At 47.4% G+C, this 71,383-nt stretch overlaps 2 protein-coding genes across 7 annotated transcripts in view; one reads left to right on the top strand and one right to left on the bottom strand.

Annotated features, from left to right (window-relative positions):
- Window positions 1-4,144, top strand: part of SPC25 (SPC25 component of NDC80 kinetochore complex) — a 21,888-nt gene extending 17,744 nt beyond the window's left edge. For all 5 annotated transcript variants that reach the window (XM_029597845.1, XM_029597846.1, XM_029597842.1 and 2 more), the window contains exon 7: window positions 3,790-4,144. In XM_029597845.1, coding sequence (XP_029453705.1) covers window positions 3,790-3,926 — 137 coding nt within the window. In that variant the 3' untranslated portion in view covers window positions 3,927-4,144. The remainder of the gene's footprint in view (window positions 1-3,789) is intronic.
- Window positions 4,145-20,715: 16,571 nt separating this feature from the next.
- On the bottom strand, window positions 20,716-65,781 carry UBR7 (ubiquitin protein ligase E3 component n-recognin 7 (putative)). Of its 2 annotated transcripts, XR_003856195.1 has the most exons (12): window positions 65,161-65,781; window positions 62,545-62,678; window positions 62,387-62,447; window positions 61,006-61,101; window positions 60,183-60,236; window positions 48,209-48,314; window positions 46,365-46,567; window positions 45,666-45,824; window positions 45,351-45,513; window positions 33,964-34,025; window positions 28,757-28,916; window positions 20,716-28,347 (listed from the first exon to the last, which is right to left on the bottom strand). XR_003856195.1 is itself a non-coding variant. In XM_029597840.1 (11 exons), the coding sequence occupies exons 1-11, from the start codon at window positions 65,290-65,292 to the stop codon at window positions 28,824-28,826; spliced, it is 1,263 nt and encodes a 420-aa protein (XP_029453700.1). In that variant the 5' UTR covers window positions 65,293-65,781; the 3' UTR covers window positions 28,748-28,823. The 2 variants fall into 2 exon arrangements, 1 of the variants encoding a protein (XP_029453700.1); XM_029597840.1 differs by lacking the exon at window positions 20,716-28,347 and having other exon boundaries at window positions 28,748-28,916.
- Between the last annotated feature and the right edge of the window lie 5,602 nt (window positions 65,782-71,383).

The raw sequence follows: 71,383 nt of genomic DNA, 5'->3' as shown, positions 1-71,383 counted from the left end.
GCTGCCACCTCCAGGCACTTTGTGAACACTTGAGGCGCTGAGGCAAGCCCGAATGGTAGAACTCTGTACTGCAAATGCTGATGCCCCACCACAAAGCATAGATACTTGCGATGAGGAGGGAATATTGGAATGTGAGCATAAGCCATTCCCCCTGATCTCAGACAGGAACCATGCTTACCAACATTTAGAAAAAGGCTTAAGACTTGGTTGTTTAAACAAGCCTTTCCCGAACCTAACTGAAGCACCACAACAACTATTGAGAGACCCTCAGCACTATGTAAATAATTGCTCATCCTACTGTTAAGCTACCCTAGCTTTGTTGTCTTCTTCCCCCAGTTCTAGCACCCTTGTTTTATTGTAACTTTTTTGCTCTTCTTCACTTGTTAAATGTTCAAGCCATTTACACCCCTTGTTAATTGTAAACCAGCATGATGTGATTGTATAATGAATGCCGGTATAGAAAAGCTCTAAATAAAAAGCATCTTGAAGATCCAGAGAACAGAGCCAATCTCCCATTTGAAGTAGAGGTAGCATGGTTCCTAAGGATACCATTCTGAATTTTTCTTTCCGCAGGAATTAGTTGAGTTTCCAGAGGTCTAATATGGGCCGTAGACCTCCTGTTTTCTTTGGAATGAGGAAATATATCGGGAGTAGAATCCCTTGCCCTGCTGAGGTCGGGGAACTGGTTCCACGGCCCTGGCTCTCAGAAGGGTGGACGATTCTTTTTGTAGAAGCGTGGAATGATTTTGAGTTGTCCAAAACGATCTGGGTGGAGCATCGTTTGGTACAGTTAGAAAGTCCAGATGGTAACCGTGAGATATGATTGAGAGTACCCATTGGTTGGTGGTGATGTGCAACCAATTTTGATGAAAAAAGGCTATTCGACCAGAAAGGCTTCTGTTCTCTGGGGAGATTTCAAAACCCCAAGGCCGGGCCTGTCTTGGGTGGAGGCTGGGCCATAGGAGCTCTTGGTTGTCTGACTTGGGCTCTTTGCACAAGCCTTGATGACCTACCGTGGGGTGCTGGAGGATAGTATCTCTGTGGTCTGTAATACGGCTTTTTCAGTTCTTTCCTGGGAGGTCTGTGTGCAGAGGACTGTGATTCTGCTGGAAAAGAGGAAAGCTGACGTAGAGTTTCCGAGTGCTCCTTGAGCTGTGATACAGCTTCACGTACCTTGTCTCCAAAGAGATTATCTCCAGTACAAGGGAGGTCTGTGAGCTTTTCTTGTATCTCTGATCTAAGGTCTGAGGCCTTCAACCAGGCCCATCTGCGAGCACTAATACCCGTTGCAGCCTTCCTGGATGATGTTTCAAAACTGTCATAGGCTGCACGGACCTCATGCTTTCCAGCTTCCAGGCCTTTGAAAATGATATTAAAAGAATCCTGGAACTGTTGTGGGAGTGAGTCAGATAGCTCTTGCAGCTGTTTCCATAGATTACGCTGGTATTGTCATTATAAAGCTGGTATGACGCAATTTTGGAAACCAGCATTGAGCCTTGGAACATCTTTCATCCAATGGTGTCTAAAAATCTGTGCTCCTTCCCAGGAGGAGTAGATGAATGTGGCTTGATTCTTTTAGATTTCGTTTGGGCCGATTCCATCACCACAGATTGGTGGGGAAGCTGAGGCTTCTGAAACCCTGGAATGTGCTGTACCAAATAGGTGGCATCAGTCCATTTATTGACAGGTGGTATGGTACAAGGGTGTTCCTATAACCTGTGTTGGAGGTCCACGAGCACCTCATGCACCCGGTATTGCAAGAACTTCTTTTGGTGGATCCACAAATTGTAAAACTTCTAGAGTTTTTTTTTTTGTCTGGTATCTTCCTCAGTCACTAACTGGAAAGGTATGGTATCAGCCATCTCTTTAACAAAAGTAGAAAAAGAGAGGTCCTCTGGAGGGGACCTTCTCCTTTCCTCCGGAAGCGAGGGATCTGATAGGACGTCATCCGATGAAGTATTGGTGCCTGCATTATCCCAGGTGTCTGAGGAGGGTCGAAGCGGAGGAGTTGAAGGAAGATGGAAAGATGGCATTGACTGTTTCATCGGTGGCCTCGATGGGATTAATGGAGAGAGAGAAGGTTTGGGATGAGAAACTCCCGATGGACCTGGTGTTGGTTCAGGCATCGGCAAAGTCTTCGATATATCTTCATCTGTGGGCCGTGGCATCAGAGTGTCTAATGGCTGCACCGGTATGGCACCGATAAGAGTATCCAACTTGGCAAGTATTGGCACCAACAGCGACAGATCCAGCATCGGTGATGGTCTCAGAGCCAGTGATGTAATTGGTGTCGGCAATGGAATCTGCGCCGGTGAAGGAATCTGCATTGAAGGTGGAATCGGCGCCGGTGCTGGCATCGAAGGTAGCTCTCGGATAGCATCTCGAACCACCTGGCGTATATATACATCCAGTTCCGCCCTTATAACTGGTGAATTCAGAGCAGCTATAGGGGGTGGCAGTGAGGGCGAAACCGGCCGTTCCACAGGTCCCTGTGGTGGCACGATACCCGGCACCGATGTCGGTGGGGATTGCCTGGGAGTCATAGGCCTCGAGGGCATCGATGACTCATCCATCCGAGGTTTCTTAGGAGTTGGTTCGATAGGCATCGAAGGAACTCTGGGCATCGTGTCAGAATCTGGATCCAGAGGTCTTTGCTGATGTTTCATTTGATGCTTGGCGCTCTTTTTCTCGATTTATCAAGGTTGACTTTATAGACAACCGAGAAGGAGTCGGTGATGGTCGGTCACTGGCTTCGTCCGGACGACGTTGTTTTCAATACCAATTTTTTTACCGCTCTAGCTGGAGACTATTGCTTTGAAGTCTACAGCAGCAATTGAAGATGGAAAAGATGCTCCATCTTCTCCATACGAGCTCGTCTGTCCTTCAGTGTCGTTTCGAGCATGTTGATATGTCGTGTTTCTTGCCTAGACATAGCACACATTCAGTGTGCGGGTCCGTTATGGACATAGTGCGAGTACAATTCGGGCATTTTTTAAATCCGGTAGCCATGTTGAAGGCCGGACAGCCGTCATCTACCTTCTGACTGGAAATTTTAGTGAACGGTATCGACCGGAAAAATTTTTACTCACCGGTGGTGGAAAAAAGGGAGACCCCCCCCTACGGTGGGATAACTTTTTCCAAGTGTGAATTTACCACACAGGGCTCCTTATCCGTGAAGCTAATAGCAGCGAGGAAAAAAGAAGACTGAAGGGAGACCCCTGTGGATCAGGGAATTATGGCATGCTCGGTGCACCAGTCAAAAGTTTCTAGAAACACTGACCAAAGTTTTCCGTGATAGGGCTCCGTCCAGTGACGTCACCCCTATATGCGGGGACTAGCATCCTGCTTGTCCCGGGATAAAGGAAATGATCAGGTAAGTAGTAATTTCACCTTCAGTTTCCACTGGTGGGATTAACTCTGGAACCAGTTCTGCACATTAACTATGTGTCCTGTGGAACTTGATTCCTAAATCACATGTGCAGAGTAGGACTCCGGTTTCTCAAGAGCCCTTAAAGCTAACCTACAGTATTTCATCTATGACAAATGTAAAACTATGTGTCCCCAGTGGTTAGGGGAAGAGCTGACATATAAACAAACCCACAATGTGTGTCCCTCATTCCAAAGCAGGGAAATAGAGGTTTCAGCCTCCTTGGAGATTTTCCTTACAGGCCATTTTTAGGTAGGTAGATATGAAAGGCAGAGACCCCAGCAGTGGGAGGAGGGGAAGCTGGTATGGGGATAGGCTCCTCTCTACCTATTGCACTAACCGTTTTCTTCCTTGCCTTGTAGTGCTGTCATGTGATCCTCCCTTGGAATGTACTTCTGAACTGCAGCAGAAAGTGCAGGAAACCAACAACTTTTCAGCATTTCTTGCTAACTTCAGAAAAGCTTTCACCGTGTTAGCTTCCAACGCAAAAGAGATGTGAAATGCTGAGACAACTTTTGTCTGTCTTTATATCTGTCTGGTCTTCATTTGTATATTTTAATATTGTACACATTTACTTCTTTTATATTTTTATATGCATCATTTCAGTGCTTAGAATAAAATGAGATGTTGATGTGATTAGTGTGAATGCAGTTTTTGGTAATGAATTGTGGAATACAAGTACTTGTAAGTAAATTAAAAAAAAAAATGTTAAACAGATGTGGGTTTTCTGGAAAGCATTCCTCTATAATTGTTTTTCTCATTTGTGTAAATGTTTTTTTCAGAAAACAGGCAGATTTTCATTCTTCCCTAAATGCGGTTGTGATTGGTGTTGGCATCTTGTTTGATCTACATCTCTAAAACTAACTCTGGCTACAGTGCTCTCTGGGGTCAATGTTGATGTGGCTGTTGCTATGCACTGCTGAATGGCAGTTGCAGGGTCTGGGCTGGCTGTGCTGCTGCTGCTAGAGGCAGACTTTGACCTGCTCTTTTAAACCTCTTTAGCTTTCCTGCAGTTTCCACTTCACCCTCCCTTACATTTATATGATTCACTGCTCCCTGTCACACAATGGGCTTTCTACTCATTCAGTTTAAATACTCAGACTGCCCTTTGGAATTTTACAATCCCTCCCAAGAGATGTTAAAAGTATTACAAACTTGCAGATGTCATTGTTGAATGCTCTCCAGTCTGTACAAGTTCACAAACCCCCCCACCTCAACATCATCGTTCCCTCTAATCTACTCTTAACTTCTAGCTATTCTGTTACTGCCCACCATATTAATTTCCCATGCTGAAGCTCAGTTTTTCAGGTGGTCAAGTAATTGAACTGAAATACATGTTCCTGTTCATACCCCAGATCAGTCCAGACAAGTGGGTTTTACATCTCTACCAGCAGATGGAGGCAGAGGACAAAAACTTTGAGGCAGTGCTTCCTATACGAGCGGCCACCTGCAGTCCCTCAGTAATTCTGGCTTTAGCAGATGCTAGAGGTGCAAACCTGCAGTCTGACTTAGGAAAATAAAGTTTTAGGTTAGATTTAGAGAGGAGAAAAGGTTTGAGGAGATGCTCCCTGAGGCATTTGGACCATCCCTCAGGTTGAGCCAGGCAAGCGGGGGGGGGGGGGGGGGGAGAGCAGCTTTGACCCGCAGCATCCAGGGGTACTGGTTCCCTCTTTCCTCCTGAGGTTTTCTCCAGCAACAGGGAAGTATTTATTCTGGCTAGGTTTTATACTTTGGTGGCTGCTGTGTCTTTAAAAAGAAAAAAAAAAGAGAGGGGAGATAGCGGCTGGCCATTGGACTGTGTGGGCACATAGCTGGCCTTCGGGGGGGAGAGGCTGAGTGCTTGCGACTGCCAGAGTGTCAGGGCAGTGTTTTCAGTGCTGGTGGAGCAGTGGGCTTGGCTGCTAATTTTCGTCATTTGCATTTGGCTTAATTCAGTTGCACATGCTGGGAATGTTCTATTGGAGGGGAAGGACCTTCTGAGGGAGCTTCAGGTGTAAGAAGGGCTACTCACTCCCTAGGTCCTGTTGGGGAAACCCCAGGTGGGTTTTGTAGCCTGGCAGGCAGGATAAAGGCACACAGCAAAATACAAGCAGTCTCTCGGGAGCCATGGGATTCCTCTCCCCAGCTTTCACCTGGGTTGGAGGATCAGCAGGAGGAGGTTCAGGCTGAGGGACTTGTACCAGATAAGGGAGATGTGGAGGATTTTTCCACCAATTTTGTCTTGCTTCTGCACAAGACCAATCTGGCCAGGAGAAATACAGGAGGTAAACAGTCTCTGAATCATCAGCCACAGTGCCCATTTTAGGGGTCCTCAATCAGGGGATCGTGGGACCTGCTTCACTGTTTGGGCCTTGCCCATCCTGCTCAAGAGGGTGAATCTAAGGAATCAGATGCTTTGCAGGATAGGCTAAGAGATGATATGGAAGATGATACTGGAGATGACCCAGAAGGTAGGAACTGCAACAGGGACAAGGATCTTGTAGATTCGGACAAGGTTCTGATTGTGGAGGGCGATGACCCACGTGTGGTTCATCTGTTCCACAAATAGGAGTTGAAGCCTCATTCCCCAGGTGCTAAAGGAACTGGGTATTGAGGAGATTCAGGAGGAGTTGGATAATAAAGGGCTGGACCCCATGTTGGATGTGCTGCGAGGTCTGCCAAAAGCTTTTCCACTACCTAAGAAGGTTAAGAAACTGGTGAACCGGGAATGGGATTTTCTGGAAATGGTGCCCAAGGTGGCCAGGGCAATAGTGAAGTCTTACCCTTTAATGAAGGATGCTTTGCAACTGCTAGTCTTGCCTAAGGTGGATGTTGTGGTGTCACTGGTCACCAAGAAGATGACCATTCTGGTGATGGGGTCGGCTGCATTAAAGGATGCACAGTCCTCAAGCTGGAAATACAGCTGAAAAGGATGTTTGAGGTCTTGGCTTTGAGCCTATGAGCTGGTAGTAATTTTAATTGTAATATGCTCTTATTACAAATAACATGTGTACTTGTATTTTAAAATTATAGTGTATTTTTCATTCTAAAGTGCAATTTTAATATTTTGTTTTACCTCTTTATTAATTACTTAATTTAATGAATGTATTCTGATTGATGCTCTGCTTTGTCAACCGTTGTGATGGCTATGCCAAACGACGGTATATAAAAACCAATAAATAATAAATAATGCAAAGAGCCTGTTTGTGCTGGGTGCAAAAGTCTCAGGAGAAGACCTTAACAGATTCCAGCAACACTAGGCAGGCGGTCCAGGTAGAGGCCAGGATCGTATATATGGCTGATGCTTTGTATGATTTGATCAGGACTTCGGCCAGGAGTATGGTTGCAGCGGCCTCAGTACACTGCTGTGGTTATGGACTTTGGTCAGTGGATATGTAGTCCAAGTCTCAGTACTGTAATCTTCCTTTAAAAGGAAAGGTTTTATTTGGAGAGGATCTGGAGCAGTTGATGAATCATTTGGTGGAGTTGAAGGGTAACAAACTTCCAGAAGATAAGACCAAAAGGAAGACTTTCCTGGCTTACAACTGTTTTCGGGATACGAGACAGTTATGTCCCAACAAGAGCTCTTCAGCATCCTTGCAGAAGCAGGGATCAAGAAGGCAGCAGTCCTTTCGGGGTTACTGAAGTCCCCCCAGACATAGTTCTGATCTGGAAGTGGTAAGTCATCGCAATGAAGTCAAGTTGGTCCACTCTCTCGGAGAGTCTGTCGGGGGACACCTATCATGTTTTTACGAGGAATGGACCAAGATCACTTTGGACCAATAGGTGTTAGAGGTGATAGATGGCTATGCCTTAAAATTTTCTCGCCCCATCAGGGAAGCCATCATGGTGTGTCATTTCATGTCCCATGGCAATGCCATTCGGGATACATTGCATCGCCTTCAGCAGTTAGGTGCGATCGTTCCTGTGCCATCAACGGAGCAGGGTCAAGGGAGGTACTCAATTTAGTTTGTGGTTCCCAAAAAGGAGGGGACTTTTTGACCCATCCTCGACCTGCAGAAGGTGAATGCAGCGCTGCAAGTGCCCCAATTTAATATGGAGATGTTACGGACAGTAATAGTGGCAGTCCATTGATTGGAGTTTTTGACTTCACTGGGCTTGACGGAGGCTTATTTGCACGTACCCGTATGCGTGGATCATCAGAAATTTTTGTTTCATGATGTTGGGTCAACATTTCCAGTTTCTGGCCTTTCCATTTGGTCTAGTGACAGCACCACGCGCTTTCACGAAGGTGATGGTTGTGGTGGCGGCGATGCTTAGAAGGGAAAGGGTCCTAGTTCATCCTTATCTGGACCATTGGCTTAACCAAGCAACGTCCGAGGAAGAATGTCTGTTCGGAGGGTGCTGGAGATGATGTGATCTCTGGGCTGGGTGGCAAACTTAGGAAGTGTCATCTGGTTCCAACCTAGACATTGGAATACTTGAGCGAGGTTCAACACCCAACTGGGGAAAGCATTTCTGATCTCAGAGAGGATTCTGAAATTACAGTCTTAGATGGTCCGGCCTTTGCGAATGCTGATGCCTAGGGCTTGGGACTGTGCCTTTTCTGTGGCAGCTCAGATTTTGTGGAATGCACTGCCTGAAGCCCTATGTTTAGTTGACAATCTAAAATCTTTCAAATCCTTGCTGAAAACATGGCTATTTAAGCAAGTGTACGACTTAATCTGAGAATTGTCTAATTGAACTATTGGTTTACATTAGCTGTAATTGAACTGGTCTCATGTATGTGTTTTTATGTGATTATGTTTGTGCATATTATTTTATGATTGTATTAATTGTATATCACCTGGTTTTCTTGCTTTAGGTGAGTTATAAATACAGATAAAGATAAAGGTGCTGGGTTCTATAGCTTCTATGCTAGATTTGGAGCCATGGGCCTTTGCCCATATGCATCTGCTCCAGAGGGTGTTTCTGTTTCATTGGAATATGTTGTTGGAGGAGTTTCATCAGCCCTTACCACTGCAGGGGTGTCTCCAGTCTCTTGTGGTGGCTGTCTCAGCCCAATTTGGAGAAGAGAATGGATCTGGAGATTCCAGAGTGAGTCGTGGGGACCATGGATGCCAGCCTCAGAGGTCTGGGGGCAGTCTGCTAAGGTGGATGGCACAAGGACTGTGGTTGCCAGTAGAAGCATCCTGGTCTATCAATTGGTTAGAAAAAGGGCAGTGCACAGGGTGTTTGGAGTTCCTCCCGCAGGTTTGGAGTTGAATGGTCAGGGTGTTCTCGGACAGTACAACAACAATGGCATGGTCAGGGTGTTCTCGGACAGTACAACAACAATGGCATGTATCAATCGACAGGGCGGGACGAAGAGTTGAGGTGTGGCTCTGGAGGCTCAGGAATTGTCTGGGCAGAACAATATCTGTAGGGAATCGTGGCATCTCATGTGCCTGGAGAGGACAATGTACAGGTGGATTTTCTCAGCAGTTATCAATTGGATCTGGAGCAATGGGAGATGTCGGCAAAGGCTTGGGATCACATTTAAGCCAGGTGGAGTACCCTCCACCCAGTTGGATCTAATAGTGATGCAAAGCAATGCCAAAGCAGCACCATTCTTCAGTTGCAGAAGAGAAGTTGGAGCCGAAGGGACTGATGCTGTGATTCTTCAGTGGCTAACAGGAATTCTGCTGTATGTGTTTCCTCCATGGTCTCTCGTAGGTTGAGTGTTGTGGTGCTTAGAGCGACATGCAGGCAGGATGGTTCTGGTAGCATCAGAGTGGCCATGGCATCCATGTTTTGCAGATCTGATTTAGCTCGCTGTTTCGGGCCTATCAGGTTGGCTCAGCTGCAAGGCCTGCTCAGGCAAGGGCCTATCTTTTCCAATTGGGTGGATCATTTTTGTCTTGTGGCTTGGCTTTTGAGAAGAAACAGTCAGTTGTGGCTACATTGCTACAGGCAAGGAGGCTAGCCACCTCGCTGGCTTATGTCAGAGTATGGCGAGTGTTTGAATCCTGGTGTATAGAGGAGGGCTGGATCCATTGTGGGTGGATATTCTGCACATCTTGGTCTTTTTGCAGCAGGGCTTGTCGAAGGGTTCGGCCTACAATTCACTTTGGGGTAGATTTTCAGACGAGCGCGAACAGCCTACTTTTGTTTGCGCTCCAGGCGCAAACAAAAGTACGCTGGATTTTAGTAGATACGCGTGTAGTCGCTCGTATCGGCTAAAATCCTGGATCGGCGCGCGCAAGGCTATCGATTTCGTATAGCCTGCGCGCGCCGAGCCGCGCTGCCTACCCCCGTTCCCTCCTAGGCCGCTCCGAAATCGGAGCGGCCTAGAAGGGAACTTTCCTTTGCCCTCCCCTCACCTTCCCCTCCCTTCCCCTACCTAACCCACCCGCCCGGCCCTGTCTAAACCCCCATCCTACCTTTGTCGGGGGATTTACGCCTCCCAGAGGGAGGCGTAAATCCCCGCGCGCCAGCGGGCCTCCTGCGCGCCGGGCCGTGACCTGGGGGCGGGTACGGAGGGCGCGGCCACGCCCCCGGGCTGTATCCACGCCCCCGTACCCGCCCCCAAAACGCTGCCGACACGCCCCCGCAACGCCGCGCGCTCCGGCCCCGCCCCCGACACGCCTCCCGACACGCCCACTCCGAAAACCCCGGGACTTACGCGAGTCCCGGGGTTCTGTGCGCGCCGGTGAGCCTATGTAAAATAGGCTCACCGGCGCACAGGGCCCTGCTCGCGTAAATCCGCCCGGTTTTGGGCGGATTTACGCGAGCAGGGCTCTGAAAATCCGCCCCTTTGGGTGCAGGTGTCAGCTTTGTGTTGTCTTCAGTGAAGTTGCAGGGAAGGCCTTTGGCGTCCCATTTATTTGTTTTATTTATTTTATTTGAGTTTATATACTGCTTTTACAACAAATGTCGGTCAAAACAGGTTACAACAGTTAATACACATAATAAAATAATGTGAAAGACATACCATAAAACATTAAATATAAAAATTGTAGGGGATAAAAGAAACGTAATTATAGTCTAGAGCCTTATGGAGCCGTAAGGATGTAATTAAAAAGTGAACAATGGAGAGTGATATCATACATTTTCTCAAGGGGACCAAGCATTTGCAACCACCAGTGAGAAGAATGTGTCCGTCTTAGAATCGTAACTTGGTCTTGTGATGTCTTTGTGGTCCTCCATTTGAACCTTTACGGAGGGCATCGATGAAGGATCTCACCTTGAAAACGGTTTTGTGGTGGTGATTTGTTTGGCAGAACCAGGGAGCTGTTTGTATGGATTTTGGAGGATGGAATGACTTTGCATACCATACCCACTTTTTTGCCAAAGGTAGTGTCTCCTTTTCATCTCAACCAGATGGTGGAATTATTGTAATTTCTGAATTTGGCTGGAGAGTTAGCATATGTGAGAGAGCTTCATTTATTATGGGCAGTAGACCTTGATGGGTTATCTTAAGGCCACTAACAGATTTTGACAATCAGATCTGTTTGTTTTGTTCAAGGACACAAACAAAGGAGCCAAAGCATCTAAAGCCACTTTTGCTCAGTGGTTAAAGAAGACTATTTTTTCGACCTATCTCTGTAAAGGCTGGAAGGTTCCGGACAGTTTGTGAGCACCTTCTATTAGAGCGTGGGCAGAGTATTAGTTGGTGTCGCCTCAAGAGATCTGTAGAGCAGTGACATGGTCTTCCCTTCACACTTTCACCAGGCATTACTGCTTAGCTGTGCGGGCGCTAGAAGGGGCAAGCTTTGGTGTGGGTGTTCTGAGAGCAAGTTGTGCGTGGTTTCAATCTGGAGTATGAACAGGAAAGGAAAACTGGTTATTACCTGCTAATTTTTGTTCCTGAAATACCCCAGATCAGTCCAGAGACCTATCCCTTGGTTCCTAAATTCTGCCGTGAGTGTGGTAAGTGTTTCTACAAAGCTTATTATTACTATATGTATATAGTTGGAGATTTTAAGACTGTTAAGTTTTCAGTTCCTTGTTGGATGTGAAGGCTCTATGTTAGGAGGCCCCAACTATGACTACCCGGGTTGGAGACATTGTTCATTGAATTTGAGTTTGGGGCTCTATTTGGATTGGGTACATGTCAGTAATGAAGGACTGCAGGTGGCACTCGGGGTTATGTAGCAATGCCTGAAAAACGTTTATTCTCTGCCTCTATCTGCTGGTAGGGATGCAAAACCCACTTGTCTGGAATGATCTGTGGTATTTCGGGAATGAAAATTAGCAGGTAAGAACCAATATTCCTAGTACAAGAACAAAAACCCTCATTAGCTACCTTTGATGTGGATTAAATGTTATACTCAAATCAAATTCAAAACTTTTAAGAGGAACACAGGGAAGAATATCTGGTGAAACTGAGGAAGATGAAGAAAGAAATCAGGAAAGCAAAAGAAAGGATTGCCAAAGCGCTAAAAGGAGGTGTGAAGCAAGCCAAAGAAATGGCAGAAATATTTAAAAAAATACTTCGGTGTGATGTTCACTATTGTATTGTAAGGGATAAACCCTGGAAAAGGATGGTTGCTAGTACACAAATGTAGATGGAGGAGACATAATTAGTTTATGGAACAGATTGGATGGGAAGAGCTAGGCAAACTAAGAGTGGACAAAGCCATGGTGCCAGATGAGGTACATCCTAGGATAGTGAGGGCATTCAGAGATGTGCTGGTGGGTCTGCTGAAGGTCCTTTTCAATAGATCCCTGGCAACTGAGATGGTGCCATGGGATTGGAGAAGAGCAGTGGTGGTCCTACTTCACAAGAGTGGTAGCAGAGAAGAGGCTGGAAACTTCAAGCTGGTTAGCCTCACACTAGTGGTGGGAAAATTAATGGAGACTCTGCTGGAGGACAGGATAGTGAACTGTCTACAATCTGGAGGGGTGTTGGACCCCGAGGCAGCATGGATTCACCAGGGGAAGGGCCTGTCAGACAAATTTAATTTATTTTTTTCATTGGGTGACGAGAATTGTATCAAGGAAGAGTGCTCAATATGATGTACTTAGATTTCAGAAAAACTTTTGATATGGTCCTGTGTAGGAGGCTTGTGAATAAAATGAGAAACTTGGGAGTGAGCACCAAGGTGTTAGCATGGATTATAAACTGGTTAACCAATAGGAGATAGCATGTAATGGTAGATGGACCCTACTCTGAAGAGAGAGCTAAGCGGAGTGCCACATGGATCGGTGTTGGGACCAGTTCTGTTCAATATGTTTGTGAGCACATTGTGGAAGAAATAGAAAGTAAAGTATGACTATTTGTGGATGATACTAAGATCTGCAAGATAGTGGACATGCTTGAAGAAGTAGAGAAAATGAAAAGTGATTTAAAAGTGGTCAAAGATTTGGCAGCTGGGATTCAATGCCAAGAAGTGCAGAGTCATGCATTTGGGTTGTGCTAATCCAAGAGCTGTATGCGATGGGGGTGAAAGACCGATGTGTATGAACCAAGAGAGGAATCTTGGAGTGATAATGTCTGGGGAAGCAACTTGATAAGGCAATAGCCAAAGCCAGAAGAATGTGGGGCTGGATAGAGCAGAATAACCAGTAAGCAAAAGGTGATAGTGCCCTTGGACAGATCCTTTGTGAGGCCTCACCTGGAGTAGTTTGTTCAGTTGTGGATCCTGTATCTCAAAAAGGATAGAGACAGGATGGAGGTGGTTCAAAGAAAGGTGACGAAAATGATGGGGTCTGTATCAAGACCTACAAGGAGAGGCTGAAGGATTTGAATATGTATCCCTGGAAGATAGGAGATGCAGGGGAGATATGATATAGACTTTCAGATACCTAAAAAGGTTTCAATGAATCTCTTCCATTGGAAAGAAAACAATACAACTAGAAGTCATGAAATGAAACTCCAGGGGGACGACCAGAATCAATGTCGGGAAATATTTCTTCACAGAGAGGGTTGTGGAGACCTGGAATGCCCTTCTGGAGGAGGTGGTGAAGAAGAAAACAGTCAAAGGGAATTCAAAGGGACATGCGATAAACACTGTGTATCTCTAAAAGAGAGAAGGACAGAAATGAGATAAACTTGCAGAGGGGTAACTTGCTGGTACGGTGGTTACTCCCCTTAGTAGAAGGCATGGCGATTACTAGCCTTACCCAATATGCTTTGATACTTTTAATGCAACTGCAACATTGCTAAAGCAAATGAAGTATGGGGCTAACTTGCTGGTGCAGTGGTTACTATCCTTAACCAATAAGCCTTGATACAACTCCAACATTGCTTTCTTCTTCAACAGCAGGGAAAAGGGGAACTGGATTTAGAGAGCATTGAACGAGGGCCCTGACTTTTACGGTCTGGGGACCTGATAAGCATGGGGGCGTACCCTGCACCGAGCAGCAGTTACTACCCTTAACCAATAAGTCTTGATGCTTTTGATTCAACTGCAACATCACTGTCTTTGGAGGGGGGAGGGGGTTAGGGGTAGAGGGAAAAAGGAATTTGGATTCAGAAACAAACACAAGCTATGACTTTTTTTTACAGTCTGGAGTACTCATGCCCAGACATTAAGGAAAAAACACAGGATTGCTTCTATAATCAAGTCCATAAGCAAAGCCCATCAAGCAGCACTGACTGATACATGGGGGTTACCTGCACGGCAGATAATACCATGGGAAGCTTGTTGGGTAGACTGGATGGACCACTGGCCGTTTTCTGCTGTCATTCCTAAGTAGAAATTATTAAAGTATTCCAATAAATGTAAAGTCTTAGCAGTATGTATATTGCCAGAGAGGTTGGTGTGGCTGCATATGGTATCTAAGGCCCATCTTGGCAAGCTTCCAAGATGACCGATCTCACAGAGTTCTATGTTCAGTTCTGGAGATTGTATCTCAAAAAGAAGAGAAGCAGTCCAGCGAAATGCAATAAAAATGGTGTGGAGTCTGCACCAAAAGACTTGAGACTGCAGGATCTAAATATGTATATCTTGGAGGAGAGGAGAGGCAGGGGGGATATGATACACTTTGGGAATTTAAAACTCTGTATTAATATGCAAGAATCAAACTTTTTCTGATGGAAAGGAAGCTATAGAAGTAAGGGTCATAATACAAAACTCGGAGTGGGTAGACTCAGGAGCAAAATCTGGAAGTATTTCTTCACAGAAAGGGTGGTGGATGCATGGACTACCCTCCTGGAAGAAGTGGTGAAGGCAAGAACGGAAATGGAATTCAAAAGGGCGTAAGATAGAAAACAGGATTCCTAGTAACTACTAGAGGATGGAAATGGGGTAACGTTTGATGAAGATACAAATTATACTGTCTGACACACTAGTGAACACACCACAAGAGAAAAAGTAAATGTGTGCCTTCATTGTAACTTTTGATGTAACATTTCTGCATGCGGAGAACCTGCACAAGGCAGCAGTTACTTCCCTAAACATTATTCTGGGCAGACTGGATGGACCACATGGGTCTTTATCTGCCGTCATTCACTGTCTATTGCTGCATCTGAGAGGCCTCTTCTGAAGCTGCCCAAAGTTTAAAGGTGAGCTTGAAAGCAGGTCCCTCTGCCCAGACACTCAACAAGGCTCCGCTCTCCAGGCCCCAGAAAATCTTCACCAGGAGGGAAGGCCAACACCTGCCTCCTCCATTTAGCAATGCTTCCCTGTGCTGAGTAGATACGGTGAAGCGCTGGGAGGCAGTAGGTGGTGTCACCTCTTCCTTTCTGGAACTGTTCCTGGGCTTCAGACATGGGGAGTGCAGGGCTAGTGGAAGCACCTAGAGCACCACTGGTCTGGGGGTGGCAACAGTGTGTGGCTTCTCTTTCTCCCTGCCCGGAAGCAGGGTCTATGCAGGTAGGAAGGGGGAGAGGTCGTGCAGTCATAACCATAACAGGAAGAACAGCATCAGCCTTGGACCCATGCAGCTTTCAAGCACAGAAAAAGCAACACCCCCTCCCCCTCCATACACAGGTTAGAGAGCAACAGCAGCCCCCATGGCCACAAGAAAGATGAAGCGTCCCATCTGCTGCTGGACAGGAAACGAGCGAGAGAGTGTGTGTCTGTGTGTGCGCACACTTATCTGTCTCAATGTCTGTATAGATAGGAGACAGAGGAGAAAGGTTCTGAGCAATGCGCCCTCTCCTTTTCCCTGTTAATCCTCAACAATCTCATGGCATCTGGAAATCAACAGATCCCAGCTATGGACAGTGGGGAACTTTGTTGTCCCTTTTTATTTTATTTAGATTTTTATATTCCACTTTCCGGCACTTCAAAGTGGATTACATTCAGGTATTGTAGGTATTTCCCTGTCCTGTGCGGACTTTGCGGCTTGCAAATCTAGTTTTGTACCTGAGGCAATGGAGGGTAAAGTGATTTGCCCAAGGAACAACAGCAGGATTTGATCTCTGGTTTCCCTGGGGTGGAGCCTGCTGCTCTAACAACTCCTTTTTAAGTATGGGGTAGTGTTTGTGTCTGTTTTGAAATAGTTTATTGGTCTTTGTAAAATGTATACAAGTTTCAAATTAACGGAAGTTATTTTGTCAGCTGTTTTGAAATATATATATATATTTTTTTATGAGTATGGTTTTACTTCTATTGATGATTTATATAGTTCCTGATTTTGTTTGATGTTTTGAAGAATTGTAGTGTTTCTACTGCATACATAGTCTGGCTAGTGTTGCAGTTTACAGTTTTTAACTGCATGTTTGTATTACTACTTCATGGTTACTTTATTCTGAATTTTGCACGTGTGTCTGAGTTGACGTATTCTTTCGTTAGTGTGTTTGGTGCTGGATAAGATCTGTGGCAGCTTGGCGTATTCTGTTTCCTAGCAGCAGGTGTATTGGTGTTTTAGAGCCTGGTGTAATAATTGCAGTGTTGCCTTTTCGTAAGCAGGGTTGTTAGTGGTTGAGTACAGGCAGTTATTGGTATGGGAGACTTACTATACTGAAATTGGAATTGTTTACTTATGCCTTGCTGAGAACCAAGCCCATACCCAACATACATTACAATAGATCAAATACCAATCCCAAGGGGCTTTTTTTTACAGGGTTTCACAGTATTGCATATATATAGAGAGAGAGAGAGAGAGAGTAGACCTGTGATTTTACCTAAGACTGTACGTAATTTCTTGTTCATGTAAAATCTGATTATAAATGCATAATGTTTTGTGGGAATGGGAAGGGGCAACATCTGGCTGCCTAATACCACTGGAGCAAGCCTCACGCAGGGGAAGGGAGACAAATGAACTAAGGTCTAGAGCCTGTGTTTCTTTGGGTGTTGAGGGTGTGAGAGCCGGAGCACCTTCTTTAGCTGTAAGGTGGGTAGGTGGGGTGAGTAGGGGACTAAGGCCAGGACCTTCCCTTAGCCCCTGTCCCCCTCTTAAATGTTGGCATTGTGGCTCCTTAGTATACAAACCTTTACCACCACCTTGAAGCAAATGCTACCTTTATCAGCTGCTGAGAGCCTGCCTATAATTAATGCATCTCATTAATTGGAACATTTTGCATGCAGATGAAATGATGCGGGTGCTCACTCCTCGGCAGCCGTTGCCATGACTTTAGTAGCCACAGCAGCAGGGGATTTTGCACTCACGGCTGTTAGACTGGCTTGACTTGTGTGTTCTCCCCGGCTAAAGAATTTGTACTTGACAGAAGATCAAGAATCAGTCCATTTGACTGAACTTCTCCCCATGTAAGGATCACCAAACACGATTAAAGGACCGAGTACATGGTGCAGATGCTGGGGAAATGTTTTAAACAAACAAAGAAAGAAAACCCCACACAGTAGCTGTCTGAAACAGTTTATTTAAACTGTGGCAAATCCTTCCTGATACAAGCTTTGTAACTACATTTCCAGTAACAAAGCCAATTTCTACAAAACTTCATGTACAATACCCAGAAATGTAGCTTTAAAAGCAACTTGAGTCCTGCCCTACATTCAAATGTTAGCATAAAAACTAAACACTAGTCTGCAAGGGGCAAAGCCCTTAAACATAAAACGCAGGCAAAGCAAGAGAGAAAACCAAGGTTAAGGTTAATGTTGGGGCAGGAATGCTAGATGTATTTGTTTCAAATCATTTATTGACTGCACTGTATGAAAAGCATAGTGGTTTACAAAATAACACACTGGGTCAAGCCTTCCACTGCTGAAGGGGAGATGACAAACCTGCTTTCAAGCTCACCCTCCCAAGGATTTGTCAATGATTGATTTTTAGCAAATCTTATTAGAATCTCAAGAGCAGCTAAGGTCTCTACCATGATAAAATATAAAATAAAAACAGCATGTTTTCCAGATGCTTATTTGCCTAAATAAACGTATGAGAATAAGATACTGAAGAGCAGATCACCACTTTTGTACTTCAGCAAGGAGCTGTTTAAGATTACAAACCAATATAAAAACAAATGATTTTAACATCTGCAAACTGCTTGTATTTTAGTATTAATGCAACCATCACCCTAAGCGCATCCTGCATTACCACAGCCACTAGAAGGATTTTCAAGCGTTCTGCAAGCCCTACCTGTGGTCACTGTGGGCTGATGCAGAACTTTTCCTTTCTGCACAGATTGTCCTCATAGTGGGGCATTAGGGGGTCAGAGAAAAAAAGCATGAGCTGGCCCTCGTTTCAAAACACATACTGCCACAGGAAGAGAACGGGAGGAGGTCTTTTGAAAAGCAGGTCGAGTAGCCATATTGGTGCGGGAGAAAAGCAGAGTTGCTTACCTGTAGCAGGTGGTCCCCGAGTTCAGCAGGAACTCAGGGAACACATGGGTGACATCATCAGATGGAGCCCTGACACAGAAAGCTTAGGTCAAAGTTTCTAGAACTTTGACTTGCCACACTGGGCATGCCCTATACCATGCAGGGTCCATCTTCGGTCTTATAACATAGAATTATATAAAAACAAAAAGAGGAGAAACCTAACTCCATGGACTGGCAAGCGGGTTTCATGAGGACTAACATCCTGCTGTCCTCAGACAACACCTGTTACAGGTAAGCAACTCTCTGAGGACAAGCAGGATTGTAGTCCTCACACATGGGTGAATTCCTAGCTACAGTCTGCTCCCCAACACAAAAAGGGGACCAAAAGACACCCAAACCAGGTGCCAACAGGCACAACGGTGCTGTTGGTAACAGAAGGGGAGATAGCCTGTACCCAAACAACAGGCCCTAGGCAGGGAGAGTTGGGTTCTACACCTCAAACAGATTCCAAAGGACAGCCTGACAGAACTACTGCCGCGTCGGCCATCCCTATCCCTACAGGGAGCTCTCACAAGTGGGCCATAGACGCTGCCATAGCTTGGACAGAATGAGCCTTGACATGGCCCCCAAGATACAGTCCTGCCTGGACATAACAGAAGAGATGCAATCTGCTAGTCAATTTGATAGTGTCTGTTTGGCAACAGCAATGCCCATCCTATTCCTATCAAAAGAAATAAAAAGTTGGGTGGACTGGCTATGGGCTCCAGATAGATGGCTAAGGCTTGCTTGCAGTCCAAACTGTGCAGGGCTTGTTTGCCTTGGTGCGAATGGGGCCTGAGAAAGAATGTTGGCAGGACAATGGACTGGTTAAGATGGAAGTCCATCACCACCTTAGGCAGGCACTTAGGGTGCGTATGCAAGACCACCTTGTCATGATAAAACTTAGTATAAGATGGGTGAGTCACTAAGGCCTGGAGCTTTCTGACCCTTGCACTGCAGTTACCAACACCAAAACTATGACCTTCCAGCTACTTTAGGTCACAGGTGCGTAGCAGTTCAAAAGGAGCTTTCATCAGCTGAGCTAAAACCACATTGAGGTCCCCAGACACAGCGGCCGGCATCAATTGAAGCAGGCCCTGCATAAAACGTACAAATATAGGCTATACAAAGATTGGCGTACATCTATATCATGGTGGTATGTGCCACCTGCACTCAGATGAACTCTAATGGAGTTGGTTTTCAAGCCTCTGATAGGTGTAGAAGGTAATCAAGCAGTTTTTGTGTGGGGCAGGAGAACAGATCTAGGGCCTTCTGCTCATACTTCACTGAAAACCTCCTCTACTTCAATCCATAGGACTTTCTAGTAGCCACCAGGACCCAAGATGCATCCTCTGAGAGATCAAGTGGTTGCAGCATTAACCTCTCACCATGCAGGTTGCAAGTGACAGGGCCTGGAGATTGGGATACCACAACCTGTTTCACTCCTGCATGATGAGATCTGGGATGGCCCCAGATTTATCAGTCTCCGGATGGGCAACTCCCACAGGAGTGGAAACCAGACTTCTTGGCCAATAAGGAACTAGGAGGATGAGTCCCCCTGTCCCCATGAAACTTCAAGAGAGAGTGTTTGCCACTACGGGAAGTGGAGGATACGTGTACATGAAAACCCTGGCCCAAATGACAAGGGCATCAGAGGTGGGTTTGCCATCTGTCCTGTACAGGGAGAAACAAGGGATCTTTCTATTGCAAGGGGACACAAAAAGGTCCACGTCTGGGCTTCCCCCAAGGCAGAATATACGATTCGCAACCCACTGGTTCAGGGACCACTTGTGGGGTTGATAGGCATGACTCACTCTGTCCACTACCGTGTTCTCCGTCCCAGCCAGGTGCATGGCCCCGAGCACCATCCTGTGGGACAGGGCCTATGAGCAGATCTGGACTGCTTCCTGACAGAAGGTACGATCCCGTACCTCCCTGCTTGTTGAAATACATTGCCACCTGGTTGTTGGTTTGGATCAGGAGAGCTTTGTTGGACAGTCGATCGCTGAAAGCCTATAACATGTACCTGATCGCTCCAGGAATTTGATTTGACGACAGTTTTTCTGAGCCAACCAGAGACGCTAGGTGCTGAGCCCATCTACATGAGCCCTCCAGCCCAGGGTGGATGCATCCAAGTTAAGATAATTTGGGTAGGAGGACTTTAAAGAGAGATCCTCCCCCTTCCAGATTTGAAAGTACTTACCACCAGGATAGAGAGAGTCCTACAGGGGCGAGGTGACTTGGAGGCAATCCTGAAGGTTCTGAGTGACCTGGCGCCAGTGCAATCTCAGGTTCCCTGTACGTACCCGGATCAGTCCAGACCATAGGTTATGCCCCCCTTCCAGCAGATGGAGTCAGAGCAAAAGCTGAACGGGCACCCTCTCATAAGGTGATACGCCCTCTGTGTCCCTTCCGTATTTCCTCTGACTCCAGCAGATAGGGTCGCTCCTTTGGCCCTCCCTTCTAGTTGAGAGAATAGGTTAACTTTTTGACTATTTTCATTTCTCGCTTTTGGATGGATCAGTTTAAAAAAAAAAAATAGAAAGTTTCTTCAGGAAATATTGTTTGGTTCTCTTTATGTCCCTCCTCAGGGCTTGCTAAGAAAGCAGCTTGCAGACTGATCTGTCAGTGCTGTTTAGCCTCCTAGTTCTATCTTCTTGATTTTTTCTTTCTGGGGTAAGTTTTTTTTTGTGACTTTCTTTCAGGTTTTACTTCATACAGGGGTGCACACTGGTGATCCAGCCCCTCCCCCTCTCGCACAACCCGCTGTTCCGAGAAGCCGAGTTCCTCGGGGCAGCACAGACTGAGAAGCGACATTCCTCTTTTTAAAAAAAAAAATCAGGGTCAGTGCCTTCTGCTGAGAGAAAGAGCCTTCCATTCGCTGGGCTCAGTGACGGTTACGATTCGGGGGTGTAGTCAAATTTCTGAGAGTCTTACCTAACTTCCCCCATGCCGCGGCCGACGCAATATGGAGCTTGTGGAGAGCTTGGATCGCGGCTCTCCCGCTCAGGGCTCTGTACGAGGTGCCTCCCTCGCAGGGAAGGGCCCTTGAGTTCGGAGGCATGCTCATCGGTGCGCGGCCATGCACATCTGCCTGCCTGCAGGCCGGCCCCGTTCCCGGGCAACGTCGGCCATTTTGTCTTCGGGGATGCTTGCTCCACAGCCAGATGCTGCGGCTGACCTTGGGCTTGCGCCATCACTGCCGATTCTTACCCCGGTCCACCTCCCTGATGCAGAGCCACCCACGGGGGACCTTCCTTCTGTGCCTCCCCCTCCTCTCCCACCCGGGCCTCTGCTTGAGCCGTTTTCGGCTGAGTTTATTATTCTGATGCATAACGCTTATCTGGCTAGACATAGCCAGCAACAAGATTCAGCACTCCCCCCCCCCCCCCACCCAAAGCTCCCCACCTGGGAGATTATCTGCCTGTCCCAGCCCTAGGTGTCCCTCTGGGTACTACAGGACCACTGCTGCCCCAGGGGCCAGGCGGCTTGTTTCCCCAAGGGCCAGGAGGCTCTCAGTGGCCCTCACGTATTAGGGTGGTATCTGCTCCTGTTGGTCCGGACCTGACCCTTCAAGACCCTGACCCAGATCTAGAAGACTCTACGCCCTATGCGCAACTGGAGAGAGATGATCCGTGCGTCCTGCGACTGTTTCAGAGGGACGAATTGGACCCCATTATCCCGCAAGTCTTGGCTGAATTGGATATTGACCCCTCTTCAGAAACCTCCAGGCCTCAGAAGACCTTCGCCCTCCAGCCAGAACTTTTCCAACTCATCCTACGATCCTGGAATTACTCTCCCGTGAGTGGGAGACTCCGGAGGCATCTCTTCGGGTGGGCAGAGCAATGAACAAGCTTTACCCGCTCCTGGAGGACTTTCTAGAGCTTCTCAAGATCCCGAAGGTAGATGCGTCTGTGTCTGCGGTCACAAAAAGGATAACTATCCTAGTTACTGGGGGCACCGCCTTGCGGGATGTACAGGATAGGAAGCTGGAAGTCTACTTGTAGAGAGTCTTTGAGGTCTCTGTCTTGGGCGTCAGGGCAGCGGTTTGTGGCTCTTTGGGTCCTGGATATTCTAAGGGACAGCTACGCCTTAGAATTTGCTCGACCCTTAAGAGACAGGGTAGTCTTCTCTCCCTGCGGTCCTCTGAAGAAGCAAGGAATAGTTCGCTGGACGCTAGACTGGCTTCTCACCTTGGGGGCTATTCTCCCAGTGCCGGTGGCGGATCAAGGGTCCAGCCATTATTCCGTTTATTTTGTAGTACGCAAGAAAGAGGGTTCCTTCCATCCAATACTGGATCTCAAGATGGTCAACAGAGCTCTCCGGATACCACGTTTCAGAATGGAAACCTTGAGCTCAGTGATGGCGGCCGTGCACCGCGGGAAATTTCTAGCCTCCTTGGACCTGATGGAGGCCTATCTTCATATCCCGATTCTCAAGGATCATCAACATTTTCTCCGCTTCAAGGTCCTCAGTCAACATTTTCAGTTTCAAGCTCTGCCCTTTGGACTGGTGAATGCCCCCCCCCCCCCCACGCACCTTTACCAAGGTCATGGTAGTGGTGGCGGCGGCCTTCCGGAGAGAGAGGATTCTGGTTCACCCATACCTGGACGATTGGCTCATCCGAGCGAAGTCCAAAGCCCAATGCCAATAGTCTGTCGGCAGGGTCCTGGATCTCCTGCACTCTCTAGGATGAGTAGTCAATTTTGCCAAGAGCAATCTGACCCCTTCACAGACACTAGACTTTCTAGGGGCCAGATTCGACATCAAAGTGGGCAAGGTCTTTCTCCGCCAGGAACAAGCGCGATCCCTTCTACTTCAGGTGCAGCGTTTTCGGGGTCTCTTATCCCAGACAGCTTGGGACTACCTCCAAGTTCTCGGTTCTATGGCTTCAACTATCGATGTAGTGCCTTGGGCTTTTGCGCATATGCGTCCTTTGCAGAAGGTGTTACTTTCCTGCTGGAAGCCGGTGTCCCAGGATTTTCAGGCACTCCTGCTGATGCCGGAGATCGCTCGACAGACTCTCCTGGTGGTTCGACCTGGATCACCTGTTGCAAGGGGTGGAATTGGAGATTCCCCACTGGATCATCGTGCCAGTCTTTCCGGTTGGGGAGCAGTTTGTGGAAGGCAGTCGACACAGGGACAATGGACAACATTGCAAGCTGAGTGGCCAATCAATCGCCTGGAGACCAGGGAGGTTCGTCTGGCACTGAAGCGCTTTCTACCCCTGATCCAGGGCAGAGCAGTTCGGGTTCTTTCCGACAACGCAACCGCAGTGGCGTACATAAATCATCAGGAAGGAACAAGGAGCAGACAAGTCTCTCTAGAGGCAGACAAGCTCATGGAGTGGGCAGAGCCCCACTTCTCCCACCTGGCGGCCTCACACATAGCTGGGGTGGACAATGTCCAAGCGGATTTTCTAAGCCGCCAACGCATAGATCCAGGGGAGTGGGAACTCTCCGTGGAAGCAGTGGCTCTCGTCTTCGGCAGGTGGGGAGTCTCCCATCTGGACCTAATGGCCACTCACAAGAATGCAAAAGCCCCGCACTTCTACAGTCGCAGAAGGGAGCACGGAGCGGAAGGCGTGGATGCTCTGGTTCTACCGTAGCCACGAGGGCTCCTTCTCTACGGGTTCCCTCCATGGCCTCTTGTCAGGAAGTTGCTTCGGAGGATCGAGAGTCATCAAGGGTTGGTAAATTTTGATAGCCCGGAATGGCCTCGACGGCTATGGTTTGCGAACTTGGTCAATCTAGCGGTGGATGGCCCTCTTCGTCTCGGGCATCTGCCAAACCTACTGCACCACATGGCAGACAATCTCTGCCACGATGGTTTTCAAAATGATGGCCCTTTGATAAGGTAGGAAGGCCTTAGCCTCTGCCATGTCTAGCAAGGCTCCTATGAAGTTCAATTCAGGTGACGGACTGAGATGGGACTTCGAGTAGTTGATGACAAAACCTAGCAAGCGCATGGACCTGACAGGCCCTGCCTGAGATGAGCTCTTAACCAGTCAATTGTCCAGATAAGGGAAAACATGCACCCCCAGCCTGCGGAGGTGTGCCGCCACCACCATAGCCAGGAATTTTGTGTAGACTCATGGGGCAGACACTAGCCCAAACAGCAACACCCAATACTGGAAGTGTTGTTTTCCACCCATGAACTAGAGATACTTCCAGTGACTGGGGGAAGATCTTGATGTGAGTGTACATGTCCTTGAGATCAAGGGAGCATAGCCAGTCCCATTTTTGCAAAAGGGGGATCAAGGTGTTCAGGGAAACCATCTTGAACTTTTATTTTTTTGACAAATTTGTTCAAGACACTTAAGGTCAAAGATGGGATTGAGTCTTCCTGTTTTCTATGGAATCAGGAAATACCTGGAGTAAAATCCCTACCCTCTTTGCCTTGGTGGAACAGGCTCAACTGCTCTGGCCGTTAAGAGGGAGGAGAGCTCCATTAGAAGTACCTCCTAATGTGCTACCCTCCTCCAAAACTTGCTCGGAAGGCAATTTGGCAGGACACCCTATAGGCTCAATTGGTAACCTTGGTGGACGATGGAAAGAAACCACTGGTCTGAGGTTATACTGGGCCACTGGTTCACAAAGAACCGCAGCCTGCCCCCCAACTGGTGGATCCATCATCCCGGGTATGGGCAACAGACTAGGCTCCCTATGACCCAGTCAAAACCCTGTCCCTGGAGTTGAGGCGCTGTCTGGGACAGCTACGGGAGCCCTGATGCTGTTGTCAGGAATGAGGGGGCAGAGGACAGCACTTCCTCTCACGAAAGACTTCCTCTGCCCCTGATCTTGCTGACCTCCTACATGAGGAGGACAGGTCCAGCGTGCTGGTGAAGGTTTTGTTGGAGGATTTCATGGTGGTCCTAGAGCTGGGCCACCGTGTCCCTCACCCTATTTCTAAAGAGATTCTCCCCAGTACGTGGCACATCAGCAAGTCGTTCCTGTACCTCCAGTTGGACATCTGAGGCCCGTAGCCATGCCATTCTGCAGGCACTGATTCTTGCTGCAGAGACTCTTGATGCTGTCTCAAAAACAATCGCAAATCGGTCAGGTCTCGTGTTTCCTGCACTCCAGGCCCTTATGCACCAGCAACATGAGGGTGTCCTGCTGCTGCTTGGCCACCTCCTGCACCTGCTGCAGATGTCCTGCAAGTACTGGCTCATGTAAAGCTGAAAGAAGTGATGCTGGCAATGAGCATGGCTCCCTGAAACACCTTCCCCCCCCCCCCCCCCCCCCCCCCCCCCCAAGAGCTTCCATTGCTCTGTGATCCTTCCGCCAAGGAATGGGTCCAAGAACGCTCAACGCTCAAGAGCAGATATGACCACCATTGACTGGTGGGGCAGTGTCACTTATCATACCCCATCAGCCTTCTTGTTCATGGAAAGCACTGTGAAGTGTCATCCCATAGCCTAAGCAGCAATTCTTTAAGGGTATCGTGTACCGGACTGCCATGATCTCCTAAGGAGATCGAACTGGAGGATCTCAAACATTTTGTGCCTGGCATCTTCCACTGTCAGTAACAAATCCGATGGCCTCAGCCATCACTCTCACAAAACTTGTGAAGGTTAAGTCCTCAGGTGGAAACTTCCTTCATTCTTCTGGAGACCATCAGAGGATTCCATGGTGTCACCCCTCCCCAGGCGTGATAGGGACCTCTTCCTCACTGAAAGCCACAGGGGATGGAGCCCTAGGCGGTCAGCCTTTGTCCAGAGGTGCAGGGACCAGCAGAGCTGGACGAAAGAGTTGCTTCAGCCAGCCGGGCGGAGCTTCCCCCTCAGAGGAATCAGCAACTACCACCATATCGATAGAGGGAGGCTGCAGTGCCCCTATGGGCACCAATGGCAGCTGGGTCAGTAACACATCAATAAGCACACTGAACTTCTCCAATAGTGGTTCTAGGCCATACTATACAGGCGGTACTATAGGACTGATGCCCTGCATTGCCCGTTTGACTGCCAACTGGCCTCACAGCTCAAGCTCCTCCTCGAACAGTACTGATGCCAACACCAACTGGGGGAAGAAGGGATGACCAGATCCTCTTCGACCCGAGAGGGGGATCAGTGACTGGCATTAGGACCGGTGCAAACCTTTGCAGACCCCCAGTACCAATGGAGGACTGACACTCCTCACCGCAAGGTCACTTCAGGGGAATCACAGCATGAGCTGGTGCATCCCCGTGCCTGGCACCATGCATCAAGAGTGACTGATGCCGATGCTTCTTCAGCTTCCCTTGATGCTCAGCCCAGTCCTTCCCCAGTGCCGAGGCCAATGCAAGGAACCAGACATCCTCGGCCTGGAGGAGCTCAACTGTGGTCAGTCTCTGATGCCCCTATCTGCCGACGGCACTAATGGTCCCACTGATGTCAATAGCTCGGTGTCCATCAGTGCAGCTCAGAGATCCTTCAAACACAATGCCTCAATCTTCTCTGACCCGAAGAGTTTTTCCACCTTGGCAAGCCGAAAACAACATCCCTTCGGGGGTCATCTGTGCGCATTTGCAGCAACCCCGGATGTCATGCAATGCATCCAGGCAGAGAACGCATATCTCATAGAGGTCCATGATGGACATGGTCCTTGGACACTGAGGACATCATCAGAAACCAGATGCAGTCATGACGGGGCAAAATAAATGGGAAGTAATATCAAAATCATTGGTAGAGGACATGGATGGCCAGCAGGCAGTGAAGCACTACCACCGCAGGGGAATTAACCACGAAAGGAAACTTACCGATAAATGACGAAAACCCCAACTAGGAGCACTATGGAAATGGACCGAGAGGGACCCGGAGTCAAACGCAGGAATAAAGTCCACAAAAAAGTGAAAACAGAAGTTTTCCCAAAGTAGGTCAAAAAGCTCACCAACCATGACGCTGCAGCTCCGCAGAAAGAGAGGCTGAAGAGGGACCCTGCATGGACACGTGGTATAGGGCAAGCTCAGTGTGACAAGTCAACGTTCTTGAAACTATGACAAGTTTTCTGTGTCAGGGCTCCAATCTGATGATGATACCCATGTGTAAGAACTACCATCCTGCTTGTCCCTCAGAGAAAACTATTTTCAGGAGGCACGCTGACTTTTAAAGGGCCAAGAAAAATGTGGTAGACGAGACTGTGCAGACCTCAGATACTTTGGATTCCTTTCAGCAAATAGCTTGATCAGAGCTCTAACACCAAGTCCTTAATCATATTGCAAATGCACAACAAACAATTGCACAAGAGCTGTAGGGGTTTTTTCTTAAGTTTTATTTATGAAGGTGGGTTGTTTTTGGGGTTTTTTTTTAATATGGATAATTATTTTTAAAGGAGCTACAGTACGTGAATCCTTCACTTCCACCAACTCTGCCGGTTAAAACCATAAAAAACACTACAGGAAATATTCCATACCAGGGTTGCCAATGCCCCCCAGCCGTCACCCAGTAGCACAGAAAGACATCCCCCCCCTCCCACACCACACCATCTGCATTGCTCATTTTCCTAATTCATGGGCCAATTCTGCTAAACTCACAATGCAAGTTTTGAAAATGCAGCACCAGCATTGCAGAGGGGGCAGCAGATGGCATGCTGGATGCAGGATTTCATCAATTCCCCTCACCCCACTGAGCATTACAGGACTTCATTGGCATATGGCGCCTGCTGGAGGCAGGGGTCAACACGCCAGCAACTCCTTCACAAATATATGTTTTTGGCACTTGGCAAACGAAAAAAAAAAAAATAATCCTTGTGTCAATCCCTGTGCTGAGCTATTTCCTGGCCTATATAATATTTCTTCCCCCGGCAAACCCTTCAGCCACACAAAATGGTTTATGCAGTAAACCCCTTCTGTCCCTGCAAATTGACCCTTTGTCCCTCTGATTTCTAAAGGATCCTTCGTAGCGGAAGCTGCATGCCTGGGTCAGACATGAGGAAGTGTGCAAGAGAAGCACCCTGCACCGCACACCACCACGTTCCAGAACGGAGCTGACAAGTGTGGGTCTTGTGATAGTTCCCTCGAATAAGTAGAAATAAAGGTAGAAAAACACCATTCACATCAAACTGTTCACTAGACTAAGTTGGTGCCATAAAAAACCAGCGCCTGTTAACTCTACGAAAAGGAGTTACCGGGACACTGCAGGTTGAATGGGAATGTGGCAAAGGTTTATTGAAATTAAGGGGCTTCCCTAGACTGGGGGGCACCTTAACTTACATGAAGTCTAAGTAGGACCCACACATGCAAGCTTCTGTCAGCTGTTAACATCATGGTAAAATAGTAAACTTGAAAGTTTGATTTGTTGAGCCTAGGGTGCTCCTGAAAAAAAAAAAAAAAAATCAATCCTACAAAGAATCAGACATCACTGATCCAGCTAAAACAAGAATTTGCTGCAAAAAGCAAAAAACAAACCCTATTCCCCGACCCAGTCAACGCCAAAGCATCATCAGGCTGATCTGTAAGGAAAAAAAAATGCTACAAAAAATAGAAAAAAATAATTTCTATGCAATTAAAAACAAACTAATGTATTCGGCAAACAACTTCTGCTGATCTGAAGAGGAGAAACAATGACACAAACAAACCATCATGAAAGCAGAATGGAAAGGGCTGTAGCCAAGAAAGTAATAATAGCAAACATCATTTACAGATCTAGGACACTGGCTCTGTGTGGAAGGTAGTCTGGAGAGGCCTCTTGGAAAGAACTTGTGCCAGAAGGCAATCAACACACCTTTCTATTTATGCAGCCATAGAAATCTCAATTAAACCAACTGACAGCACTGAAGCATTGGCGCAATTTAACTGCAGTAGTATTGCATCCCATCTACCCGTCTTCTCTTTCTTGACCGAAGTTCTTCAAAGAACTGCTGAATGTCCTCGCTTGTCACAACCTGATGGCAAACAAGATTGGCAATGTTAGAAACAAGAGCACAGTAAAAGCCAGAAGGCAGCGGGTATCAGACCTCCAAGAAAGTTCCCAGACTGGGTGCAAGCTGAGCTGTGGGATAATGCTATGCCTCATCCTCTGTAGCCCAACAATTCTTTTTTCCCCATACGTACCCGGATCAGTCCAGAGTTTATTCATCCCTGCCAGCAGATGGAGACAGAGAAAGCTTCACTGACACTGTACATAACCCAGTGTGCCACCTGCAGTTCCTCAGGATTTCTGTCTCCAGCAGATGGTGCAAAACTGCAGTTCTGCAGTCAGGAGACTCTTTTGGATTTATGAGCCTTCCTCCCAGGGGGGTTTTGGGTCCTAGTGGGTCCTTCCCTGTTTGGTCGAGGTGGACGAGCTGGGGGTTGGTGACCCTCCTCAACTATGGCCGGCGGTTCCCTGTCCTGCAGAGGTGCAGAGAGGCACTTACACTCAGGAATAGATATCTTCTGCCAGTTTTAATTTGCTTATGCGCAAAGCATGTTTAGCGAGATGCTGGCTCTTGGCCCCAGTCTCTATGGATTCTCGGCCAGTCGAGAAGCCTGAGCTGTTGAGAAGCTCATCAGGCCAATGATTTTCGGTGCCGGATGTTAAATGGATCCAGGTAGGCTTTACTTAGCCTTGTGGTAGGCCACAACAGCGGTTCTTTTCTCGCGTGTGTAGACAGGTGCACGCATTCTCACCACGTGGCAGTTGCATGTGCTAGGACCTGTGTGCATAAGGCCATGGCCTAGATTTGAGCGTGTACGTCTGCGAGCTGGACGAGTGCATATTTGCACAGGTACTTTTGCATGTAAGACTGCAACCTAAACTCGAGCACGTATTAGAACAGCTAACTTGTGTGCGTACGACCATGGCCTATATGAGCGCATCTTTGCGTATGTACTTGTGCGAGTACGACCACAACCTAGTCTTGAGCACATATTTGCATGCCTGGTGGAGGGGTGTGTGTGTATGCCCAGGAGGCATTGGGGTGCGCACAGGAGGCCACCTAGAGCCGAAGTTCAGGAGAGCTAGGCACCAGGGACGAACAGCAAAGCACTTGGACCTCTCTGTGAGGCTTGAAATCTGATAGCAATTCAATCCTCACTCTCTCTCCATTTGTGTCAGTACTGTTTAGATACTCAAAGCGATTTGACTACTACACCTATGGCTCATGTTGGTACATCCCCTTGGCCTATGGTGTCTCTGGAGGGGGGGGAGTGAAGTGGGAGGCAAGGCAATGCTCAGTTCTCCTCCCTTGTTCCCAAGGGCAGAAGCTTCCCTGAGAGAGGTTGGAGAGAGCAAAGTTGGGCCTATGGACTCTGGTATAGGTCCATCCTCCTCCTCCTGGGTGAAAATGTTTCCAGGGCCTGCAGACCTTTCTTCAGGGGTGTCCAGCGAAGGTGAAGCAACCTACTATGTAAGGATCACGTGCTTGGACCTCCCATTTGTCAGTCACAGCATGCAAATGCCGCAGGGAGGCTGTCCTTGGTAAGGTTCAAAGGGGTGTGGATCATGAGACAGAGGATTCAGATGCGGAATTGGCTTTCTCACTTTTAAAAGAGGGAAAAATTGCATATGATTGAGAGCCACTTTGGACTCTGCTCAGATTTTTCCTTTTTTTCCCCCACAGAGATGTCTTGCTGAGTTTGTTGGCTCAGACCCTAAACACGCTTAGTGTGCCTGGAGGTCAATTTTAAGTTAGGAATCCTGTTTCTTTTCCCACCCTGTATCCAATTCAAGAGATACTGGATTTAAAGAAGGTAAATGCAGTTCTCAAGGTTCCCCATTTCCACATGGAAACTCTAAGGACCAACAGAGCGGCGGTACATAAGGGAGAGCTCTTAGCATCTCTCGCCTTGATGGAGGCCTAACTGCACATAGCCATCAGACCGGAGATTCCTGAGGTTCATGGTCCTAAGGGAACATTTTCAGTTTCAAGCCCTTCCCTTCGGCTGGCGATAGCTCCAAATACCTTCACCAAGGTGATGGTGGTGGGGGCAGCCGCGTTGGTGTATCAGTATCTGGATGACTGACTTATGCATGCAAAATCAGATGACCTCTGTTGACAAACCAGTACAATAGGTACCAAGGCGCCTGGTCGCAAGGATGGCTGGTGAACCTAGTAACGAGCTATTTAGTCCTCTTACAAACTCTGGAGCATCTGGGAGCTCAGTGCAACACACTAGCGGAGAAAGTGTTTCTCACGGAGAGAGATTGCTGAAATTGCAGTCAGATTAGGTTTCTGCTAGAGCTTTTGGTGCCCAAGGCCTGGGACTATTTACAGGTCTGGGTTCTCTGGCATCGACATAGGAATTAATGCATTGGGCGTTCACACATATGCGGCCTCTGCAGGGGGCTCTTCTCCCGCTGGAATCCATTATTGGAAGAGTTTCATCTTCCTTGTCCGTTACAGGTGGAAGCCAGGGACAGTCTTTCGTGGTGCTTACTCGTACCAATCTAGAGCGTGGTGCGGAATTGTAGATTCTGAATTGGATAGTAGTCACCACCGATACAAGCTTCCCTGGATGGAGGGTGGTGTGGCAAGATCAGTCGGCACAGGGCCAGTGGTCAAAACTGGAGGTCTCATGGCCTATCAATTGTAAGAGACTAGAGCGGTACATTTCAGGTTGCTTGCCTGTCTACCAAGGTTACGCGGCCTTCTAGTACAGATCCTATTAAACAATGCGACGACAGTGGACTACATCAACCGTCAAGGCAGAACCAAGAATCGGGCAGCGGCTCAAGAGGCCCAGGAGTAGATTCTCTGGGCAGAACAGCACTTGGAGCGGCTGGCATTGTCTCACATTGTCGGAATGAACTACGTTCAGGCGGATTTTATCAGTCTGAGAAAGTTAGACCCCGGGGAATGGGAGCAGTCGGGGGCAGCAATATGTCTCATTCATGGAGGATAGGGATATCCCAACCAAAGAGAACACCAAGGAGTCAAGGTTTTACAGCCGCTGAACAGAACATGGTACAAAGGAATCAGAGCTCTGGTGCTGCAGTAGACTCAAGGGATTCTTCTTTGTCTTTCCTCCCATGGCCTCTGGGATTCCGGCAGATAAGAAAAACATTCAGGCAACATGATCCTGGTAGCTGCAAAGTGGCCACATCGCCCAGATCTGATGAACATGGCCATAGATGGGCCCCTGAGGTTCGGACATCGGTCGACTGTTTTCTACCAGGGCTCAATATTTTTGGGTCAGGCAGCTCACTTCTGTGAGGAGACAACTGAGATGGAGGGAATATTCCAAAGCGGTTATTTCCACCTTCTACATCCTTGACATGTGTGTGAATTTGGAAGGTCTTTGCGTCCTGGTCTGCTGTTGACGGCATGCAGCCTCAGTATCTTTATGCATGGTGCCTTCTTTTCTGCTTGAGGTAGTCTCGTCATTCCATCTTAGTCCGTAGAGCTTCCAGCTTTTATGATTTGGATTCCTCTACATCTCATGCAGAGCTTAGGCTCTTAGATTGGAGGCATGCATGAGGTATCTAAAGGTCATTTATGATTTCCATACATCACATCTCTTTGTAGATCATATCACCTCTTTGTACTGTGGAGTGGTCCAGAGAAGGGAAATAAGTTGTCTAAGGCTACAATTGTGCAGTGGCTGAAGGAAGCGATCGAGTCGACTTACATTTTTAAAGGGTGACCGCTGCTGGGGAGTATAGGGATGCACTTGATGTGTTCTTGGGCGACTTCCTGCACTGAGTCACATCAGGTGTCTCCACATGAAATTTGCTTGGTGGCTACTGGGAAGTCATTACCCACTTTTGCTAGGCATTATCACTTGGATTTTGGGGCTTCGGTTTCCTTATGCTTTAGTGAGAGTGTTCTATGTGCGGAACTCTCCAAGCCCCACCTGAGTTAAGGGGAGCTTAGGTACATCCCAGGAGTCTGGACTGATCTGGGTACATACAGGGAAAGGCAAATTGGTTCTTACCTGCTAATTTTCGTTTCTGTAGTACCACAGATCATTCCAGAGACCCGCCCCATTTACTGGAGGGGAAGAGTCCGCCGCTCGTACTGTTGCTTTGTATATTGTGCGGAGATGCTGGAGATTTTCAATACTGATCGCTTATGTTAAATTTGGGAAGTGAGTTTTCTGTTGTCTTTTTGGGCAACTTCACCTTCTTCTGCCTCACTGGAGGGGAGCAAGTTTGCTTAGAAGCTTGCTTAGAAACTTATGGTTGTTGCTGTGCTTGACTTGGGTACAGGTCAATACTGAGAAACAACAAGGGATTATGAAGCAGTATCAGTGAAACTTTCTGTCTCCATCTGCTGGCAAGGAGGCAAAACCCAGGAGACTGGACTGATCTGTGGTACTACAGGAATGAAAATTAGCAGGTGAGAACCAATTTTCCTCTCTCTCCTCTTTGGAAACAAGAACGCGTGTGCAAAGGGCAGGCAGCTGATAGATACCCCAGGAGAAATGCTCGTGGCTTCTCTGATCTGCTCTCCAGCACAGAGTTAGAGAAAAGTAAGATTTCACAACCTCAGCGCCAGATGCACCAAGTACTTCCCCCCTAAAGACATTAAACAGAGCAACCCTACGGTACATCAGACTAGAAGAGAACTCTAAATGATCAGCAACGTGAAATTCGCCAAGCCTGAGAGAAGATTTTAGGCATGATCATCCGGAAACAATTTCTGACGTGTGTGGAATGAGTTGCTGCAACAGTTTTCAGCAGTCATGAGACCAGATAACCTGGGAAGGTTATGATATCTTACTAGCCAATGCTGTGGGGTAGTGTGTAAAGCATCTCACTGGATCACAGTGGCAACTTCTCTGCAGCACCAACACCACTGGGCTGGGCATTCCCCCAAAGGCCACGCAACCAAACACAGAGGTTTCTGAGCTAAGCAGTGCAAGATAAACAGCAGAGGTCCGACAGGGGGCTATGGCTGGAGGCCCCTTACCCCTTCATTTCTAGGCTGAAGGACCCTATGGAGCTCTTAAAAGCAGCGGTTTGAGACATGCTTTTACGTATGATGAAAACGTGCAGCTGCCACTTACCTTTCCTTCCTCGGCAAACCTCTTCAGGTAATCTTTCAGTTCCGTCTTTAAGTCATTGTATTCTGCATGAAAACAAAGAACAGTAAGATTAGGCTTCCACAATACCAGGAATAGCTTCCATATTAGCTACAAAACATGGATGCAAAACCTCTCCATCCTGGGAGATTTGGTTGCCATGCCTTAGCAAAAGGAGGAGGGGAAACAGACATCAAAAGGTGAAGTCTATTATTATTTGCTCTTCTGCAGGGCACCAACTGTTTCCTTCTAAATCACTAAAGTAGCTCAGATCATTGCTGGGTCAGGAGTCCTGGCTCTTTTCAATTGAGAGAGGCTTATTTATAGCACACATAGCGCAAGCGAATTATAACTTTCTTATGGAGTCACAGTGGATGTTGCTTTGAAGAACAAGGTTTCCCAATCCTGGTGAAATGCGTCCTATTGTAAACAGCTCCCCAAGCACGTTGTGTGCCACTTCTCCACCCTTCCTTCCCACGTACATAACTGACTGGAAACAGGAAGCCTTCCCTTCTTGCACTCCATGCCCAGAAAACAGTTGAAGATCTTTGTTCTTCACATGTGTTTGAAAGCATTAGATGTTTTGAAAAATTGGGGACTGCACCGCACTCATCTCTAGGCGATTGATGGACCAGGTTGCTTCCTCCGCCGACCATAGGCCCTGTACTGACTGGGACTGATACATAGCCCCCCAACTGGAGAGACTCGTGTCGGTAGTCACCACCACCCAGTGAGGCACCTCGAGATCCACCCCGCGGCACAAATGATCACAGCCAAGCCACCGCGAAAGACTAGACCTGGCGGACCCTGTAAGCGGCAGTGGAAGATGGAACTGCTCTGTCATCATATCCCACCAGGACAGCAACGCTTTCTGTAGAGGTCTCATATGAGCAAACAGCCACAGGACAACTCCAAGGTCGAGGCCATGGAACAGAGAACCTGCAAGTAATCCCAGACCCTGGGCACTCAGGTCGCCAACAGGTTCCGAACCTGAGCTTGCAACTTGACAATCCGCTCCCCTCCGTGAGAATGACCTTCAATACCCACTTGGGTATTAAAACGTGTGCCCAAGAACTCCATAATTTGTGAAGGAGGAAAATCGACTCTTGGACAAATTTACTATCCAGTCCAACAGTCTCAGGCAATGCATCATCATTTTCACCGCCTGCCTGCAAAGGTCTTCCGACCTCGCTTGGATGAGCCAATCATCCAGATACAGGTGCACCAGCATGCCTTCCCTTCTGAGGGCTACTGTCTCTACCACATCACTTTAGTGAAGGTCCTTGGGGCTGTTGCTAGACCGAACGGGAGAGCACAAAACTGAAAATGCCTCCCCAAGATCATAAACCGGAGATACCTCTGATGATGCAAGTAAATCCCTATGTGCAGATACGCCTCAGTCAGATCCAAGGAAGCCAAAAACTCCATGCTTCATTCTGCTGATGACAGACCACAAAGTCTCTATCCAGAAATGGGAAACTCAGAGCTATGTTCATGTTTTTCAAATACAGAATTGGACAAAAGGTTCCTTCCTTTTTTGGCACCACAAACTAAATGGAACAATGCCCTGTCCCCTGCTCGTACCAAGGGATGGGGACATTGGCTCCCAGCATTTGTAGTCGTTGCATGGTTTGCTGAACATAGCTTCTTCTTCGCTGAGGCACAAGGAGACCTCAAACAGGTTTCTAAGCTGCCGAGCAAATTCTAAAGCATAACCTTGTCCAATCAATGTTTAGAACCCACCGGTCCAACATGATTTTGACCCACTCCTCATACAATAGAGTCAAACGACCGCCAATGACTGGGACTGAGGAGTGGGCCGGCTTCACCTCATTGCGCAGTCTTGGCTCCACCACTACCTTGACCAGGGCCATCTCGGCTTGCTCTGTGCCCACATAATGGCTGGTTCCAGGACTGCAACCTCCCCAAGGACTGCCTTTGGCCACCACTCGGAGCTCTGCTCTGGCGGAAATGCCTTTGCCCTGAAAACGAGCACATACAGGGAGAAATCCCTTGGACCCTTTAGGCTTGTCCTCCAGAAGCTTGTACACCTTGTCTCCCAGATGCTTTATCAACTGCTCAAGTCTTCTCCAAACAAAAGTTTGCCCTTAAAAGGCAATGTTCCCAGCTGAGCTTTTGAAAGGCGTCCGCTGACCGTTGCAACCAAAGAAGTCTCCTAGCCAAGACCACAGACATCATAGTCCTAGAAGAGGTGCAAATGAGGTCATACAAAACATCTGCCCCATAAGCGACCGCAGCCTCTAACCACTCTGCCTGTGGTAGACTCCTAGGGTGTCAGATTCCTGTTACTTTGTAACTGCTGCACCCATCTCAAACTAGCTCAAAGCATAAAGCAGATGCAGACAGCCGCCCGGATGCCAAAAGTAGACACCTCAAAAATCTTCTTAAGATGCACCTCGAGCTTCCTGTCCTGCAAATCCTTCAGGGTTGCTGCGTCAACTACCAGAATGGTAGTCCTCTTCATAACCACCGAGACCGAGGCATCCACCTTCGGCACCCGCAAGAGCTCCAGAGTGTCTTCGGGAAAAGGATAAAGTCTATCCATGGCCCTGCTAACCTTAAGGCCAGTCTCCGGAGTATCCCACTCCCTGACCACCAGTTCCTTAACTAACTTGTGAAAAGGGAAAGTCTTGGCTGGACCCTTCAAGCCAGTCATGACCGGATCCACCTCCTCCAAGCCAGCCTGCTCCTGCAGAACGTATATTCCTAATTCTGACAAGATCGGCAGTATCAGAGCCCAAGTTCCTCCCTTTGAAACAGGTGAACCACCTTGGGATAGTCGCCTTCCACCACCGGGACCTTTCCAGATTCCTCTTCTAGATCCTGTGGAAAGTAAGAAGGGTCAACCTCAGAAGAACCATCCCCAGATGGCAAGCCCCAATCAGACTCCTCCAAGGAACCCTCCTTGGTGGCCCCCAACCCAGAAGGACCAAGGACCCTCAGAACCCTAGTGGCTCCCAAGGCCCCCGAAAATCTGAAAGGAAAATTGGTTCTTACCTGCTAATTTTCGTTCCTGTAATACCACAGATCAGTGGGTTATGCACTCCCACCAGCAGATGGAGTCAGAGAACAAAGCTTCGAGGCACTGGTATCCCAAGTGTGCCAGCTGCAGCTCATCAGTATTTATCGATACCCAAGCAAAGTATAATTGACAAAAAAACCATCTAATTCCCAAACAGGGGTGAATAGGAAAACTCCCTCAAGGGTCCGAAAACAAATGAACCCAATACCTGAAAATCAGGTTTGAACCACAGTTCATAACAAAAACCAAAATATTATAGAATCATTCTGATAGATTCCCTATGTACAGCAGCTGTTAGGTAAATCAGTCTTTCCGGGCAGGTCCTGGACTGATCTGTGGTATTACAGGAACGAAAATTAGCAGGTAAGAACCAATTTTCCTTTCCTGTACATACCCAGATCAGTCCAGACCAGTGGGATGTACCAAAGCCACATTACACTGGACGGGAACCCGAAAGTCCCACTCGCAAGACGCTCTCCCCAAAAAGTGCTTAGACCAGATCCCTGACATCCAGATGATAATGCCTTGTGAAGGTATGCAGGGAAGACAAGACTGTAGCTCTACAAATCTCCTCAGGCGACAACAACTGACACTCCACCCAAGAAGCCACTTGAGCTCTCGTCAAGTGAGCTTTCAAACCAGTCGGGACGGGGCTACCCTTTCCGATGTAGGCCAAGCAAATTGTTTCCTTCAGCCAGCGAGCCAAGAATGCCTTAGATGCCTTTTAGATGCCTTTTCATCCTTCTTCGGACCTCCAAAGAACACAAAAAAGGTGATCCGATTTTCGAAAAGAGTTGGTGACCTTCAAATACCGAAGGAAAACCCAGCGGACATCTAACAGATGAAGATTTCTTCCCATAGCGGGGTCACGAGCCCAATCAGGGAATCCGGGTAACTCCACGGACTGATTAACATGAAAGGCAGACACCACTTTCAGCAAAAAGGAAGGAGGGACGGTGCACAGGGACAGCCTATCAGCCGAGATGCGAAGGAAGGGGTCCCTACAGGAAAGAGCCTGCAATTCTGAAATACGCCTCGCAGAACAGATGGCCACCAAGAACAAAGTCTTCAAGGTGAAGTCCTTTAAGGAAGCGTGTCCCAGAGGCTCAAAAGGGGGATCATGAAGCGCCCTCAACACCAGATTGAGATTCCACTCCGGGCATAACTTATGAAGAGGATGACGAAGGTACTTCACCCCTTTCAGGAAACGGTCAATGTCCGAGTGGCTGGCTAGAGGCCTGCCACCTACCCGCCCTAGGAGACATCCCAGGGCCAAAACCTGAACATGCAGGGAACTATAAGCCAAACCTTTAGATAATCCCTGTTGCAAAAACCTCAAAACCTGAGGAATGGTCACCGACAACGGCACTACACCCTGCTGGTCACACCAGACTTTAAACACCTTCCACACTCAAGCGTATGCCATAGACGTTGAGGGCCACCTGGACTGAAGCAGGGTGGAAATCACCTGTTCCGAATAACCTTTCATCCGTAATCGCCGCCTCTCAAACACCAGGCTGCAAGAGAGAAGTGATCCTCCCTATCCGAAAAAATGGGCCCTTGTCGCAGGAGGTTCGGCAGATGAGCTAGGTGTAGCAGGCCATCTGTCGCCAACCGTATCAGGTCCGCAAACCACAGCCGCCGTGGCCACTCCGGTACCAACAGAATTACCAAACCGGGATGGTCCTCTATGCGCCTGAGAACGCGCCCGATTGGGGCCATGGAGGAAAGGCATACAGGAGGATTCTGGCTGGCCACTTGCAGACTAGGGTGTCTACTCCTACCACCTTGATTTCCTTCTTTTGGCTGAAGAACTGGTCCATCTTGGCGTTGACACGGGTTGCCATGAGGTCCAGTTGGGGAGTTCCCCATTAGGCACAAATGTAATTCCATTTGTGGGATAGTTCCCACTCCCCGGGATCCAGCTGTTGACGACTGAGGAAGTCTGCCTGCACGCTGTCCACGCCTGCCACGTGAGAGGTTGCGATGCCTTCCAGATGAAGCTCGGCCCAAGCGAAGAGGAGATGTGCTTCCTGTGCCATGGCCGGACTCCTGGTTCCTCCCTGGTGATTGAGATATGCCACCGTGGTGGCATTGTCCGAGAAGACTCGAACCATTCTCCCCTGCACCAGGGACTGGAATGCCAACAATGCTTTGCAGACTGCCCTTGTCTCTAGGCGATTGAGACCACGACCGTTCGGGTAAGGACCAGGTTCCCTGTGAAGTATGACCAAGGGACACTGCTCCCCAGCCTTGAAGGCTCGCATCCGTTGTCACGATGACCCAATCCGGGACTTCGAGAGGCATCCCCTTCTGTAAGTTGTCTTCCAACAGCCACCATTGCAGGCTGGACCTGATTCGCTGCGACAAGGGCAGGGGAAACTGGTATTACTCCGATATTGGGTCCCACTGTGACAGTAGATCTCTCTGCAACGGTCTCAGGTGAGCGAAGGCCCAAGGCACCAATTCCAACGTCAAAGCCATGAACCCCAGAAATTGTAGGTAATACCACACTCTGGGGATTGGAAGCTGTAACAAGAAACACACTTGTTGCTGCAATTTGTACATCTTGTCATTCTTGAGAAACACCCTGCTCTGGAGGGTGTCAAAACAAGTTCCCAAATACTCCAGACACTGTGGCGGAGTCAGATGACTTTTCGCTTTGTTGATTACCCAGCCTAGGGACTGGAGACAATGGATCACACAAAGAACCGTCCGCTCGCCTTCCTCTTCCAACTTGGCTCGAATCAGCCAATTGTCGAGGTAAGGATGGACCATTATCCCTGCCTTCGGGAGGGTTGCCACCACCACGACCATCACCTTGGTAAAGGTGCACAGAGCTGTCAATCTGAATGGCAGCACCCGGAACTGAAAATGCTGACCCAGGATCTTGAATCGTAGGAATCTCTGGTGAGCGCTGCGAATCAGGATGTGTAGATAAGCCTCGGTGAGATCCAAGGAGGTGAGGAACTCTCCCTTTCGAACCACTGCGATGACTGTTTGAAGTGTTTCCTCAGGGCATCTTCAAGCAGTGATTCACCTTCTGTAGGTCCAGGATGGATTGGAAAATGCCCTCCTTTTTGGGAACCACGAAATAAATGGAGTACCGTCCCCTCCCCCATTCCTCGGACGGCACAGGGACGATCACCTTCAGGGCCAGCAATATTTGTAGAGTGTCTTCTACTGCAGCTCGCTTGTTGTGGGAAACGCATCGCGATGCCACAAAAGCCTGCATGAGAGGCCGATTAAAATTCTAAGGCGTAACCTTCTTTTACCACCTCCAACACCCAGCGATCGGAGGTGATCCTGGCCCACTCCTCATAAAATTGGGACAACCTGTCCCCAATCATCCCATCTGAGGAGTGGGTGGGCCTGATTTCATTGGGCAGGCTTCCCAGTTCCAGTTCCGACCGAAACCACCTCTGGCAGGACGACTGGAGCTGCAAAAGGACTGTGTACGGGAAGAGGTCTGTCTGGAACCAGAGGGTGGAGCACTCCTCCCTGACCTGCTTTTTCGGAAATCCCAAAAATGGGATAAAGGACCAAGTGATTTTCTGTAGGGTTTTCTATCTTCCGGCAGTTCATTGTCCTTGGAATCCCCCAGAGATTTCATCAGCTGATCCAAATCCTCTCCAAACAGCAACTTCCCTCGAAAAGGCAGACTGCACAATTGCGACTTGGACATACACCGGTGTACTGATAGGTCGTGGAGAATTGGAAACCAGACCTGGCGTGGCCAATGAGGAGCTATGAGAATCAACAAGCCTTTGTCCCTTCACAACTTCACGAGTCTTCGATATGAGTGGAAGTGGAGGGTATGCATAAAGGAGACCGCTGGCCCACGAGAGGGAGAAAGCGTCTCTTGGTTGAAGATGTTGGCTGCGCGTGAGAGAGCAGAAGTTCCCTACTTTGCGGTTGTGAATTGACACAAAGAGGTATATGTGAGGATAACCCCAACGTTGGAATATTGAGTGCGCTACAGTGGGGTTGAGGGACCACTCGTGCGGTTGAAAAATGCGACTCAGCTTGTCTGCCAACACACTCCCGGCAAGTAGGTGGCCCTGAGTGGGAAAGGGCTTCCGCCCATATCTGTGCAGCTTCCTGACACAGGATGTAGGAGCCTAGTCCCCCTTGCTTGTTGATGTACCACATGGCCACCTGGTTGCTGTTTGAAGCAGGATGACCTGGTTGGAAAGGTGATCCTGAAAAGCCCTGAGAGCATATCTGATTGCATGAAGCTCCAGGAAATGTATTTGGTGTTTGGCTTCCTCTGGAGACCAAATGCCCTGAGTTTGCAGGTTTGCAACATGTGCACCCCAGCCGAGGTTGGAGGCATCTGTTGTCAAAGTTATTTGAGGTTCTGGAGCCTGAAATGGAAGGCCTTGAAGCAGATTGGATTGGTTTATCCACCAAGCCAGCAATAAGCGGCTTGGTGGATAAACCAATGTCCATCATTGTCCACCATTGATGTGGACAATGGTGGACATTGGCTGAGAAGACTGAATCCACTGCGATTTTAGAGTCTACTGCATTACTCCCATGGCCAGGCGGGCCATGGGAGTGACATGCACCGAGGAGGCCATATGACCCAGCAAGATCAGAAAGTGACGTGCAGTTGAGTGTTGTCGAGACTGCAGTCGATGGGCCAGAGAGGTGAGAGTGAAAGCTCGATCCTGAGGTAGAAAGGCTTTCGCTTTTAAAGTGTCCAAGTCGGCCCCTATGAACGACAGGGTTTGAGAGGGAACTAGCCTGGATATTGGATAGTTTATGAGAAACCCTAGGGAGATCAGGGTATGGCACGTGAGACGTAGAGACGTCAGTGCAGCTTGCTGAGTAGGAGCCCTGATCAACCAATCGTCGAGATAGGGGTAGACGTGGACACTTTGACTCCTAAGAAAGGCAGCTACCACTACGAGGCACTTGGTGAAGACTCGTGGGGCAGATGCTAGGCCGAATGGTAACACTCGATATCGGAAGTGTTTTGGGCCTACTAGGAACTGCAGGAATCTGCGATGTGACGGAGTAATGGAAATGTGTGTGTAGGCGTCCTGGAGGTCTAGAGAGCAGAGCCAGTCTTCCCTTTGGAGAAGGGGAAGAAGAGAACCCAAGGTCACCATCTTTAACTTTTCTCTTTGAAGGTATTTGTTTAAGGTGCGAAGGTCCAATATTGGGTGAACACCACCTGACTTTTTTGGTATCAGGAAATACCAGGAATAGAAACCCTGCTTCTGTTGGGAGAGGGGCACTTGTTCTATTGCTCAGGACTGGAGGAGGAGGGAGACCTCCTGCTCTAGGAGCGATGAGTGGTTGGATGTTCCCCATGTCAGCCAAGATGGGGAATCCAGTGGAACAGAAAGAAAGTTGAGATGGTAACCTTGGGTTATTTCAGCGAGTACCCACTGACCTGTGGTGATCGTGTGCCTTGGTTTGGAGAAGTGGCACAACCGGCCTCCGATGGGAATAGTCAGAAGTGGAGGCTGGGTACTGCTCTCTAGGAAGGAGTCAAAAGCCAGATGCTGGACCTGGCTGGGAGGCTGGCTGTGACTTCTGTACTCGAGGTTGCTTGGATTGGCCTTTTTGGTAAGGCTTAGAAGCTCAAGCCCTGGACGACGGGGGATAGAATCTCCTTTGCTGGTAGAATTGTCTCTTGGATTCTCTTCTAAAAGAACGTTTAGAAGAGGAAGAGAGATCAGAAGGCAGTAAGGAGAGCTGGCGCAGAATCTCTTGGTGGTCCTTGAGCTGTGCCACTGCTTCTTGAATCTTTTCTCCGAAAAGATTATCCCCAGCACAGGGCAAGTCAGCTAACCTGTCCTGTACTTCTGGTCTAAGGTCTGAAGACTTTAAGCCAGGCCCATCTCCTCGCACTAATTCCTGCCGCCGAAACTCTGGAGGCGGTGTCGAAGATGTCATATGCCAAACATACTTCATGTTTGGCAGCATCTAGACCCTTTTGTGCTAGGGCATGAAGTTGGTCCTAGAATTGCAGGGATAAGGCTTCAGCAAATTCCTCAATCTTCGTAAACAGGGCCCTATTGTACTGGGTCACGTATAATTGATAGGAAGCAATACGAGAGATGAGCATTGACCCATGAAATACTCGTCTTCCAAATGCATCCAGAAGTTTCTGTTCCTTTCCTGGAGGAATGGAAGAGTGGAGTTTGGAGCATTGTGCCCTCTTCTGGGCTGACTCCACTACTACTGAATGATGATCTAGTTGAGCTCTCTGGAAGCCAGGGGCTGGCTGAACTAGAGAGGTGGCATCTGCCTTACGGTTAACAGGTGCCACAGAGCCAGGGTGCTCCCAATTTCTCTTTAAAAGGTCCAAAAGGATGTCATGAATAGGGATAGACATGATTTCCTTAGGAGCATCGAGAAACTGGAGAAGTTGTAGCATCTGATGCCTAGAGTCCTCTTCAGTCTGAAGCTGGAATGGAACTGTTTCAGACATTTCTTTAACAAAGTTGATAAAGGACAAGTCCTCTGGAGGAGACGCTTCCTTTCATCAGGAAGAGAGGGCTGTGAAGGCAGACCGTCTGAATCCTGGGACGAATCATCGGTCCAGGGATTGTATGGCTCATCACCAACTCCCATATGTTCATCAGAAGGGAGTAACGGTGTTATTCCGGAAGGTCCAGGCCTAGGCATTGAGGGCTTTGGAAGTGAGACCAAAGGCATCGATGGAGGCATCGGAGGCATTGATAGAGGCACCGATGGAATCGGTGACATTGATGGATGTATCTGTTGTAGCACTCCGGAGGGCGGAATGGAGATCAGTGATTCTTCTTCCAATGACAAGGATATCGGTGAGGAAGGAATCGGGGCCATCGGTTCTCTCGGATGCACCAGTGGAAAGGCACCGATTAACTTGTCCATTCTTACCAATAGCGGTGCAGGGCAGGCCAGAAAAGCTTTGTGCATCAGCAACACAAATTCTGGCAAAAACAGAGAGGAACCTTCCCAATCCTCCTCCAGAGGATCCTGATCCTCCCAACTGTCTCCCATAGACCCCCCCCCCCCCCAAGGCCTCCTCCGCTGAGAGAGAACAGGCGGGAGATCCCCTCCCTCTGCTGCATACTGTGTCTTTGCCGCAAATGATTCCAAAATGGCCACCATGCCCACACTCAGCGGGATTGGAACAACCTCCCGACTCCACAGCTCCAGGCCCACCACACACACACACACACCCCCCCCCCCGCTGCGAAGAAGATGCTACCACAGACAACCCCCCCCCCCAGTGCCCTCTCCACCGGAGAGGCATCGGTGACCAGCCGGCTCGAGAGAGGCACAACACTTGTCATGGTGCATCTACCGGCAAGGCTCAGAGCGGCTGAGAATGCGCAGCACAAGCCGAAACAGGCACACACTCTGGGAGACACACCCGGAGATCGTAACTCTTCTGCCACAGTCGGGGAACCGCCACAACTTATCTGAAGGGTGGCACCGACTTCTCTCCAGTCTCCTGAGGATGAGAGAACTGGACCATCAGCTGTCACCCTCCAGCGTGGATCAGCAAGCACACAAGGGTCCCCAAAACCTGCTTATCCTCCTCTAAAACCAGGAGGGATGGGGTCCCATCAGGACCTGCCAACCCCCTGGGAGGGAACTCCTCCAAAACTATCCTGAAGACTTTCTGTCTTTTTTTTTTTTTTTTTTTTTGCTAGATACAGAACTGCAGGTTTTGCACCTCCTCCATCTGCTGATGCCAGAGAAACACTGAGGAGCTACAGGTGGTGCACTGGGTTAAGAGGCGGTGCCTGTGAAACTGTCTCTGACTCCATCTGCTGGAAGGGAGGCAAAACCCAGGAGTTTGGACTCATCTGGGGACGTACAGGGAAAGGAAAAAGTCCTTTTTATAAGCTCATGGGATGATTTCTGGTTGATGCATGTTAGGCGTGTGGATCTCCTTTGTGATATTACAGCCAATGTGAACCAATTCAATCCCGTGTGGGACTCTCTCATTAACATGCATAGGGAAGATTACAGAGGAGCAGCTTAAAGAATTTCAGAAGTAATATTTGCAGTTTAAGCAGGGTGCATGCTGCAGTTTTGTGTGCCCACAACTGCTACATTCCAGTTTACTCTGGAAAGCAATCAGGACCAAGAGCATCCTGCGGCAATGCCAATACTGCGCTTGGCTGAGAAATCTTTTGGAATCCGTGTTTACAGTAATTCGGGAACGCAGATGGTAGATTTTAGCACTAAAACCGCAGTAACCTGATACATTTAATCTCATTTCCCTAGTGGAAGGTCCCCAACGAGGCCTCACCTTCCTCCCTGACTTTGGTAGACGATCCCTAGCTATGAACGCCCGCCCCCAAGGCTCGCTTACCACAAATGAGTTCTAGCTGCTGGACCCTGTCCATGCTGCTGAGTGCAGTCATCAGAGGGTCTCTTCTCTCCCCCTCCTGCTGTCTTTTGCCTTTATTCTCATAGGCCAGGACTGTGTCACATTCATCTAACAGGAAAAGCACTTCCAGGTCAGAGTACATTTTCTTAAGAAAGTAAAAAGACAGATCACAATTCGTTAGAAACAGATTGATATAATCACAAATAGCAAGACTAGTTCACCAGGCATGCCGAGCGTCACTTAACCCACCACACTGCGGTGGGAAAGCTTGCATGTACATCATAGAAGTCCATATACCCGGCAAGCCTGGCAGGTGCAGAGCTGCCTGCGCCAGCTGGATGGCCAGTAGAGGGCAGCGTTTCTCTTCACATCCTGCTCAGCTGGCAGCTTCTGGAGCTTGCAAGCAGAGCGAGCACCTTCCTTCTCCAGGCAGATCCCACCTCCATTCACAACCACCTGAATTCAGAGAAAAATACGTCAGCAGGTCTGCCCTTTGCACTTTCTTATGCTTTTAGGATATACCTGGTCCAGATTTAAGAGGGAGGTGGACATAAACACTGTAGTCCTCTTGTTACTTGACCTTAGTTTAAAGGCAGGGATGTTGGGTCTTTGTCAGGTGTGGGGCACTTTCATCAGGATAGGAATAGACAGGGCCATGCACCACAAGATGTCAGAGGAAACCTTCCTATGCTGGGTGCCCTGCTCCTCCGTTCTGAAGCAGGCGACTTCTCAGAGGAGCTCATTATCCAAAAAGGGAGAAAAGGTGAAGCACAAAACAGAGCGTGCACTCTTCCTCATGCTCGCTCTCTCTCTCTAGCCTCCCGAACCGTTTGTCGTCCCCGTCCCCCCCCCCCCCCACACACACACACACACTCCTTCTGCAAACATAGCTTTAGCGCAGGAGGCAGGGGGGCAGGAGGAAGGGGGGAGTGAGAGCGTTACTGCCTACAAACAAGTCTCTAGTGACCCTTCTCACGCCTGGGCAGTGCTTCTTACTTCTGTCAGGCGCTCGGCCTTCGTGCTAGTCGACGGTCCATTGTACTGCTCTTTGTCCCTGTCCTTTAACTGCTCTTGGGTTGTAATTTCCTTGGGAATGATGTCTGGAAGGGCTGCTCCAGTCTCTGCCTTCAAACCTTTTTCTGCCGCAACCTCCACTTCTCCATCCATCGCATGAGAAGTAATTCTGGTCACAGAGGGAACTAGGAGAATCCACAATAATCACCATTACCTCACTAATCCACTAATCACGGGCTCTCCACCATGTGTCCCCCCCTCCCACTCTACCCCCTGCACACCGGCTCTCCACCATGTGTCCCCCCCTCCCACTCTACCCCCTGCACACCGGCTCTCCACCATGTGTCCCCCCCTCCCACTCTACCCCCTGCACACCGGCTCTCCACCATGTGTCCCCCCCCTCCCACTCTACCCCCTGCACACCGGCTCTCCACCATGTGTCCCCCCCCTCCCACTCTACCCCCTGCACACCGGCTCTCCACCATGTGTCCCCCCCTCCCACTCTACCCCCTGCACACCGGCTCTCCACCATGTCCCCCCCTCCCACTCTACCCCCCTGCACACCGGCTCTCCACCATGTCCCCCCCCTCCCACTCTACCCCCTGCACACCGGCTCTCCACCATGTCCCCCCCCTCCCATTCTACCCCCTGCACACCGGCTCTCCACCATGTCCCCCCCCCTCCCACTCTACCCCCTGCACACCGGCTCTCCACCATGTCCCCCCCCTCCCACTCTACCCCCTGCACACCGGCTCTCCACCATGTCCCCCCCCCTCCCACTCTACCCCCTGCACACCGGCTCTCCACCATGTCCCCCCCCCTCCCACTCTACCCCCTGCACACCGGCTTCTCCACCATGTCCCCCCCCCTCCCATTCTACCCCCTGCACACCGGCTCCCCACCATGTCCCCCCCCCTCCCACTCTACCCCCTGCACACCGGCTCTCCACCATGTCCCCCCCCCCCACTCTACCCCCTGCACACCGGCTCTCCCCCATGCCCCCCCCCTCCCACTCTCCCCCCTGCACACCGGCTCTCCACCATGCCCCCCCCCCCTCCCACTCTACCCCCTGCACACCGGCTCTCCACCATGCCCCCCCCTCCACCATGTCCCCCCCCCTCCCACTCTACCCCCTGCACACCGGCTCTCCACCATGCCCCCCCCCTCCCACTCTACCCCCTGCACACCGGCTCTCCACCATGCCCCCCCCTCCACCATGTCCCCTGCACACCGGCTCTCCACCATGCCCCCCCCCACTCTACCCCCTGCACACCGGCTCTCCACCATGCCCCCCCCCATTCTACCCCCTGCACACCGGCTCTCCACCATGCCCCCCCCCTCCCACTCTACCCCCTGCACACCGGCTCTCCACCATTCTCTCCTCCCCCTGCTGTGCACAGGCTCTCCATCTCCACACTATCTCCCTATGGCTCCCAAATGCTCCACCTTTCTGTGTGTTAGGACATGGATTGCATTCAGTATTTTTTTTACAAGTTAAAAAGCTTCCCATCATGCTTCAGGATTTCAAGTAAGGATGTCTGAGAGATTAAATCTCTTTTCCTGCAGGTTTATGGAGACTCTTACTTAAGTGTAAGGGGAATTCATTACCACCAGGGGAAAAATTAAAGGTATCCAAAGATGTCCGCATGGTTTTTAAAGAAAGTAATCGCGTGGATTCTTTTTGTCTCAAAGTTAGAGGCATGCGAAGTTAGCCTTCTACGTAATTTACAAGTCAAACTGGAGAATCCAGCAGAGAAATTACTAAGGTGCACAGTAAACACTACAAAGCAGTTATCCAGGTGCTGTACTGCACTCGGCCCTCTTACCTGCGAATTGGTCAGCATAGGCGCACAGGAAGGGGCAGAGGCTCACACATGCCTGGCAGACCATCTCCTGGAAGTCCATGTTCTCCGGGGGAAGTGCACCCAGGTGCTGAGGACACAGAGCGCACACATGCATCAGGCTTTCAGCAACACCATTCTAGACCCAGCAACTTAACAAAGCAAGGCTGCTACGCTCTACAAACTCTTCAGATGCTCGGAGAGATGGGTAAGGGGAGTGCCAGAAAGCTACCCACTCACCCCGAGACCAGAAAAATGTATGCAGGGGGAGGGGAATTATTCTCAGATCTTTCAGGGAAACTTTGCAAACTGAAAACAACCTGGGACAGATGGCACCTCGCACGCAAAAATCATAAAAATACATTGCCAACCTCTCCTGATTTAAAACCCAGAAATGTAATCCACTTTGAAGAGGCTGAAAAGCAGAATATAAAACAAATTAAATTTGGAAAAGGCGAGTAATTACATCTAAAATCCAAATCAACTTAGGGTTCATCACCTCTTCCGTTTGGAAGTGAGCAGCAAGGAATGCCTATTAGGATAGGCCCCCGACTGGATTCTGTTGGAGACAGGATGATGGCCTCAATAGACCATTGATCTGACTCATATGACACCTCTGCCATGGCTTTCCACCTCCAAACTGGGCACAGGCAGGCATAGAGGAAGGAAAACATCCATGCATCTTACCCACAGGTTCATTCATTAAAAAGCTAAACACAAGGCTGAAATGAATGACTGATCAAAAGAGCATCGGGATGTTAATGCACTTTTAGAATATTATAGAGCAGTGATAGCGAACACCAGTCCGCGAGTGCCACAAACAGGCTGGGTTTTCAGGTTATCTACAATGAATATGTACGAGAGAGATTTGCATGCACTGCCTTTGGTGGTAGAGACATAAACAGTATCTAAATTCAAGAAAGCATGGGGTAAATACCGGGGATCTCTAAGGAAGTGATGCTAAATTAATTGGACAGGGGGAAATGATGTCCCCAGCGAAGATTGCAGCTTAGTCTCGGCACTCCTTCCACCACCTGGCAAATCTGCTACCATCTCAGCTTAACAAAAATCTCTGCAATTTACTCCATCATCAAACCCAGAATAAGCTGCTATGGCCTCCAAACGAAAAAATTTCAATTTTCGCCGCTTCTCTTTTCAGAAAGATGGCATTTCCGAGGCGGAGGAAGGCAGCGAGAGCATGGTAAAGATGGCGTCGACACAGCCGGCCTAGTGGGTGATCTGCCTAGTCTTGCCGCCTTTAACAACCCAGAATCAGGACTCCCTACCCAGGCCGAATTCCGAGAATGGCTCCAAAGTCTCAGAAAAGATATCAAATCAAGTCGCCAAGAATTATTAGAACAAATGGAGGAGATTCACGAGGATATAGCGACATTAGGCCATCGTGTGGTTGATATGGATTCTCGCCTTGACCAGCAAATCAATTCAGCCAGAATCGTGAAGGAGACTTGCTCCGATCTGCAGACCGACAATCTATTAAGCAAATAAAAACTGGCTGACTTGGAAAATCGGGCGAGACGGAGTAATCTCCATCTCTGGGGCTTTATAGAGTCACCAGAAAATGAGGAGTATCATACCATGATCACCCGATTTTGTAAGTACTTACTTACCTCCTCTGTAACAGATGCTGAGCAACAGCCTCCTGTAATTACCTTAGATAGAGCACACCGAGCCTTAAGAGCCCCCCCATAGCAAACCGCAGCAGAGATGTTGGGACATGCTTTCATGATTATGCAATTAAAAAGAGGTGGTGGCTCAGGCGGCTAAAAAAGCAGGCTCTTTGGAAATGGGAGGGGCAGGACATCGCAGTATTCGCAGATCTCTCCCAAGCCACACAACAAAATCGCCAGGAACTGAAAGAGGTAACAACCTTTCTAAGGAAAGAAAACATGAAATACAGATGGCTACACCCATTTGGCCTATCCTTTTCTCTAGAGGGGATCACTCACAGGATTCAGTCACCTGACGATACCTCCTCCCAAGATGAAGGCAAAAACAGCTAAACCACTCACCACAAGAGCTGCTATTCCAACTTGACAGAGAGTTGAGAAACGCAATAGCAGATTGTGACGTTATTCTGGTGGTTCCTTAACCGATAAGGGAACCACTTGACTGTTGCAGCAAAGTCCTTCTAAAACAGTATTCATGACTTTTGTTCATCTGCATGCTTAAATTAATATCACAGATCGCTTGTTTAATTTTCTTGCTTAAGGGTGTTTATTTGCTGGATGGTGGTTGGATCCGATCACACTGTTGATGGGTTGATAGGCTGATACCGTCCACTTTGGCTCTGAAGCCAGTGCGGCCACCTGAACCATGAGGGAGTTGAGGTACAACCCCTTCTTCAAGCCGTTCTGCAGGAACTCCAGGATCATGGGAATTTTGACTGTCCGCGAAAGGATCTCTCGGTCTTCACACCAGGCTTCGAATACTCTCCATATTCGTATGTAAGCTAGAGATGTGGAAAACTTGCACGCTCAGAGCAAGGTGTCAATCACTGCCTTAAGAGTATCCGCTTTTCTTCAGGTGGGTCCTCTCAAGAGAGAATCGAGTTGGGTCTTCGTGGAGGATCGGTCCTTGTCAGAGAAGGTCCCTGTGTGGAGGTAGGCACAGAGGGTTCCCCGCATGAAGTCTCCACATGTCTGTGTACCATGGTCTTCTTGGCCAGTCTAGGGCCACTAGAAGTACTAGTCCTCTGTGGTATTCTCTCTTGTGGATGATCCTGCCCAGTAGTGGCCAAGGGGGAAAAGCATACAGCAGGTCTTCCTGTGGCCAGGTCTGGACGAGGGTGTCGACTCCCCGGGATTGCGGTTCTCGTCTGTGGCTCAAGAACATGGGAACTTGGGCCGGGTTGCTAGTAGATCCATGGCTGGAGTTCCCCAGCAGTTTACTATCAACTGGAAGGCTGTGGTCGACAGCGTCCATTCCCCTGGGTCTAGACTATCTCTGCTGAGGTAGTCCGCAGAGATGTCTTTTCCCGCAATGTGTGAGGCTGAGAAGCCTTGCAGGTTTGTTTCCGCCCATGCCATGAGGGGGTCTATCTCCAGGGACACCTGTTAGCTTCTGGTTCCTCCCTGGCGGTTGATGTAGGCAACTGTAGTGGCGTTGTCTGACATGACTCTGAGACTCGCCCCGGAGTCTGTGGCTGAATCGTAGACAGGCTAGTCTGACTGCTCGGGCTTCCAGCCGGTTTATGTTCCATCCCACCTCTTCCTTGTCCTATTGGCCCTGGGCCATCAGTTCCTGACAGTGGGGATAGTGTTACTCCCTTGCTCAGATGGTCTTCCTGTAGCCACCATTGGAGCTGGGTCCAAACCTCTGCCGGTAGCTGGAGGTGAATGGAGTAGTTCTGGGACGTCGAGTTCCACCGTGACAGTAGGGAACGTTGTAGTGGGCGCATGTGGGCTTTTGCCCATGGAACGACTTCCAGGGTTGATGTCATGAGACCAAGGTCTTGGAGGTAGTCCCATACATTGGGGCGAGCATAGTTCAAGAGTTTTCGTAGCTGACCCATCAGTTTCCTTCTCCTTGATGGGGGAAGGACAACCTTGTCTTGCTTGGTGTCGAACCGAACTCTCAGGTATGCTAGCGATTGGGATTGAGACGACCCACCTGAGATTCTGCAGCAGATTCTTGACTCTGGTGGTCGCCTGGTGACTTTCCTCTGGAGATTTTGCCCTGATCAGTCAATCGTCCAGGTAAGGGTGAATGAGGATTCCTTCTTTCCTTAGTGCTGCCGCCACTACCACCATGATTTTGGTGAAGGTCTGAGGGGCAGTAGCTAGTCCAAAGGGTAGCACCCGGAACTGGTAATAATGATCCAGTACCTCAAAGTGTAGGAAGCGCTGATGGTCGTGATGGACTGAGATGTGGAGATAGGCTTCGGATAGATCCAGTGAAGTCAGGAATTCTCCCGGCTGTACTGCCCTTATGACTGAGCGCTGGGTTTCCATGTGGAAGTTTGGTACTCTCAGGTAACGACTGACGGTCTTGAGGTCCAGGACAGACAGGAACGTTCCTGCCTTCTTGGGAACAATAAAATAGATGGAATAGTGACCAGTATTTTGTTGGTGTGTGGGCACCGGGGTTATCGCCTTTAGGCTGAGTAGTTTTGTCAGTATGGTTTCCACTGCCGTCCTCTTGGAGAGGGAGTGGCACGGTGATCTCACAAATTTGTCTGGAGGGATGCTGTTGAAGTCCAGATAGTATCCCTCTCGAATGATGGTTAGGACCCACTTGTCCGACGTTATCTCGACCCATCTTTGGTAGAAGAGGGTAAGTCTGCCCCCTATGACTTCTTCCTGTGGATGGGTCTGTTGATTCTCATTGTGGGGTGCGGCCAGAGCCTGCACCCCTCTTGCTGTGTGTTCCGAAAGGACTGTGCCCTGCCTGCGGGATGAGGTTCTTGGTAGTATGTGTTCCTGTAAGGTCTAAAGCGCTAGGCTTCTCTGTCCTTGGTTCTTCGGGGGGGGGGGGGGCGCCCGGTTCTTTTGTTCCTGTCCTCCGGTAGACGAGGAACTGGAGATTCGCCCCATTTGTTGGCAAACTTCTCCAATTCGCTTCCGAACAAGAGGGATCCTTTAAAAGGCATTCTCTTGAGGTTCGCTTTGTTTTAAAATTGCTAACACTATTCTAGTGTGTGGAAGTGTCCCTATCTGCTTTAGGAGATGGAGAAATACTGAAGAGCTAAGCTTCCTGCATGGATATATGTAGGCTGACATCAGCTTTGAAATAGTCTCCCATCTGCTATCAGGAGTACACTATACCCATTGGTCCTGAGTCCATCTGGCTACTCGCTAGGAAATCCATGTATCTGGTTTTCAAATAGGTCCTCAGTCCTTCAAACTCTCCCTCTTTGCAGACAATATTTTTATTTACCATTAGGAATCCGCACTCTTCCGCTACTGATTGAACATCTCTGGGTAAATGGGAAAAACTTATCTTTTAATAACTTGCGGGATAAGTATGGGCTATCTAACACCGAATTCCTCTCATACATGCAGATTAAACATTTTATAGCTAGTATCCAAGCCAAAGCTCTTTTATCTTCTGAGAAATCTCTATTTGAAGTTTTTTGTTCCCAGGCACCATATGAAAAAAGTGATTTCTAAAATGTGTGTCTCGTTAAACACTAAACTGAAGGATAAGCCCCGCCACAGAAACGCTTGGGAGCAAGACTTAGAGTGTGCTCTCTGATGAAACCTGGTTGCTCATTTTTCAGGTTGTTATAAAATCTTCAGTTTCCTCTCTGATCACAGAGAAAAACTACAAAATGCTTTACAGATGGTATTATACACCAGCTAAATTGCATAAATTCTGCTCCAAAATAAGCAAAATATGTTGATGGGGCTGTTCCTCTAGAGCAGGGGTCGGGAACCCATGGCTCGCGAGCCAGATATGGCTCTTTTGAGGGCTGCATCTGGCTCGCAGACAAGTGGTCGCCATACTTCGCGGTTCCCCGCTGACCCAGCTGCTCCCCGGTCCTCCGCCGCCCGGGCTTAAAATGCTGTCAGCCCGGGCGGAACGCGGCAGGACAGCTGGAGTCAGCGGCACCGGCGTGCTCTCTTCTCCTCCCCCCCCCCCCCCCCCCCGCGGCCCGGAAGAGGAAGTGGAGAGCATCGGGTGCCTGCGCGGGAAGAAGAGACCACACTAGCGTGGTCTCTTCTTCCGCGCAGGCACCCGATGCTCACCACTTCCTCTTCCGGGCCGCGGGGGGGAGGAGAAGAGAGCACGCCGACTGGAGTCATCCGGGTGCCTGCGCGGGAGTCATCGGGTGTCAGCCGGGTGCCAGCGCTGGAGTCATCGGGTGCCTGCGTGGGAAGACCCGCGCAGGCACGCTAGTGTCCGACGGGAAGAAGACTGCAGCGCGGCTCGGAGGAAAATGAAAATCTTCAACCGCGGCCGATGGGACTCCGCCTTCGCCTCCGCGAGGGCTGAAAATGAAGGAGGTTAGCGTTGGGAGGTGGCTGCTGCTGCCGCGAGTTCCCGGGGGGGGGGGGGGGGGGGGGGGGGGGGGGGGAGAGAGAGAGTGAATGAGCGAGCAAGCATGTGTGTTTGAGATCCTGTGTGTGTGAGTGAGAGATTGCATGTATGTGAATGACTGAGAGCCTGTATATGTGAAAGAGAGTATGTCTGTGATTGAGATCCTGCCTGTGAGAGAGAGAGCATGAATGTAAGTTTACCATTGGGACCCTGTATGTGTAAGTTTGTAATTGAAAACCTGTTTGTTTGAAAGAGTATGTGTGTATGATTGAGATCCTTTGTGTGTGAGAGAGATCATGTGTATGTATGATTAAGAGCCTGTGTGTATAAGTAAGAGAGAGATCATGTGTGTCTGTGTCTGATTGACAGCTGGTTTAGGTAATGGAGCATGTGAGTATGTGATTGAGAGCCTGTGTTTAAATGAGAGAGAGAGACCATGTGTGTCTGTGTGTGATTGAGAGCTGATTTAGGTGAGGGAGCATGTGAGTATGTGATTGAGAGCCTGTGTGTAAATGAGAGAAAGAGAGGACATGTTTGTAAGCATGTGAATGAGAGTCTGTGTGTGAGAGAAAAAGACAGCATGTATTTATGTGATTGAAAGCCTGTGTGTGTGTAAGCGTGAAAAGATAGACAGCATGTGTGTAAATGTGTAATTAAGAGCCTATATAAGTGAGAGAGAAAAAACATTTGTATATGTGAGTGACTGAGAGCATGTGTGTATAGGTGTGTCATTGAGAGCCAGTGTGAGAGAGAGCGCTGGTATGTGACTGAGAGAGGAGAAAGTTCCAAGCAAACCACCCCACCTCCTGCTAATTCAGAACAATCTCAGGACACCTGGATATCAAACGTTCCCAGGTATGCAGAGCAAAAAAATTTTTGTATCCTTATTATTTTCATTACTGGATCTTTGTGTCTGCTATTTTGAAATATTTTGTTGGTATCTGGAAATGTTTTATATGAGTTTTTAATTATTGGATATTCCACTCATCAGCTGTTTCGAAATATGTTCTTTTTGTTAGTACAGTTTTACTGCTGATGATTTTATATTTCTTGATTTGTTTTATAAGGATGTGTGATGTTTCTTTTTTCCTTTGTTACACTGCATACAGAGACTCTGGCTTGTTGCAGTTTCCAATTCAGTTTTTGTCTGCATGCTTCTTGTTATGCGTTTTGGTCTCTTTATTCTATGTTAGGTGAGGGACAGCACGTGATTCAGGTGAGGTTTTCTGCTGGCATGTAGTTTCTGTGTAGGACTCTATAGCAGCCTGACTTGGTCCGTTTTCCTAATAGGAGATGTATTGGTGTCTTAAGGCCTGGTGTAATATTTTCAGAGACTTATTGTACTTTAAAAGTGTGATCTTACATAAAATGCACACATTTACTTGTATTTAGTTTTAAACATATTGTATGGCTCTCATGGAATTACATTTTAAAATATGTGGCGTTTATGGCTCTCTCAGCCAAAAAGGTTCCTGACCCCTGCTCTAGAGGCACTTTCTCCACATCTGGTGGAAATGCCCTGAGGCACAACATCTATGGATGCGAGTGTCTGATATACTCTCTAAGATATTAAATACCAACATACAACTGACGAAGGACCTGGCACTTTTAAATCATCGGCCTGGTGATGAAACTCTGACCCAACAACCTCTGATTTAGCATATATGCATTGCAGCCAGACTTGAGATAGCTTTTTTCTTGGAGAATGGATCATATTCCACCTCTCTCTAGAGTACTCATTCGCTTGGATACAATATGCACAATGAACAAAATCACAGCTCCAAACACCACAGAATAAGCATGGTTTATTCCATTTGGGATCCATATCTACAATGGAGACATTCTGATAATTAACAGTATATATTAACAAATGTGTTTCTGAAATACTTCTCATTGCTCTTTCTATATATTTTTTTTTATTTCTGTATAAATGTATGAGGTACTTGGGGGTGGCAGAAAGGGTAGGGAAATAAGTTATATTCAACATTTAGTTTATGAACAACCTGTTACTGTATTCTCTGTATTTTGATCACAATAAAAATATTTTTAAAAAAAATGTACAGATGGGCAGACTGGATGGGCCATGCAGACTTTTTCTGCTGTCATTTCTATGAAGGAGACAAACCCTGGAACATAGGCTCACAGGATGAGAGTAGACTGGAGCAGTAAAGTAAGGAAATATGTCTTTACAGGGAGGATGGTGACTGCATGCCACAGCCACCCAGTGGAGCTGGTGAAGATGAAGTCAGTATCTGAATTCAAGAAAGGATGGGACAAGCATAGGGGGATCTCTAAGGGAGTGGAGGCAGACTAGATAAGATGTATGCTCTGTTTTCCCCTGATCTGAAGAGTAACATGAGGGGAGCTTCCTGGAGAGAATCGCCTTCAGCTGGAGGGGAGACGGCCAGAGAGACTTGCGTGAGCCTGGGGAACACCTGTGCCACAGCCCCGAACGGAGCGAGTTGAGCCACGCCCCCCGAGACATCATCCATCTGCGTTTTCTAAACCGGATAAAACCAGGGACCTGGGGCGCGCTCCTTGCGGAATCGGCGAGCTACATCTTTGATCTCTTCCTTTAAATATCTATGGGCAGGAAAAGGAAGATAAAATTTCCTACAGTTTCTACCCCTTTATCGGTGAGGGGACCTATGGACACACATGTTGTTCGGGGGAATTTGGAGGTACAAAATCCTGACCCGGAAGTATCTTTTTCCTCAGGATCAACTCGGAGTCTCAGCCATCACTCACCTTCTCCAAGTATAGAACCTAATGGTGAGAACAGTTTAAGTATGGCAAGTAATGTATTAAATGACTATTTCATTGCAAGTTGCTCAGACAGGAGGAAATGATATTCCTCCTTTGCCTGGAGCAACTTTAGAGGGGACTATAGGAAATGGAAAAGATAACACAGATTTAAAAGAAGTTACGTTATTAGATGTGTGGAAATCTGTTAATAATATGCAAAAATTGTTAACTCAAGTAATGAATCAGTTCCAATCTTCCAACACTGAAATTAAACAAACACTTCAAGATCATGTTTTGAGATTGGAAAATTTGGAAGGAAATTTTGCTACAGTTAATTCACAGATTGTAAATATACAATCTGCAAATGCATCCTTCATGAAAGATAGCTTGTTGACAACAAGGCAATTAGAAACTATGGAAAATTTGATACGATCTAAAAATCTTAGATTTTTAAATTTTCCTATGAGAAGATTACTATCACCTATGGAATTACTGAGGAAATATATGGGAGAAGTTTTACAGATTTCCTCCCATAGAGAAATTTTAATTTCCAAACTGTATTACATTCCAAGATCTCAGACCTCGTTAGGCCCAGAGGCTGGAATGGATACGATTCAGGAAAATAGTCCAAATCTGACATCATTTCTCGAAGCATCAGTGGACGATATCCCAACTAGGGCAACTCTATTAGTAACTTTTGGTATTGAAAGTGATAAGATTATGGTGTTACAAAAATACTTTAAAAATAAGGATTTCTCCTTTTGTGGGGGGAAAATCCAGGTATTTCCTGATGTGGCTAAAGCCACTCAATTGAGACGGAAACAATTCTTGTTTTCAAAAAATAGATTCACCTCTTTGGGAGCATCATATATACTCAGATTTCCTTGTAAGTGTTGTATTATGTTAGCTGGAAGTAAGTTTATTTTTTATGATCCCCTACATTTAGAGACTTTTCTTGTAGATAAAGAGTCATGTAAGAATAATTGGACTATATTGGAGATATATGGTGAAGACAGTATATATATTTTCTCTCATTAAATGCGCAATAGTACGCTAATTTTCTTTAAAGTATTTTCAACTATACTACTCCCCAATGTAATGTGGACTAACGAAGGATTGGTTTAATTATGTATGAATTGGTATACCTTATGTATAGGCAATTGGAAACCCTTTATTCTTATGTATTTTATTAATGAAGATTGATAAAAACTTAATAAACTATATATTAAAAAAAAAAAAAAAATTTCAACATAATCTAATCCTGTCAAGGGATCAAGTTATTCCCAGCTTTGTAAGAGACTCGTTTTGATACTGAAAAGGTTTCTTTGACAGAAGGTAAGAAACTATTTGTAATATCCTTAACTTTAAATACCACAAAGCTAGAGTGGACCGATGCGCAGAATAGGAAATAGCAAAAGAAATACATGTTGCTGCGTTAACATTCAAGTGGCTGCGTTCAAACAAAAGTTATTAGATAATTAAAAGAATAGAGAAAACATCTCATTAAAGCATAAAAAAATCATTTTAATCAGGGAAAATCCAAAAGTACAGTCCTTATGAAATAACTGCATTGAGTATCCTTGAAAACCAGCGGCCTAATAAAGCTGTCTACAGCTCTGTCCCCGGACACAGGACCGTGGCATCGGGAGGGACAGCAACAAATTCAAAGTACCCTGTAAACAAAACTTAGAGTGACAAAAAAAAGACAGTAAAACGCATAGTGCAAGAGGCATACAAAAGCACAGTACAATAATACATGCCCACTATAAAGAAGGCTGTATAAGAAAACAAAAACCAGTTCCATCAGAGGTAACAAAATCTCTGCAGCTAAACAAGTTTAATTACAGCCGTGTGATAACGATGATGTTACAAAGGACTTAACTGGGAAAGTTTAACCCCAATGTAAAACAAAGAGCCCAGAGTGTGGGAAGTGGAATACATAAAAGTAATAAGGAAGGAAAGGTCATAAACACGCCGGGAAAGGTCTGAATAATACGAAAACCAAGGAGACTCCATGCAGTTATTGCACAAGGACTGTGCTTTGGATTTTCCCTGATTAAAAAAGGACTTTTGATGCTCTCTCTAGGTTTTAATTAGCTAGTCATTTGTTTGCACACAACCACTTGAATGTTAACACAGCACACGTTTATTTTTTGGCATATCCTTAGCTTTAACCCGGACACGAGATTGCAGCGTGTCAAAAGCCAGATTAGTCAGGCAGCTTTTGACGATTTGGCCTGTTCAGATACTTGCGTCAAGCACAGCCTGGCATTTGATGAGTCCCTCCCTTTTTATTTCTGGGTTTTAGGCTACAAGCTTTTTTTTTTTTTTAATGATTCTGTGCGACTTGGAGGTAGCACCATCTGCACTTGTTCTATTTGTGTTTGAGGTCAGGCTGCTGGTGGATTATGCACTGCTGTAGTAGTCACCAAATCATGCACACAACAGCAGCAGTTATACTTTAAAACCTCAGTGAAAAGAACAGCCTTCCTCAGAGCAAATGCCCCACAAGCCAGTATTCTCTCATCTGTTACTGAAAATAAAACAGAGAAGGGAGACCAGATAAACACATCCAAAAGTTTCTGTACAGCTCAGCAGCAAGGGTGAGATTTCAACGCAGCTAAGCATCCCAAAGGCTCTATATATGCATGGGTTATGAAAATGCTGAGGTGTTTATATGTTCGTCTCAATGAAATAAAAAAAAACAAAACCAAGTGCTTTAACATTGCAAAAATCCACTTTGACCTCTATTTACGCACTTAGTTGAATTTCCTTATGGCTAACTACATAGGTTGGAAAGGGAGCTGAGGCACCTGGTGGTCAGAATATCCAACAGCTCTCTTCCAGGGCAAGAGTCCAATCCCCCACCCCCAGACCGTGGCAGCAGCAGTAGATCAATACCAACACCCCAGCCAGATATTGCCACTGCATGTTGCTTAGATTTTACACATCCTCTAAGTTCTGAAGCACTAGGCTGTGAAACTTTTTATGCTCACTGCAAAACCAGTGCTATTATCATAGGCTCTCTCCCCCTAACACTGCACCTCAGCAGGACCGCACCAAGCGCGGCAAACTGCATCATGCACTATTCTGCCCCCCTCGGTAAGCACAGGATTTCAGACAGAGGAAAGCACAGCCTACACAAACATGAATTCTCTGGCCTATGCGTGTTGTCGGTCTCCCACAGGAGACAATCCCTAGCTTGAATCCTTACCCTTCCATGGAACCAGTCTTCACACACCACGCATTGAATCATCTCATCGGGGGTCTGTAAAAACGACAGATTAATATTAACACCCTGCACAGCACAGAACCTCAAACACAATACCAGATCATATAAGTGCCCCCCCCTCCCTGAACCCTGCACTCACCCACAAGTAGCTTTGGGCTGGGAAATTATTTTTCATATTGTTTAATATTTTGTTTCCACTTTTAATTCATTTGCACACAGTATGCAAGTGTACCCTTCACTACTGTATCTATTATTTTACTCAATGTTCAGGAAAGTAATTTTGGAATGTTTTTTGTACACCAATCACCAACTGTGCTTCTGTATCGCTGTCAGGAGATGAGCACAGCTTATTTTATGATCTGATGCTTCAGAAAAGGAAACACACATGGTTTAGCAAAGCAAGCCTCGCCTCTCCAGTACACTGCCTGCTCTAAGCACATTCAGCCCAGCTTCCACAAACACTGGCTGCACCCTTGCTGATAAATATAAGCCAAAGAACAGACTACCTATCAATTTCTCTCATAAGAATTACAGGAACAATATTTATGATTAGATATACCAGGTGTACACAGTACTGTTCTGACACATATAGAAGAGCCCCTGCTCCTTAGAACTTAGTCTAATCAAGACAGGCAAGAAACCCAACAAAAAACACCTAGATCAATTATCTAAGCTGCATCCAGTACTGACTTGGTGCCATCGCTCAAACATACATTCAGCCTTCAGCTACAATACAATGACCTGCAGCTGGGATTTACTTCTCTGCATTCCTTAGGGGGTCCTGCTTCAGTCACCCTTTGCTTACCTCGTCCTCCGGATCAGGATACGGTCTCTTGCACGTGCAGTACAAGCCAAAGAAATTATCATTATACTTATTGACGGCATTCACCTTCTCCTTTTCCTGGAAAACAGAACCATGCACATTTGTAAGCCGCTAAGGAACCAACTCAAGCTCTTCCTGTACCACCTTTACAGTGTAAAGGTAAGATGGCATGGCAGCAATAAGTAGGTTAAGTGATTAGCTCAAAATCACACAGCGATGGGCTCGTTAGTGAAGATAGACTGGATTAAATAATAAAAAGACTAACTCAGCAAAAATGGAGCACAAGTGAAAAACAGGCATTTCTGTGAGAAACACGAGTAGCACAAGGCCAAGAAGCCAGTGAACAGAAAAAGTCTCTCTCAGATAAGACACTTGGCAACCTTTAACATTAGCCATAGTTTTAGAGAAGATTCAGTATTTTTCCATCTCTTATATGGAAGTCCCGGAAAAGAAAAAAAAAATAGTAAAGCACTTTGCTATCAATGATTGTATATAAGAAAGCTGTATGCCATGTATAATTTGAGTAGACTCTGGGGCAAGTCATTATTGGAACTGTCTCAATCTACTCCCGAGAACTGACTGTATTTCTCGCATTCTTAGCTGCCTCTTATTTCCTACTTTTACTTAATAAAGGTAATTGCTTAGCTACAAGACTGAGACATTTCTTTTTCCAGTCATACAGCCCGAGAGGAATAGCCCTCGGGATGTAATCACAGGGAGGAAAGGTCCCCTGGAGGTAAGTCTACCTGGGGATACAGTCCAAGTCTAACTAGTACCCAGGTGAACATTAGCTATCACTATCACAGCTCTGAGCTCTAACTACTCTTAAAACATGGCTAGCACTTACATTTTTCTTTGAAACTAGGATTTTATTTTGGACAAGAGGAATTATTTAAATTTGCAACAATTTAGATGCTTGCAGCACTTGGAAAGATGATTCTTCTAATCTGCTTCCTGGGACACACTCATACCCCTCTGTCACTGGCAGAGTTATTCCCAACCTCCTCCTGTCTCAGACACCCTAAAAAAGCTGTGCCAATATCACAGGACCCCACTCTCTCCAAATCCCAGGCTATAGCAGTATCATGCTGCAAATATCATATTATAAAAACTTCAGCTCATGATACCGAGGAGACACTATGGTCAAAGTGGATAGTTTGATTTTAAGTTTAGAAAACAGAGCCCAACCACAGCCTGGCTTTTGTTTCCTTTTCCCCTTTGTCTTGTGTGACCTAGCTGCACGTCTCCTGGATTGGGTTGACAACCACTGCCTAATGCCAGTCACAGGTAAAGTCTGCAACTAGCACAAATTGTGCCCTGCACAGCCACAGCATCTCTGGCTGTACCCAATCTCTTTACTTACTGGAAAGAACTTGCATTCCACATTTTTAAACTTGCTATTTCCACAGTCACAGCGAAAGTTCCTAGGAAAGAGAAGAAAATGCAGTTTAGTTTAAAATCTAATATACACATATATAGTTTTACCAGTTCCTTGGCAAACACTGCTAAGAATCCTTTTACCTTTTTGTGTACAGCTCAAAGAGTTCATGCCCTTCGTGGCACTTGTAACTGCAGGCCAAGCAGATCCCCGCTGGTTCTTCTCCCTTGGGCGTGCAGGTATTACAAGCGTACAGCGCTTGTCTCTTTACGTAACCCTATGAAGACAGGCCATGATAGGAAGCCAGGGTTAAAAACCACTGAAACAGCGGACAGACTCAGAAATGGGGTCATTTAACACTACCATTTAACACTACCCGACACGCAGCAGGAATGGATGGTACCAGTCCACCAGAGATTAAAAGGAAACTATATAACAGGACTCTGTAAGACTCTTCTATCCTAATACATATTCTTTTCAGAAGTCTGAGGCGGGAAAAATACACAGTGAGGTTATTCAAAGAAAAGTGATCAAGTAACGGAGTTACTGTGTTAGTCCAGGTAACTGCACAGAAATAAAGGTTAATGGAAAAAATAAGAACGTTTTATTGTACTAAATACATTTCTTGACTAGCTTTCAGGATAGAGTATTCTGTGCATTCACCTGGACTAACACAGTAACCACACTACTTGATTACTTTTGTCAGATTTCAGGCCATTTTCATAGATCAATTGCCAGTGGATCTACGAAACGTGCTGAAATCTCACAGAGTACTAGGGTGAATAGGACTGGGTGTATTTAAATCCAGAAGACATACTTCTCTATAGGAGGGTTGTTGGGGGTATATACTATTATTGTTAATGTGCATTGTAAGTAGAAATATGCCAATAAAATGTCTAACCTTAAAAATTACTTGAACATTTCAAAATTGATTATAATCTCGCTTCAATTAATCTCTATAAGGTTGCTCTGTATTAGGGTCTTGAAAAGGACCCCAAGCAGTGTCTGAGCAGACCACCAAAATTGTAATGTCTTTTCTTGCCGCTACTCACAAAAGGAGCCATTACTGCATCAGGTTCAGCAGCACAGACAGACAACCCTGCGGATTAGAAACCTTAGCAGGCACACTGCTCCCCAGGGAATGCTTGAAGCTATTGTTTACAAACCCAGGGGTCCATGCAACAAAGCGTACTCAGCCTAGCGCACAGCTTAATGCGTATTTTTGACAGGTGAGGCTAACATCCGATGCAATAAGGGGATTAAGCAGGTCCAAACTCATGCGCAGCTAATAGCACTCATCACAGGTAAATGCCATGTAGATGAGGCTATTAGCTGTTACCCTCCAGAGCTGGTGTTAAATCAGTCTGCGAGTGCAGGGCTCAACTAAAAACCAAAACAATACTGCTTTCTGTGGTTTCTGTTTAAATAAAGCCTTTCTTATTTTGCGGATTTGGCATGTTGAGGCGATAAACTGTCAAGAATTTGTTCATGTTACTATTTTTCCCTAAATCATGAAACAGTTTAATTTTTCTGCTGGCCATTCCCTCATGTAAAGTATGTAACAAGTCCTCTCTCAAGTGAGGTTGGATCAGCCAGCTTATGAAGTTCTGAAATGGCAGGATAAACTGGACACTTGTGTTGAGTGCCTGATTTCCTAACCTACGTACAGCCATGTGTCTCCTGGGCACCCGATGCTTTGGAGCACCAAGGATGCATAATTTCCCCTCTACTGAAAATTCAGATCTCCAGCAAATTTGCATGAAAATCTCCAACAATCTGGACATGCAGAGTAAACACCAAGAGGACCAGACCTCATAAGAACATAAGAAGTTGCCATACTGGGTCAGACAGAGGGTCCATCAAGCCCAGCATCCTATTTCCAACAGAGGCCAATCCAGGTTACAATTGGCAGGATCCCAAACACTAAGTAAATCCCATGTTACTAATGCCAGTGATAAGCAGTGGCTATTTCCTTAAGTTAACCTAACAGTTTATGGACTTCTCCTCCAGAAACTTGTCCAAACCTTTTTTTAACCCAGCTAACTGCTTGGCAACGAATTCCAGAGCTTCGAGTGTTTACTCTTTCCTATCAGGATATATAATAGTATTACAATGGCAGATAATTCTGGTTCCTTTATGATTTTAAAGGTTGGTGGATGGAGGCCAGCTTTTAAAAGCGATACAAAATGTCATTATGAAATGTGAAAGGGAATGACAGCGTTTATAAAGTCACACAGATACATTGTTTTGCTTTATCATGAAATCAGTATAAATACAAGTCTGCGCATGTAAAGGAAGGCGAGCTGAGAGCTCCCCTAAAACGAAAGCTGGTTGCTCTCAGTCCTGCTTCCCCTCATCCATCCCTCCCGATTAAAGCAGCAATATTAGCAAAATGTTTACATCAATTCAGCTAGCAACTCAACCATCACGATCCCCTTTTCCTAAGGGAGTCTGCCTCTCATGCCCACGGGGATGCTCAAGTTTCACGTTTCTCAGAAGTGGTGCTGTTTAACAATGTTTCAGGTGAATCAAAACGCTTGGAGGAGGGGGCTCGAGAAGAGACAGCTTAAACCAGGTGTGGGCTACAATAGAGAGCGCGCGTCTTTTATCCCCCCAAAAAAGTGCAAAATCATAAATTAAACGGGCTCCTAGCACAAAATAGTCAAGTACTAGTTTTAACGGTCCATGTGATGCTGCATCCATCATTGTCGGGTAGAGGCGCAAGGGGAAGCCTTCGTTCGCCGGCCTGGGCCCCTTACCTCCGGGTAGGAGCATTTCTCGGCATCGCTCCCGCCCAGCACCGCGCAGGCTTCGTTCTCCAGCTCCTCGTCCTCCTCCAGCACGTCCACCAGGGAGAGGACCGGGTCCTCGGCGCCCTCGCTGGCCGCCATGGGGAAGCCGAGACGAACAGAGCGGCGGGAAAACACGAGCCCCACCCCCCCCAGGGGAAGGGGCACAGCCGCCGGGGCTCGCGGGCAGGATCCGCTAGCGCTGGCCCCACCTACGCCGCGTTCCTGTTTACGGCGACACGTGCCGGCACTTCCGGGCGAAGGCGCGCGTGGCTCGCGGCTGCGCACTAAACAGGCCCAGGCTTGCACGTTTTTTTTTGTTTGTTTGTTTAAGTTTTTATTTGTATTTGAAGCTTTAATGACGCCGGTGTTGGGCGGACAAAGGGTGACCGGGGAGCTGAGAGAGGTCTCGGGAGTGCCACTGCCCCGGAGGCCCCGACCGCCTGTGCGGTTAAAAATAATACACAACAACAATATGAATTGATGATGGGGTCCCGTCGCTTTCTCTTTTAATTTAAAGTGGAAATAGAAAACCGCCAAAGAACTTTAAAACGGAAGGCAAATAGCGGAGAGGGGGCGAAAGCTAGAGGTGAGCTTTCCGGCAGCGGGGGTGAAAGGGCGGAGGGGAAACGGAAGTTGCGTCTGCAGGAGTCCCGCCCCCCCCTCCCTCCCTCAATGGAGCTGGAAGCGGAGCTTACCGGCCGCGACGGGACTCGGACGAGGTTCCGGCGCCAGTGCGGCAGCTGCAGCCTCCGAGATCTCGTCGCGGGCCTGGCGCAGCTGAAGGAGGAGGTTTCCGCGGCCATCAGCGAGCTGGTGGCGCAGGAGAAAAGCGACAAAAGCTCGGGCGCTGGGGACAAGGAGTCTGCAGGTGAGGGCGCAGCCGGCTCTGTGGGAGGAGGGGCGCAGTGGGGGGGGCGCCCCCCGGGTCTGGTGCCCTGCCCTGCCCCCACAGCCTTGCATCTGGTGATTAAAAGGATTTCGGGGGCCTGGGTCTTCTTTCTGCATTTCCTGGCGGCAGGGCCGGATTTAGGGCAAAAGGCGGCCTGGAAAAAAATTGTTGTCGGCGCCTCCCCGCTCCCCCAACTTAAAAGCACAAAACTGTCATATGGGACTTCATAATTGTAGTACATTGCAGATCGCTCTCTCGCACACAGGTTCTCGTATATGTACGGAGGGAGAGAGAGACGTACGCGCTCCCTAGTTCACACACACACTCACACACACACACACACTCGCTCTCTCTCTCGTCCCCAGTTACCAGCATCCTTGTTCTCCAGGGTCCTCTCCCCTCCCAGTCTCCAGCAATCTTGTTCTGTTCATCAAACAGGGCCGAGTGTTCTTCTGCTGCAAGTTTCGCTAACTCTATTAAAAATTGTGACTCTTGGTCTCCATAAGTAAACCTTTGAATAAATGCAATACTGCACCCTAACCACGTCGAGGCAGAGGTGATTTACTGGCGTTAGGAAGACGGACACTGGTAAACTGAGCGTCCGTTTTCCTACCCGGACCCCCGTCAAGACTTTTTATTTTTTTCCCCATCATGTTGCTGCTTTCTATGGTTACTCCTGTTTATCGTGACGATAAGTCGGAGGAATCGCTGAAAAGCAGTATTTTTGTTTGCTGTTTTGTTGAGGCTTGGAGCATGTCAAGACTTAATGCCAGCTCTGGAGCTGGTGTTAATTTTTGCGTATTAAAGTGCATGGTGATTTTTTTTTTTTGTATCCAGGTATTAAAAGTCTCATCTGCATGGCATTTACATGTGATGAGCGCTATTAGCTACGCATTGGCAGGCCAATACAGTACAGTGTGCTCTGTTAACCCGCGTTTGGACGTGCTAGCTTTACCCCTTATTCAGTAAGGGGCAATAGCACGTCGAAAATGTGCATCCAAACCCCCCCACACCCTCCAACTTAATATCATGGTGATATTAAGTCGGAGGTTTCAAAAGTTAAAAGTTAATTAAAAATAAAAAAAAATTTTTAAATCGGCTTGTGGGTTGAAAACTGGACGCTCAATTTTGCCGGCATCTGGTTTCCGAACCCGTGGCTGTCAGCGGGTTTGAGAACCGATGCCGGCAAAATTGAGCATCGGCTGTCAAACTCGCTGACAGCCGCCGCTCCTGTCAAAAAAGAGGCGCTAGGGACGCGCTAGTGTCCCTAGCGCCTCTTTTTACCGCGGGCCCTAATTTAAATAATTTGTTTTAGTGAATCGCACACTCTCCCGCGAACTTTACTGTATCGGCCTGTGGGTTTGGACGTGCCAATTCTATCATTGCATCCAGAGTTATTCTAGCAGGTCAAGCTGTGTGCTAGGCTGAGTGCATCAGCCTGTGGGGGAGGAGGGTGGGAGGCCTTCTGTCACACCTCCTTGTTTGCTGGCTCCACTAGTGTATTCAAAACACTTCCTCTATGCTGATCCATTCATCATGTGATTAGCATATAGGACCAGCCAATCCTGCAAATTTTGAATACACTCATAAGCCACAAACAAGGAGAAGTGGTGTTATGGCTACTACTTCTGCAGCATATCTGATGTGGGGCTGAGCTGCAACATGCACATCTCTGTCAGCCTCTCTCCAGGCAGTGGCAGAATGGGCTTTGTTGGGACCCCACCGGGAGCCTCTCTTCTGCCACTTGTTGGGTGTTGCTGGTAGTGCTCAGTGTGCCCCTCAGCTCATGGCCCCCCTGGTGATTGGCCACCTCCCCCCCCCCCCCCCCCCCCCCAAAAAAAAACAGTTCTGCTTGAGGTGGTTTAGGACAGTGCAAAGTCAGATATTGGTTGTTACTTTGGGGGATCATCAAGTTTTAATATAATTGGGTAAACTCCTATAAATCAATACAGAAATAAAACTATTAATATGAAGCTGGTTAAAGGAGATTAGACAGAATGTGATCCTAATTTGGTTCTGGGCAGCTACATTTCTCTGTTTTTTCAGGCCAGTAGCAGAGGAGCTGTGTGCTCTATGCCTCCTCCTATGCATTCTCTTATAAATTATTGCTTTCCTATACACCCACTACTCCTGGGGGAATTCTGCGCAAACAAATTAAAAATTCTGCAACAAAAAATTGAAAATTCTGTGCACACATTTTCTACATTCTGCACATTTATTTTTCAAAATAACTATTTTTTTGCAAATTATTCTGCATTTCAGTTCAATGAGTATCCCTGGCGACTTGGCTCATCTGCCAGCAGTGTCAATTGCTGCTGCTGGCAGATGAGCCAAGCTGGCAGGGACTGCTGCAGTTGTTGCTAACCCCTCCACCTGAGTATCCATGCTCACTGTCTCTCTTACATATCAGACATATATGCTTTCTCTCACACACATGTGTGTGACACATCTGTCACACACATGTTCTGTCTCCCCACATACAACTCACACACACACCACAGAGGTAGACACCTACCCACTGGCTCACTACAAACACAAGGGCTCAACATACACTCTCAGAGCCTCTTCTTTAGCCCCTCTGTTCCCCTCCCTTCTCTCTCTCCCTCTTCTCCTCCTTGCTTGCTTACCTCAAGCCACTGGTGCCGTGCTGCGATGCCCCCACTCTCTGTGCGCCACCTGACTTCCCCTCCCTCCTCTCTTCCCCCTTCTCTCTTTCTACCTTCCCCTCCTTTCCCCTCCTTCTCTCTCCTTCTCTCCTCCTTTCCCCCTTCTCTCTCTTTCCCCCTTCTCTCTCTTTCCCCCTTCTCTCTCTTTCCCCCTCTTCTTTCTCTTCCCCCTTCTCTTTCTTCCCCCTCCCTTTCTTTCCCCTCCCTTCTCTCTCTCCCTCTTTTCCTCCTTGCTGCTTGCTCCTCGAGCCGCTGGTGCCGTGCTGCGATACGACGCTCCCACTCTCCGTGCGCCACCTGACATCGCTGTCCCGGATTGGCCGCTGTACGTGCGCGGCATGCTTTCGTTTTTTTTTATCCTTTTCCGGCGCGGGTGGAAATAGCGAGGGCAGTGGGGGAGGAAATTTGTGCAAAGGAGGAATTTTGCGCAAATTCTGCATTCCGCAGTAGCACAGAATTCCCCCAGGAGTAACCCACAGTCCCAAACCTTCATCTTCTGGGGAATCAGAGGCATTTTGATCCTTGGCTACACACAATTCTTACTGACTGAGATCTCTTATCATGATACAGCCTTTCATTTAATATATTTTCAGTTGGTTTCTAAAGCCCCACTTTGTCATTGTTTCCTAACATTATTTGGTAAACTAAATATTTTTTCTAGATTTTATTGTGAAATTGATGCATGTATTTCACATTTTAAAAAGTCGCTAGTTGTATTTACCAGTGCATGTCAAACTTAAATCAGTAACCTGTAAGGAAGAAAAAAGTTAGTATCATCTTGACTTTTAGTAACTCTGGATTTCTGAGCAACTGAACAATTTTTATATGAAGTGTCTTTGTACAAAAGGTTAATTTCCTGTAGTGATGCTATAAAATGATTTTTGTGTAAATTACTGTTGAGCTATTCAATTAAAATAGGTTGTAAGATACTTTTTTCATTGAGCGCGTGTATAAATGTTTGTGCATGATAGCAAAGAATTTGCAAGTAGTAATGATGCCCACCTTTCTTGACCTATTCCATATTGCATTGAAAAAGATGAAGAAGAAGAGGAGGAGGATGAAGAGGAAAAAGAAACCACCACCACTAAAACATGTGCAAATGGCCCTCCAGCAAAACGAACAAAATCTCACCCCTCTTGACTCTGACCCAGCAAACGGTTTGAAAGGATGCTTACAAGACCAAGACTGCTGAATGGCATCTGTGTAGAACAGCTTGGACAAGATCAAGTGCAGTGGTTGTACATTTTGTATATCAGGAAGAGATTTGTATTTTTTTTTTATTTTGAACTTACAGATCTTTATTGGATTGTGACAAATTTCCATAAATGGGTTTGTTTTACTACATTTTTCTTTTTTTAAATGTTACTAGGAAAGCTTCAGCCATGTGCTTTATGTCCTTTATTAAAAAAAAAAAAGCAGTGTGAATATTTCACAATACCATGTTTCTTCCTTTCCCTTCCTATTCCCTAATAGAAACAGAAAGAAGGGATGGTGAGGGCACTTGAGCGATGGGCCTTTGAGTATGCTTATTTCTGTGACAGAGATGGGATGAATAGTTCTGCAGTTTATTAAAGGAGGGGGATAGAGAGACGTGATGATCTTAAGTCCAATTTCTCTGCAGGAAAGGGGAGATAAGGTAGAGACATTCAAAGGTTTCCATGCACCAGGAGGACAGCCTTTTTCAATGGAAAGGAAAGGTAAAAGGGGGTGACTCAGGAAAGCATGAGACAGAGGATCTCTAAGGAAGTGATAAGAATTTTATAATGCTAAATTAATTGGGACGGATGGACAGACTGGATGGACCATGCTGTCTTTTTCTGCCATTGTGTTTCTCTGAAATTAAGCTAAGAATTTAAATCCCACAGTGTAGGTATGGCATATGTATAGCTTACATGAACTTAGTTCTGATTTTGGGTATTTATTTATTTTATTTAAGTGTTTATATACCGCTTTTACCAATATAATTTAATCAAAACTGTTTACAATAAAAACATACATCATAAGAACAACATATTCTAAAACTGACCTTACCAAAAACTAATATAATCAAATAAAAATATCTAAGGATAAATAAATACATTAATAAGATGACCATCATACTTTAAGTAAATTAAATTAAAAAATTAGTCAAGTGCCAGAAAACCGCTAAAAGTGCTTACACTCTGGGTGGGTGATGGCGGGAAGGGGGAAGAGAAACACGATTAAAGGAGTAAGATAAATTAGGTGAGTTCTGTTGATGGGATCTTGAATGCAATTTGAAATAAATGAGTTTAAGGTTTCTTGTATTGTAGAGGGCTAGATATTTAATGAAGAAAGTTGGATAAGGAGTTCCAGAGCGATGGACCAGCAACTGAGAATGCTCTTTTTCTAGTAATATCCAGTCTAGCGAGACGAATTGATGGAATATGCAAAAGATTTTTTGATAGAGATCTTAAATGTCTTGTTGGTTTGTAAATGCGTAAGATGGAACTTTTGAAAATAGGGGGGGATGCTGAACCCTCCTAAAAAAAAAATTAATGCCCCCCCCCCCTACAAAAACAAGGGGGCCATCAATCTCATTGACCTGCCTGTATTTAAGTGGCCAGAGCGAAGGTAACATGGACGTTGGGAAGATTCACGTGCCCAAAACAAAAGC

Source organism: Rhinatrema bivittatum, chromosome 4, assembly GCF_901001135.1.
Source record: "Rhinatrema bivittatum chromosome 4, aRhiBiv1.1, whole genome shotgun sequence".
In the NCBI taxonomy this organism is placed as follows: Eukaryota; Metazoa; Chordata; class Amphibia; order Gymnophiona; family Rhinatrematidae; genus Rhinatrema; species Rhinatrema bivittatum.
This window is presented reverse-complemented; position numbering and strand designations above follow the sequence as displayed.

Bases quoted from the DNA above. Each gene is read 5' to 3' on its own strand.
- UBR7 (XM_029597840.1), bottom strand. From the start codon at position 65,292: ATGGCGGCCAGCGAGGGCGCCGAGGACCCGGTCCTCTCCCTGGTGGAC. The intron at 45,825-46,364 runs GTAAGAAGCACT...CTCTGAATTCAG, and splicing joins AGGCCGAGCGCCTGACAGAA to GTGGTTGTGAATGGAGGTGG. The intron at 28,917-33,963 runs GTAAGTGGCAGC...GTTTGCCATCAG, and splicing joins GGTTTGCCGAGGAAGGAAAG to GTTGTGACAAGCGAGGACAT.